Source organism: Apodemus sylvaticus, chromosome 6, assembly GCF_947179515.1.
Source record: "Apodemus sylvaticus chromosome 6, mApoSyl1.1, whole genome shotgun sequence".
Classification (NCBI taxonomy): Eukaryota; Metazoa; Chordata; class Mammalia; order Rodentia; family Muridae; genus Apodemus; species Apodemus sylvaticus.
Window position 1 is genome coordinate 94,684,580 of NC_067477.1, and position 72,089 is coordinate 94,756,668.

Consider the following 72,089-nt stretch of genomic DNA (forward strand, 5'->3'; position numbering starts at 1 on the left):
CCTCTAAGTCTCTACACAAAAGCTGTGACATTCAGGTTCATAGCTGTGAAACAACAGACACACATCTATAGTGAGGTGACTGACAAATCATGAGAGTAAGTCCAACAAATGATTAAGTACTTGTGTTTTTGTATTTATCAGTAAACTGAACATAACTTCATAAAATCAACTATACCTAAACAATATATATTCATTTTCATTTTATTGTGTGTATGTGCAAGTAGATACATGTGCGCATGTATGTCTGTGTGCTACATACACGTATACACATGTATGTAGAAGCTTGACATTTATGTCTACAATTATTCCTCATGACTCTTCCATCTTAACACTGAGGTGGGCCTTTCAGGCAAGTCCAGTGCTTTCTGATATAAATCTGAGGACCTCCAGTCTCTATTTCACAAGGCTGGCATTACAAGAGAACCACCATGCCCATAGAGCATTTATGTGAGTTCTTGGGGATCCAACTTTGGGTGTCAGGTTGGCTACTGAACCATCTCCCCAATCCTACAATAGCTTTTAAATGTTTGTAACCTAGTATGTTAAGGAAGCCATCTGCCCCAAGCACTAAGCCAGAGCTGGAAATACCAATGGGAGGCTGACCCATTGGAAATCACAGCAAGTGTGTCACAGAAGAGCTGTTCTGTGCACAGGACAGGATGGCCACTTTAACCACTGCCCACCCACAGAAAGATCCTCTGAGTACTGGTGTCTACAACACATCATACAGCTCTAGTGTACCCTTTCTGCTGACTCTCAAGGCTCCCCAAGACTGAATATGTATGTGTATCTGGGGGTAAAGTCCTGCTAGAGAGAGACAAGGAACAACATGTGCTTCTCCCATGAAACTGCTGGTTAGATTTTTGTTATGGTTTGGATACAGTTGCTCCCTCAGAGGTGTGGGTGCTGATGACTTAGTACTCAACTGGGATCACAGGGATGCTGTGGGTTAATAGTGACACAGCTAGATGGAGCAGCAAGAGGTGGGGCATGGGTGGAGAAGTAGGTTACTAGCCGGGCAGTGGTGGTGCACGCCTTTAGTCCCAGCACTTGGAAGGCAGAAGCAGGTGGATTTCTGATTTCAAGGCCAACCTGGTCTACAGAGTGAGTTCCAGAACAGCCAGGGTTACACAGAGAAACCCTGTCTCGAAGAAGAAGAGAAGAAGAAGAAGAAGAAGAAGAAGAAGAAGAAGAAGAAGAAGAAGAAGAAGAAGAAGAAGAAGAAGAAGAAGAAGAAGAAGAAGAAGAAGGTGGTTACTAAGGGTATCTTTGAAGGTAGATTTTTTTCCCCTGCTTCACCCCCTAACTACTTTTCCACCATTAAATGAATGATACAACCACTCACCACCATATTCTGCCAAAGCATCAAAGGCCTTGCATCCCTGGACTGAAACCTCTCGTTCTTATACCAGAATGAGTCTTCCATTAAATTACCTCAGGCATTTTGCTACAGTGGCAGAGGCAGGTACATACTTACACTGTGCTAACTTTCAAGTTTTTCTTCCTCATCCTTGGGAATGCAATATATTCATATTTGAAGGTGATCTCTCTAGGAAATGAGGGTCATCACACTACAGTTAATGTCCTTGTAAGAGGAACAGGCCACTAAAGTACTACACACGAGAAGACAATGTCTACAGCTAGGCAGGGCCTCATCTAGACTTGGCCGTTACTGAAGCTCCACCTCAGGCTCCTCACTGCCAGAACTGTGAGGAGGTGGCAACCCTGTGAGTGACATTCTGCCGTGGTATCCCAAGATATGGCAGACGCCCAAGATACTGTGTATCTTCCTTTCCTATGTGCTTTAGAGGTCTGAACATTAGGATTAACACTGTCTTTTCTGTACTCTGTGGCTCCGACCATCTTGCAGGCTTGTTTCCTCTAGCACTGAGAGAAAGAAGCCCAGTGGGTCTCTGTCTGAGAGGGCTTCCCTCAAGCCTGGACAGCTCTCTGGTGTCTTCAGATGAATGTTTCATGAAACTTACTCTATATGCAATAATGTGTATCTTGCTCTTCCATGTTTGTATCAGACAAGTTGCAGGTGTGGTTTTGGAAGGGAAAAAAAAATCACTTGAGCTGTTGGAAGCAGACCTGGGACCTCCTCGTTGCTGCAAGTGCCCCACCTAAGATGAGAAACCTCAGAGTTATAGTCCATTGGGTACAGTTTACAGTCCACAGACAGCATTTCTAACTAACCATAGCTTTACTACCTTCCTCCACCTTGCCATCTCAAGGGTTGCCTCAACACAACTCCTTGAGTTCTATGAACTCAAGCCTATGTCACCTTCTTGTCCCACTTAGAGATTTCTGATGAAGATGACTGCCAAGCAAAGTGACACAGCTGTCGTTGGAATTCAATAGCTTTTTAATGACATCATGGTTTTCTTGCCTAGATCCAGACTGCCTTGATGTGTGGGAATAGTTTGTGTCTTTCCCCCTCTGCTTGGGAAATGAGGAGAATAAAGCTCGTGGATAGAAAGGAGGGTCAGGAAGACTACAAATATTTAGGAAGCGACGTGGTTGGAGCACTCAGAAGAGAAGTGCCATACGAATGATTGTTTTTAAAGCACCACGTGTAGGAAATGCAACCCAGCTTTTTTAAAGAAGTGTTGTGGAGTTTCATCCCAATTTCCTGATGAATGGCAACTAATGAAATGTTTGTCTGGGACTCTGAAGAGGCAATTCAATTGGCTGTATGTAGATAGATAACGCCAGTCGCTTTGATCTTGCAGACCAAAGCATCTTATATGATGATAAATTATACCAGGTTTCAAAATCCTCTAAATGATGTTATCTGCAATACCCTGCCTTCTTACTATCTCCCATTTTTATTTTCCCTCAGTGAAAGAAATAACAGTTTGTAAAGGCTTATAAATTCCAACCCTTATCTTTTAAAGTGGTTGTTCTTTTTCCTCATCTTAACATGCAAATAGACTGCCTTTCTGTAGCCTTTGATAAAGAGCTGGAAGAAAAGTTCACAAGGGTTTGATAAACCATCCTGAGAAACCCGGCCAACAACAAAGACATACAAGGAATTTATTATCTATGGTGCCATTGTGTACAGACCCTCACTTGACATCCTCAAGGATGCGAAGCACCATGGTAAAAGATGCTCAGAAAGGAGGGGGTGGGGCTAGAGAGATGTCTTAGCCTTTAAAGTCTAGGCTCCAAACCAAAACATCAGAAAAGGAGGGGAAAAATGAGCAGAGATGTGGCACAGAGTGTGAATCTTCTGTCCACAGGAGAATGTCTTTATTTGTCTATGCAGTGCTATGAGCATGGCTCGGGGCCAGGAGGCTGTCCTAGGTAGCTCATACACTGTGTTACTGCAGAATCCCATTGTCCTTCAAGTCTACAGATTCTCCCGCTCAGCCACACATTGCTATATTACCTTGGAAAGACCCTTGAGTGGTTAGTATCTTTCTCTGTGGATTGAGGGGCAAGCCGGACCTGAGCTGCTCACGGTTATGCTTCACACTCTGTCTGTCCACAGATGTGTCTGTCCAGTCCAGGGGCTACGGAGGGAAGCCCAGTCCTCTCCACCTGCCCTTATTCAGGCCCCATATGATAACTCGACTTCACAAATCTCCCTCTCTCTGTATTTATTCTCCTTAGTTTCCCACATTTTTTTTGTTATATTTTTGTGTTTTTAAACATTATCCTGCTGTGACCTGGCTATCCTTGGGTTTTACTCAGGAGGAACCCTGTTCCTTTTTTTTTTTTTTTAAATAATTGACAGTGATGGTGCATGTTCAAAGTATGAAGTGTGATGATTTGATACAAGTATCACAGGCACTAATTTCTCAACATGCCCCTCATCCATTGATACCTTAGCTGTGCCTCCATCCTCATCCACCTGAGGGTAAAGACAGGTGTCTGTCTGCTCTACACCATAGCTTCAGTGTGTCTTACTCTCGGCTCCACAGGTAAGATGATACAATGTTACACAGCATCACACCATCTACCTCCACCCTATACAGGACTCCCTTTCTTTTTTGAGGTTGAATATTGTTCCATGGCACGGGTACACACACACACACACACACACACACACAGTGTTAGCAAGGGCTATACTCTTTTATAAAGATCCTCCATTTTGGTCAAACTGGGACAATTCCTGGAACAATAGTGACTTGGTTTCCAGAACTAAAATGGAACATTTTTCTAGACGTCTGTCTTCCCCACTTGTGTCTGATTCAGTCACAGCATGACTGCATGCACAAACTATGAATCACTTATCAATCTGTGACACAGATCATCTTTCTACCTCTGAAAGCCTCCAAGGGATTTCTACTGCACCATGGGGACCTGGCTCTCCTTAGAGTCCCAACCATGCTGCCAGTCTGTTTGTTGGTCTGTCTGTAGCATTAGTAACATCCTACCTAATAGATCAGTTTGTTACTTGAAAGGACAATCTGCCTCAGTGTCCCTCTTAAGTCCCAAACCCAAAACTCTCAATGCCCCACACTTTCACTGCCTCCTTATCCCCAGCTGAGCACATGGGATATTTTCTTATTTATGTAGGTGTTATTGAGTTATACTCTGCCCACAAGAACCCTCTGGTCATTTAGTGGTCCTTCCTACTACTTTCCTTCCTCACTTATTAGCAACTTCCTTTCGGCTTTACAATCTCACATACCTATCGAGGGTGGGTCTTTGACCAATACTTACCGGAAGGGAGAAGAAATCACCGGGTGTGGACTATATATACAAATTAACATCAAAATTATAAATTTCCAGTTATGGGTGGGAGCAGGGAGAGAAATAAAATATCCGGGGAAGGGCCCAGGTGATGAGATCATTTGTGCACACTACCAAGGAGGTTTACCCTTTTGTTAGAGCCCAGGAATCGTCAGATCGGCATATGAAAGCTTGCAGGGTTCCATCAACCCTACCACAGACCTCAAGGGCATAATGAAGAGTTATGGGATTATCTTTAGGCTTGGGTCTACGCAGGATCTGCTGTTCCCATGGAAGGTAGGGGCGACAGACAGAAAAGAGAATCCCCACGTGCTTACCAGACCTAGCATCGCACCTTCAAAGCTTCAGACTCAGCCTCTCAGTGGATCCTGTTGACATCACCACATCTGCCTGCCTCTTCCTCTATACTTGATGATGCTGACATACAGCTGGCCTGACTGCTCACCCAGCCCAGCCTTACTCTGGAAGATAATCCCAGGTACAACTGACACCTCACTGCCTGCTGCTCTGGAACGAGGAAGACCACCCTAGCCTCTTCTCTATTAAGAACACCTGCCCCCATAATTTTGTTTCTCCTCTCCGTCTACATTCCTGATTCCTCCACCCCACCCCAGGGCTCCTGCTTGACCCTTCCCTCCATATTCCTGCTCTTCACCTCACCCCACCCCAGGGTTCCCACTTCCTCACCCAGCCCAGGGTCTCTGCTTGCCCCCTACCTCCATATCCTGGCTCCTTCCCCACCAGTGTTCCTGCTTCCTCTCTCACGCCAGGCCCTGTGGTCTCACCTCCACATGATGTGCTTCTGTTTTCTTTCCTCCTAGACCTTTTCCTCCCTCACCTCCATGATACCCCACCTCTGCTATCTGACAGGTGGTATTTATTTGTCTGACTTCTAAGAACACAAAGACCATCTTCCTGGGGACTCTCAAGTCCCCCAGAACTTGTGGCACACCCAGGATATACCCTCACCTCAGGTATCCTGGAAGGACCTGTACACCTGCTCCCGGGACTCCGTGACAACTAGCAGCCCCTGACCAGCAGCCACAGGACTGGGCCATCTCTCAGGCCTAGCGCATAGCAGGTGCTTAAACAGCTTTTCCTCAAAGGATTCAGAGCACAGGGAGTGCTCCCAGTGCAACCTGAGCCGCAGTGAGCCCACTAGGACTCTGTGGTATGATGAGGCCAGCTGCCAGCCCAGCCTGGGGACAGCAGGGCACTATCCTACTGTCCCTGCTGCTATCAAGAGCCTTGCTGTAAAACTCCCAGGGACTGGGTAGAAGGGTCTTACTAGGTTCCTCTAGAGTCAGTCTCTTGGAGTCCCCTCACGAGCCCCACTTCCTGTTTCAGCTTCTGGGCCACCTGTCTGCTCTCTGGCTCCTCTGAGAGAAGCACTGAGCCAGCCTTGGGATCATTAAGCCAAGCCCTCAAGGCTCAGGACCCCTGGCCACAGAAACAGCCAGAGAAGAGTCAGGGGCTAAACACCCCCCACCCCCCAACATACACACTACACATACGCAGCTACTTGTAATGAGCCTAGACAAGGGAACCGCAGGGATCAGGGTGTTTTGTCACAGAGTGGAATTCTCACAAACAGTAGCTCCCAGGTAAGGCTACTCGTTCTCAGGGACTAGTCCAGAGGCTCAATGAGCAAAAAGAAAGCAGCCAAGCAGGAGCCCATCTCGTCTCCTTGGTTTAGACACCTAAGCTTCAGAGGAAGGAGATGCAAGGGTGTGGTCCTGATGCTGGGACGCAGATGATGGGCTTCTGCGTTCTCTCCTGATCCTTGGTGTGGCCTCGGCTCTCCACCTGCAGCTGAGGGCTTTAGCTCAGATGGTCTCCAAGGTCCTGCACAGTCCTAAAGATGGCAAGGTCTCAGGTATTTTACATATTCTTTGTTTTTCTTTTTGATTTTATTTTATCTTATTGAAGACAGAGTCTTACATAGCCCATACTAACCTCAAACTCAGTAAGTAGCCAAAGATAACCTTGCACTTCTGATTTCCTTCTAGTGACTCCCAAGTGCTGAGATCATAGGTGTGTACCGTGTCTACTTTGTGTAGTACTGGGAACTGAACCCTGGGTCCTGGCTTTCTGCATGCTAGCCAGATATTCTACCTGCTAAGTCACACATCTTTTTTTTTTTTAATTGAACAATTTGGTAGCATTTAGTACATTCACGAAATTGTACAACCAGATGGGTTATTTATTTATATTTTTATAGACAAGAGGAGATAAAGCAAACAAAGACCCTGGGAAATTAAAGGATGAGGTTTGGGTTGTCACTCTGGCCCAGGGGAACATCACCATCTCCACAGTGACAGGACTATGATGTGTGTGTGTGTGTGTGTGTGTGTGTGGCGGGGGGAGCTGGCAGGAACTCAGCAAGAGCCAGCCCAACTCCATGTCAGCCTCTGACTGGCATCCCCAGCTCCACCTGACACCTAAGGTGGCAGCGCTGGCCCACTGGGACTGTAGGTGTTCAGCCCACAGCCATCTTTCCTCTTACCTCGGGGTCTGCTTCTGCACAGATGCCCTTGTCACCAGCTGAGCACAGGAGAGCCCGAGGAAGTGTCATATCCGGGCTCTAAGGAATGAGAAAAATGCAAGCAGCCAGGCCTACCGAATGAGGAGCGCCAGAGGAACGCAAGTCATGTCCGCAGGGCACTGGTGGAGGGCCGGGGCTGCCACAGACCCAGGGAGCCCAGGCTCCTGCCCAGCATGTCTGCTGGGAGGCATGGCTGAGATGCTGCCCTATAGAACAGCCAGGCTTTGTGGGATGCAGCGAGAATGAAGAGGGGGAAGCAGCCACACCACATGTGCCACAATCTCATGGCTAAAAATAATGTCTATAGCCAGCCCTGGCCTCGGGTTCTCATCGTGTGGCTAGTGTCCGAAAACGGATGTTGATGCTCTCCTCTTTGCACACATTCCTCCTTCTTAGTATGTGTGAGGGCCGTGTGTTGGTGTCCGTGCTCTGCTTTCTGGGAAGAAAAAAAAAATCTGTAATCTGTATTTAGTGTAGTTTCTGAAGGCAACAAAGACTGCGGCTTTATGGAGATAAATAATGCGTACAGTGAATGCCTGTTTCTGTGTGCCTAGTACTGCGCCTCCAGCAACCTGGGTTCCCAGTCAGGAAGACAGGCATCCAGGACCCCTGTGGAGCTGATCCCCGAGGCAGCAGATCAGTGGCAGCTCAGTGTGGAGCGGTGGGGGCTGGGCTCCTCCCGCCCGCCCGCCAGCCCGCCCGCCCGCGCAGGCCTGGCTCCTAGGCGGCTGCAGTCAGCATTCATTTTGCAGTGACAGGGCTGAAGCTCCAGAGGTCATCTGGGAAGTGACAGGTGGAGATGCCCCGAGTGTAGACTCTGGAGGGCCCTTGAGCCTTGGACTGTCTCAGCCCCTCCTCAGCCCTCACTTCCCTGGGTGAAGTCTCTGATATGACCCCTAGCTGGAGCAATGGAAAGGTAATTTTCCCCTGGAGCACTGGGAACGTGGTTTATGGCTGCTGCAGAGAGCACTCTCCGAGAGACTCTAAATTACCCAGCTAGCTGAAACATGCTTGCATGAATAATAGATCCAGCCCAGATGCAGAGCGCCTCTTGTGCAATTTCTCAAGGCGCCTCGAGACTCTCTCAAGGGTGCTTGCCGAGGTCACAGCCTACTTGAGCTATTCCGGGCTGGGAGAAGCAGAAATCTGCAGGTGGGAAGACACCATTCCTCAGCAGTGTGGCCTCTTGCCTTTGTGAGGGAGGCAGGCTCTGCGGGGCCATGCCTGCAGGAAGAGGAAGGCTGCTGTCAGCTCCTGCTCTGGAATAGAGTGCGGCTGCAGGCTCTGTGATCGCCGCTCCATTTAATCCTCCCCAATTAGCAAGGTGGGCACGTCCGGATGTCACAGCGTGGAAACGGCTAGAAACACAGAGCTCTTCCTGGCCCATGAGTACGTGTCACAGCAGGTAAAGGGAGCTTTAAAATCTAAGAGCAAAATGCACGCCTTTCATGAGCGTTGCTCCCCAGGAAGGAGGGGGCTTTCCTCCTAGCCTCACACTGGGCTCAGCGACCTTGAGCATGTCACTGTCACCACAATGTTCCTGGATCACAGCGACCTTGATGTCACAGCGTGCAGGAGGTACCCACAGTGCTTCCCTGCTATATCCTTCTGATCTTGAAGAGAGGATGCTGCGCTCCCTCAACAGCATGTGACAGCCATTGTTCTGTTTCTGTGAAATCTGCAATAGCTTGGGGAGAGAACAAGAGAAAGTGCAAACAGGCACCTCACTCGATAAACTTGGGGTGACACGAGAATCCCACCTATATTCATCCCTGGAGCAGAATAACAGCTCCCAAATGATGCCCCGGTTCTCAGCCCTGTGTGCTTTGAATGTGTCTGTCAGTGGCAAAGGAGACTTTGCAGGTGTGATTGCATTGCAGATCCAGAGATGGGAAGATGAACTGAAGTGGGCCATGACATCCGGGGTCATTTGAGAAAGGGGGCGGGGGAGTTAGAATGAGAAGAAAGGGCATTATAGGAACAGTTGGTTTCCACCAAGGAAACCCAGCAGCACCCAGGGGCCCTTCCACCCTAGCGGAAGCCATTCATGCCCAGTTGTACTTACTGTGCTGTTTCCCAGCATGCTCCATTTTCATAGGTGTGACACTTGCAAACACTCACTCATATGCTCCCTGTACCAGAGAGCACCATTCGTGGTCCCAGTTATGCCAGTAGCCTTGACTGCACATCCCAAGAAGGGAAGCATGGCATGGTGGCATTGCTAACAGTCCCACTTGCTGTTGGGCATGCTCACCCAGGGCTGGCTAAACGGAGAAGAATTTACTTCAGTATTCTCCTTTCTGATTCCTACCCTACCCGTGAAGGTAGAAGCCGAAGACACAGAGCAGAGGAGAAGTCTCTTCTCCATGGAAGCCATCTGGGATGGGATCTAGTTTCTTTTGGGATATCTAGGAATAAAACATGCTTCATGGTCTGAGGTCTAGTACCCACCCACATTCCTGGTTGCTATGGAAGTTATTGTTTGTGGCAGATAGTCCCCACAAAGGCAGCTGCATTCTTCCCCTTCCACCATGCTGACCTGTCAGTCCTCACAGACCCTGCACATGCCCCTGCTTGCCAACAAATCCAAATCCTGCAATGCTGTCCCAACTCAGGACATAGAGGATACCCCTCCGCCCATGCTGACTCAGGGTACACTCAAGAAAATTCTGGACTTAATGAATGTAACATAAGAAACAGACACAAGACAGGGAGCTGAGGTAGGTTTGGGGTAGGGAAGTAAGAATATAGATGCCAAGTGTGTGTTGGCTAGTTTTATGTCTACCCAACATAAGCTAGAGCCATTTTGAAAGAAGGAATATGACTTGAGAAAATGCTCCTGATGAGATTAGCCTACAGGCGAGCCCGTGGTGCCTTTTCTTGACTGACAGTTGATGACTGGGTGGGGCTTGCCATAGGTGGTCACACCCTTTGACAGGTGGTCATTGGTGGTATAAAAAAGCAGGGTAAGCAGATTCTAGGTGAGCGAGCTGTACTCTTTCATGGTCTATGCATCAGTGCCTGCCTTGAGTCCTACCCTGATTTTCCTAGATGATGGATTACAAGCTATAGGATGCAATAAACCCTCCCCACCCATGTTGCTTTTGTTCATGGTCAGCAATAGAAACTGTAACTTAGACAAAGGCCCACTGGGACCCTGAAAAGGTATTTGCCAAGGTAGGAGTCTCCGGTAGGAAGCCCAAGAAAGGCAGTAGCTCTTCTAGTCAGAGCTTCTGTCATCAGATGAGCCAGGAGTGGCATCTGCCACACTGTGGCTGCTGTGGACTTGGCTTTCTTAATCCCAGAAAGGATTCCAGAAGTGGTCTTGCCTCAGCCTCGGTATGATGTCATAAAGAAGCAGCTTTGCCTGAATCAGGGTTCATATTATGTATGCTGTATCTCATAGGGGATCTCAGGGTAGGATACTAGGGTTCTATATAGTGTATACTTATAGGGATCATAGGATAGCATGTTAGAGCCCTACAAAGTATCTGCTCCCAGGGAACCCAGAGATGCACATTAGGGTTCTTTATAGTACAATGTCTGCTCACAGGGTGGGGGAGGGTGCTCTGAAATCAGCTGATTAGGACTCAGGGTTGCACATCAGTCTTCTGCTTTCTGTTCTGCTGCCATCCACTCTCTAGCCATCCGCTATTGTACACAGGCCTGTCAGGGCAACAATAAACACCGGATGATTTTAACTCGTGGAGCCAATGTGGCATTGGCTATCTGAGGCTCTACTGCCTCAATAGGCCAAATCACAGTACATGTCTCAAAGTCAGAGAGAGAGAGAGAGAGAGATACACACACATATACACATACACAGAGAGAGAGAGATACACACACATACACACACACACATGCACACACACACACACAGAGATACACAAACACATACACACACACACACGCACACACACACAGAGAGATACACATACACACACACACAGAGACACACACACACATACACACATGCACACATGCACACACAGAGAGAGAGACACACACACACACAGAGATACACATACACACAGAGATACACACACACACACACACACACACACACACAGAGAGAGACTAGCAGAAAAGTCTTGAAAGTCATACATGGAAATGTTACTCTATGTGCTGCCAAACCGAGCACAACACACATGAAAATTTTGATGTGTTGGAAATGTTATTTCAAAAAGAAAGAAAAAGAAATGATGATGTGTTAATTTCTGAGATAATGCCTTAAAAGCAAGACTTAACTGGAGAAATTTTTAAATTAAAATATTTTCTGTACAGTTACAGAGAATAAAATGTACAACTTATTAGGCTACATTCATCCTCATTTCAGGATCTTAATTTCTATGCAATTTGAACCCAGCCATTAATGATGGGAACACTACCTCCTAAGACACCCTTTGTGTAAATGGTTTCAGGTAAGCCCAAAAAGTTTCCAGTAATACTTTCTCTTTCTCTCAAGCTTACAAACCATACTGGGAAAATATTTACATAAAAAAGCAAAGGACAAATGGACAGAATGGCATGTGAATGCATGGGGACAGTGTGACACCTACCTATGCTCAGATGAGTCACCTTGCACTGTGTGTGTCCAGGAGACTTGGAATCTAATCCCAAGTATTAGAGTTCTAGCCCAGCCACTTAGAAACAAGTAGCTTGGTGACTCTGGGGAAGCCCAGTGGACAGGAGGCCAGAGACCCAGCCTGGGATGCTGTAACCAGTACTGAGATAATGAGCAGGTGACATCGACCCTCCTCCTGGGGAGCACAGCAGGGCCACTAGGTATTTATATGGAACCAGACTGCAACACAAACTGAAGTCTAGCTCTTAGGAGTTCATAAGGGAGGTCCCTAAAGCGCCACATCAACACAGCATCAGGATCCAGGGTGTTTATCTCACAGCTTCCCTGGAGCTGATCTATACTCACGAGACCCTCACATGGGGGTACTGGATGCGCCCTGAAATTTGTCCTTCCTTCTGAGCCTAGGAGGGAACCATCACCCAGGTCCAGTCTCTTCCTGGAATTTTCAGAGAGCTCAGGCCAAATGCACCATTTCCAGCACTCCAGCTGCTCCATACTTTTCTACTTTAGTCCTGTGGCCCCATGATTGCCAGGTTCAGCAGGAAAGCTGGGGCTTCTTGCTCTCTGTGGCTCTCAGTCAATGCTGTTTCTGCTTGTCTGATTCAGAGCTGAGAGCTATGCACCTGGCCCCACAGAGGAATTCCCAGGAAGCCATACTAGGCCCAGGTCTCATGCTGGGTACTTATCTCCCTTTGTTCTCTGTCCCACATACTCTGAGGCTAACCTGTCTCAATGGTCTCCCTAGTTTCCTGTTTCACTCTGATGTCTCTGACAGTGAGAGAGCACAGGACACCCTCATGACCACGGCATTAGCCAAGCTTAGCTGACATCATATTTCCCTCTAGGTAGCAGTCCCTGCTTTGTCTAGGCACTCTGCCCTCCTTGTCTTCCAGAGCAATCCCTCGTGACTTGGCCAGGCCAGGGCTTTATAAAGTGAAATCAAGAGAAAATGTGAGGGGTCATGCAAAGAGACTCTGAGTTGATCCTGTGTGGAGTGGGGAGAAAGTAGGACACACTCAGAATAGCTGAGGCTTGAGAGAGAAGACGTCGAGGCTGGTCAAGCTTGAGCCCACACTACTCCACCTGCAGTGGGACCTCATCTCTGCATGCTCTCTGCCCTCCCGTGTCCTCCAGGGGGCCTGGTCTGTATTCACAGATCACAGCTGTGACTCAGTCCATTCTGTCTCCACCCCCCTGCCCAACACACACACACACACACACACACACACACACACGTACAAATTGACACAGTTAAACAAATTAGCAACACTGTAACACTGTAAAACATCTTCCTACCTGGCCTCCATACACCCTCATGAGGAAGGGCACATGTCAGATGGCCTCAGCTATTCCCTCAGACCTTGTGAGGAATGTTCTAGATAGCTCTCATCCCTGTTGACCCTGAAAGGAAGAGTCCAACAGCCTCTGTGATTTCATATAACCACAGGAGAAAGGACACAGCATAGATAGTCCCCCTGATTCCCACAAGACCTCGTAAGAAACAGCAAACATCAGAAGGCCTCCATGACCCCATCAGCCTTTGGAGGAAGTCATGACCCAGATGCCATGAGGCTCAGCTTTCCTCCATATATAGCTGGATTCATTCTCAGTCATCTCAAAAATACGAGCTCTGGACAGTTAGAAGTGAGCCATGGTCTTGTGCTTCTGCCAGGCTCAGGCATCCTGAATACCTTTTAGCTCTCCAAGATGGCTGACTGCAGAGGCTCTGGAAACCCTCAGGGAGCCCACAACATGGAAAGACCTGCATCCTAAATGATAGTCTGTATCAGAGCTCTGCTAGCCTAAACCCGCCCCTGAGACAAGAGACCAAGGAGGAGAAGAGCCACCTTAGTGAACAGTTCAAGCAGGTGCTCCTCCATGACCTACAGGTGCAGCCTAGGGCCTCAGCTCTACACCTGGCACTTGCTTTCTGTAGGGTCCTTGGTCTAGTGAGAAAGGAATGTCAGCAGTTCTGAGACCCTGAAATGGGAGCACGTGAGTAGGGTGGTAGATTAACCTGTTGTCTTAGTTAGGGTTTTACTGCGGTCAACAGACACCATGACCAAGGCAAGTCTAATAAATGACAATATTTAGTTGGGGCTGGCTTACAGGTTCGGAGGTTGAGTCCATTATCCTCAAGGCAGGAGCATGGCAGCATCCAGGCAGGCATGGTGCAGGAGGAGCTGAGAGTTCTACATCTTCATCTGAAGGCTGCTGGGAGAATACTGACTCCCAGGCAGCTAGGATGAGGGTCTTATTGCCCACACCCACACACCGACTCCAACAAGGCCATACCTACTCCAACAGGGCCACACATTCTAATAGTGCCAATCCCTGGACCAAGCATATACAACCCATCACACCTGTCTTGATTAATATGGGTAAATTAATATTTCTGCCTTCAAAATGAAGAATCTATACTTTAAAGCTTTATTTTTTTTTCTAAGCCAGGAAACTGTGAACAAAGCAGATGTCCCACAGGGAACCAGGTGCCAGGCAGGATAGACCAGGCTAGCTTGTGAATGACTATATAAGCCTTTCATGAACCCCCACACATCATGGATTTCTCAAGAAATTGTTGGGCGGATAATCCTCATGTTAATGTGGGATGTAGGCTTTCTGCAAATTATGTTCATCAAACTAAATGTTAGTTTGGCTAATTATTGTTTACTTTGGAAAAAAACTGTTGGATTTGTATTGTCAAAGAACTATGAATGACCCTGGAGTTTAAAAGTTAGAGAAAAATTAACACATGCAGCTTTATTTAAGGCATGGAAGAAGGGCGTGGCATAAAGCTAGTCACACCTACTCACATCCTCGGGGGCCTGTGGAGGTGGCTGCAGGGTGACTGCAGGCACAGAGTTGAATTTGAACCCTCATTGCAGAGTAAAGGCTGTGAAGCATCTCCAACATTCACTTTTCTTTTCCAAAAAGTCATATTCATAAAGTTGTGTTTCTAGGGTTGTTTATAAGAACACCACTTTACCATGCCACCCTGTATATCTTCATGGCACCCGTGTCATCCTGCTGCATCATCAACCTGCACCAAACTACATGTACAATCACAACACCATGTACCATCATACATGTCTGCATCTTCTCATCACCCTGCATCTTCTCATCACCCTGCATCATCACACCACCCTCCATCCTCACACCAGCCTGCATCATGTCATCCTGCATCTTCTCACCACTTTGCATCATGCCATTCTAGATCATAGCATGACATACCTGTAGTATACAACCTGTATCATACCACCCTGAATCTTCACACTATCTTGCACCATGCTACCCTGTATCCTCACACCACCCTGCACTGTACCACAATCACTGCAATGGTTCATACAGAGCTGATTTAGGGGCTGTGATCCCAATGACACATGTCTAACCTGTTTCTGAACTTCTGTCAGGACACAAGGTGAGTTACTATTGAATGACTAGGAAGTCTGAGATAAAAGGTTATCTAAAGGACTATCCTCTACTATCACAGTTGTTCCCTCTTTCAGGTCATCTTTTTGCCTCTTGAAATGCCCTCCTCCCTCAGATCATCTTCCATCCTCCAAGAGTGCCCTCCTCCCTTAATCATCCTTTACCCTCCCTTGTGATGTCCTCCCTTCTTTCAGATTGCCCAACTCCCTCAGCTCATCCCGCATCCCCAGAGTGTTCTCCCCCATCATTCCATCTTCCCCATTCTGAGTATTCTCCTTCCAGAGTCTCTCCTTCCCTGGGCCCACCTTCTGTCTACACACACTCCTCCTCCCTCAGACTGTGCTCCCTTCTCTCACCTCCTTAGTCTGACATAGAGATACAAACATATGGGCTCTCCTCTTCCTCTTGATTCTCATGTCTTTGGTTGGTACAGGGACTTTTCAAGAGAGATATGTTCACAGGAAATTATGGAAATTTAAAATTCCAGGTGAAGGACGTCTTGCATCTGTGTGTAGAGATTCCACCCCTAGAGCGTGAGGTAGCTGGAATATGGCACCAGGCCATAGGAAAAGCTGCTCTGGAGATGTGGAACTCTGAGAGGAGCATCATTATAAAGACTCCACAGCTCCTCTCAGGTCTTTCCTGCCCTTCCTAGAGAAGCTGCATGAGGTGAACAAACCTGAGAGTAGACATCAGCTCCTACAAGGAATCCATAAGTTCTTGGGGTACATGACTGACACTGCCAGCAGAGATCCTCAGCTGTAACCTGTATCCTGACTCCAGGATGGTATTGTTCATGATGGCTCCTCTCCTTGGGGTTCCCCCTAGTTATCTTTGTAGTCTTCAGTTTAATATCTTTCCATCTATCTTAATGATATGAGGTTTTCTCTGGCAGTCTTTCATGTGATCCCCTCTACCACATCACCCAAGATATTCATCAATGGTCCAAGTTCTGATAATGTACTAGAGTCATCACTTCTATATGAGTGGGACCAAATATCTAATAGAAAGAGCTCTGAGGAGGAAGGTTGAGTTTATATGTTATAGATCTACATGGCAGACAGAGGGCCTTAGTCTGTGTAATAGGAACTTGCAGCATGGCTTTCCATATCTTGGTATGCCCATAACCACACCAAACAGAGAGCTCAGGCTTGAAGCAGAGCTGGGTTATAACCCTCAAGGTCTGACCTCCCCAGTGACATACCTCTATAACCATGCTTCCCACCACACATATTCTAGGGCCTCTTCAAACAGCTCTACCAGCTGGTAAACAATGTGTTGTGACATGACCCCGAGGAGACCACATCAGACTCAAACTGCCATTCCATTCCAGCCCTCACAGTCTCACCACCATTTCATAAATGCCAGAAGCATTCAGTGCAGCTTCGAAAGTCTCCATAGTCCCAACCCTCCATGTGAACTCAGGGCAATCTATGAATTATGAGCCCCTGTAAAATTCAAAACGAAAGCCAAGTCACAGATTTCTAACTTTGGATTGCAGAGAGTAAATACTCCTCCCTTTCCCAAGGGGGGAGGGATGGTAGGATAAAAGGAAAACCTGGACCAAGACAAGACCAAAACTAAGCAAGAAGACATCAAGCCTTACAACTCCACAGCTGGCATATGCCGGGATCACATTGGCTCCAACAGGCTTGGTTCCACTTTTAGAACCCTTCCGCCAGCAGCTCGGGTAGTGCCTCTTGGGCTGGACCAATTTAGCACATGAAGCTTTCCTTGGAGGAAGTCTGACGTCCCTGACACCTCCAACATCCTGGGGTCTTTCCTGAAACTGAAGCTTTGCCTTTGGGGTTTATTTAAAGCTCTCAGGGGAATCCTTTTGCAAGACATTACCCATCTCTGTGCTCTAGTTTTCTTTCTGTTCTTGTAATAAAACCCTCTGAGCAAAAGACACAGAGTAGGAAAGGATTTATTTCATCTTAAGGGTTGAAGTCCATCACTGAGCGAAGCCAGGGCCGGAACTCAAAGCAGAAGTCTAAAGCAGAGCTCATGGGGGAACTCTGCGTGCTGGCTCGGTCAGCTGCCTTCTTCATGCTAGGGATGATACCACCCAGAGTGTGCTGGGCCCTCCTATAACAGTCAACAACTTAGAAAATGTTCTACAGGCATGCCCACAGGCCAAACTGGGGTTCTCTCTTTTCAAGTATGTTAACTCGAGAACCAACATTAACTGTCATACTTGGCCAGTCATCCTCTGGAACACTGGTGCCGGCCTCAATTGCTCTATACCTCTTCTATTCTGCATGCCGACAAAAGAGATACCATGTAGATGATGTCGAATTCTGTTGTCAGCTTGAGACATAGGCTGGGGTGGGTGGACCCTGATTGGAGGAGCTTTTAAATGGGTGTCTAAGAACCTGAACATGAAAAATATTTCCCTAGTCATTCCCATTTGAGCAAGACTCTATTTTATCAGTTACCTCAGAAAGACTCTATTTTATCAGTTACTACTTTTTAAGGGAAACTTTTATCAAATGGACTCCCACTTTGTACTACGGAACTTCTTGTGGGTGGTTAAATTTCACCCTAAAGGGTGAAAATGTGTGATTTCTCTTTAATGGGACTAATTATAGTCACTTACCAATTACAGCCACTTTGTCTACAATTTGAGTGCCCTGCGTGCCTTTCTTTGCCAAACTGCACAGTTTTTGGTTGTTGCACATTTCTGCTCTGTCTGGGCTCTGCAGTCTTGACACAAATATGGCCGAATGCAACAAGCAGTAACCATGCCACAGCCTAACTCCTATGTTGTCTTGGGATTTGTTTCACTACCATCACCACCCCACCCCACAAAAAAAACTTTATTTTTTTTATTCAAAATATTTTTTATTTACATTTCAAATGATTTTCCCTTTCCTGGCTCCCCACTCCCCAAAAGTACATTAGCTTTAAATTGAGCCTCAGTCAAGATTTCAGAACAAAAGCAGAACATAGCTAAATTACCTTGCCAGGATATAATGTGAGTGGCCCAACTCCCAACAGAGGTTTTTTGTTTGTTTGTTTGTTTGTTTGTTTGTTTGTTTTTATGTCTGAAACCTCACCATCACAGCCATCTTTAGTTTCTCATTTCTATTATGTTTTGGCCTTCCACATTCCCAAAATGACTCATGAGACATTAATCACAGCATCCTGCAGTATCTCTGACTCACTGTTTCAACCCTACTACAGCAAACCAGTTCCACAGGCCTAAGAAACTCATAGATTTATTACAGCAACAACTCTGGTTTGGGTGCCAATTTTATGTTTCTGTCACTTTTCTGTCATCATTGAGACAAAAAAAAAGTGACAGAAATAGGGAAAAGAGACCCCGTGTCTCAGGAATACAGCCCGTGGTATAGAAAAGACACATTGGCAGGAGCTGCTCACTCCACACTGGCTGGAGTGTGTAGCACAGCTTCTCACAGTTCAGAAAGCCACAGTTCAGGCTACAACCCTAGAAGGCTGTCCTCCAGGGATACACCTAGTTCTGTCAGCCACATCTCCTGCTTTGGTGGTGACACAACGTTTCACAGGTATGCCATGACCTGGGATCCAAGTGTTTAAACACAGAAGTGCATGGGGGATGGGTCTGGGGTTTTGTGGGATTTTTCTGTCAGTGTGTTTTTTTGTTTTTGTGGGGTTTTTTTGTTTGTTTGTTTTTGAGACAGGCTTTCTCTGTATAATAGGGGATGTTTTAAACCCAAACTGTGACATGTAGCCATTTGCTCTTAAAATTGCTTTCCAGCATTTCCACATGGAAAGCATGCCTGCTGTGTGACCCAGGGAACATTGTAAATGCCTAGGTGAGATAAGATAACTACTTATAATTTATCCAAAATAAGGTAAATTCAGAAATTAGAGGGCTAACTCTAAACCACTGGCTCCACATATACGAGACTGTTTCCTCCATACACATCCCTGCACATGTTATAGTTGCCCACATGTGACTTATAACTATAACTCACATGTTCTGACAAACAGGAAGGAGGAAGCCAACTGAGACCTATGAGCTATCACCATTAAAACTGCATTGCCTGGAGGTGACTTGAACCTTCTGCTTAAGCCTAGTGGACCACTGCCTTTTCCCTAGTCACTCCTAGCTATAAAGTAATGAAATATATCCTTATTCTAGAGGACCAGATGCTCAAATAAGAACTTACACTTAAGTTATAAAGTGTAAGTTTATATATATATATATATAATTTTACCTGATATACATATCAGGCAAAAATTTGACAACAGCAGAGACAATAGAAATCTAGAAATCCATGAAAAAGACCCTGAGATTCTTTGGGTCATCCACTTACACGTAGGACCATGCAGAGTCAACATCCAACAGTTGCAAAAAAAAAAAAAAAAAAAAGAGTATAAACAAATGAACACCTCCCCTAAGGACAGTTGCCTTGAGTCTTCAGAGAGTAGGCAGCAGCTACAATCTTGAAAAGCCTCCCCTTTTCCTGTGTATTATTAAACACGGCATTAGTAAATCACTAGACTAAAAACAGGAAAACGATCTCGATCTCTCTCCCTCTCTTCTCAAGTACAGGAAGAGTGACTGATTTGATTTCCCCCATCCTGACTCCAGAACAAAGACCTTGCCTTTGTGTCAAGGTTAATCAGCCCAGCACATCTTCGCGCCTGCCTCTGCTCTCAGGATCCCACCTGCACCCTCTCCACCAGCTCCCTTTTCTCAGTTATTCAGAAGGTTGGCATCAGGCCCCAGGTCCCACTTGTGTAGCAGCCGGAAGTAAGACCAGAGCACCTCCTAACCTTGTCTGTCACTCACTTGAGGCCAGCCTGGTTTTCACAGTCAAGTTATGGCCTCCCCTTCAGTGATGCAAGAAGAGGTTAGACTGTAGAGAAGAACTAGAGTTCTAAAACTCTAGGGTCAGTGGGTCATAGGGTCAGTGGGGAAATAGAGCCTTGTCAAGAAAGGAGCCCTGACTATTGTCCTATGGCCTCTATTTGCCCACCTTTCTCTCAGATCTAGGTCATAGCCTTAGAGAAAGAACGGCCGTTGGAGAACTGTGGAGATGGAATACAAGTTCAGTGGGGCCTAGTTCAAGGTCTCACCAGCTTTTGCAGAAAAGGAGAGAGGAAAAATAGACAAGGAGGAAGGCTTGGCTATTTGTGCAGGAAGATGAGGGCAAGAAAGGTGGGCTGATCTGTGGGAAGAGCAGAGATAGTACAAGGTTTCTGTAGTGTGTGTGTGTGTGTGCATATGTGTGTTGCACGCCCATGTATATCACACACACACACACACACACTACACATGCACACACATAGGTCTACAGAAGCACACACAGGCAGGCCCCTTGCTATTGAATGGTCACTGTCAGACAATTCTATAATATTCATTCTAATCTGGGGCCTGATTATGCAACTTGTAGGTGCTGCCCTAAGATCAGCCTCCCTGTCTCAATCCCTGAAGGATTTAGTAGAACACTAGTGCCCTTGTCCTACACAATCCCTATCGTGCCTCAGGTGGTGTCCTTTCTGCTTCCTTGTGCTGCTGATGCACAAGCTTGGCAGCAAAGTAAGGCTGGCCCCATTGCTTGTACTTGGGCCTTAGGTAAGGGCACTGAGTGACCATCAGAACCTCCTCTAAGGCAGGTTCTTATAGGAGGAGGTAGCATGAGGCAATGCCAACTGTCCCCAGAGGGGGGCCTCAGCAAGCACTCAACCCCACTCTTGCAAAAATGAGAACTGTAACCACTCCAGAGAAAGGAGGAGGAAGAAAAGGGAACCCCACATGATCTGGGACCTTATCTCTGACACCTCAGTTACTGTCCCCCTACCTAGTTTAGGAGTCAACCTCACTGCCTCATTATGTACCCATCTCAGAGAAGCTAGGCAAGGTCGGTACCATCACCTGTGCTAACCTGAGCCTGATCAGCCCCAAAACAAGACCTCTGCGGTCCCACCTGTCCCCTCTACATTCTTTCTGTCCCTCCCTCTTCAGAGTACAGAGGACGCTTCTGCAGTCTGTACCTGGGATCCCTGGCACAGGAGAAATGTATCGTGGGACAGGACTGCTGGGTTGACAAAGAATCTTTAAGGGCATTTCAACCCAGAGGGACTTAGCCTATGTTGGCTTTGTTTAGAATAAAAGGCATCCCTGTTCTAGCCATCTAGAATCGTGATGTGTCACTGAATTCTTTCCCTGTTTAGTAATCCAAACTTCCCAGAATTTGTTTCTTCATGGGTCCCAGAGAAAAGGCTAATGTTAGGATTTGTGTTTTGTGAGTGCATTCCCCAGGAATTTGTGTATTGGGGTCTTTATCCCCAATGTGGTGACATGGGATAGGAGCGTTTAGGAATTAGGTTATATGAGTCACATAAGACGTTGTCCTTGGGAGGGATGAAAGTGGTTCTTTTGGGATAGTGACTTAATTCTCATGAGAAAGTTGCCATAGAAGAAGCAAGCCTGCGTCCTCTCCATCCACTCTCTGGCTGGCATCTCACCTTATGATGTCCCCTCCCCACTCATCATGTTGCCATGATGCCAGCTACCAGGGTGCACCTAGGGGAGCCTCATTAGGACCAGCACTATGCTATTTGTACTTTGAGCCTCCAAAATACCCTAAGTAAAGTATCTTATTATAAACTACCCAGCATTGGGATTTCCTTACAGTGCAGGAGAATACAGAGACAGGAGCTGTACACACTAGTTGAATAGGTTGCTTCCAGACTCTCTGAGTCACAAGGTCTGACCTCACTGTTTCCCAGAAATCCAGTGTTCAGCCTCTTCTGCAGAGCAGTCAACATGACTTCAAATTGTAACCCATGACTGGGCAAATATTAAGTCTTTACCCAATAAGTATGATGATACTGGTGACATCAGAGCCTCACTGAGCATTGCTCATGATATAATTGCTTAAAAATGAATTTTGGGACGTTTGGATTACTCAACAGGGAAAGAATACAGTGATACATCTTGATCCTAGAGTCCTTCAGAATGTTTTCTTATTCCTGTGGTGTCTCCTCATTTCCCAGTCAGGAGACAATACTTAGCCCTTTAATCCAAAGTTACAAACTCAGCTCTATATTTTAAAACAGAAGAGCCAACACCAAGGCCTTGATGCCAAGGAGCCTGCGTGTAAACAGATCTTGAATCATCCTTCCTCGCAGGCCTCTTGCTCTGACCACAACTTGGACTGTCTTGGATACAGGAAAAGACCCAAGACATCCATGTCAGCAAACAGCAAATGGCAAGTGGATTTGGAGCATCTACTCTGCATTTCCCCTTATTCCAAGGAGCTCACTGAGTCGCACTGAGAGTCTCTGTAGATATCCATGAAGAATCCTCCATCAAGCTTATGAGCAATGGATGGTACTGGGATTTCTTATTCAAGACCCTCTAGGACCCGCCTCTGATCCCTGCAGAAGTTCTATTTGCTAACGAGTCAAGTCACAAGCCCGGGCTTTTGAAAACAGTCCAAGTCTTGTGGAGTGAGACTTGACTAAAATATAAATTTGGCAAAGACATGGTCCATTGGAAGACATCTCTTTTTATTTCGCCCACGTAAAATAATGAGGTCTTTAAAAATTGCTCTAATTTTCTTGAAAAATAATAGTGTTTGTGGTAGTATCAGTGGAGGGATTAATAAGGACAATAAAGCATACTCTGTAGACCAAGGAAAGGGAGTGGAATGGGGAGCCGTGGTGGAAAGCAAGGCTTAGAGAACACAGTGAACATATGGAATAACTGAAGAGGCGAGCAAACGTAGCAAGAAATTAATTCAAGCCCCTGACTTATTTCAGGGAGGAAGGCCTGTCGACAGATGGTAAAACATCAGGAATGTGGGATTAAGATAATTCTGAGGACAGGTGTGCTACATCGAGTGGCCTTCCCCTCCCTTATATTCACCAGCGTTTGGACCCCAAAGCATTGCCCTAACTCCTCTTGACCCACTCCATGAGATGCCCACCCAAATCTGCCTTGCAAGTGGCCCCAAGCCTCATCCCTGCTTCAGAGCTGATCTGTAGTCCATCCATCTCCAGAAAAATAGAGTCTTCTCTGCAGTGGGTGTACACAGGCTCCTTTAGTAACAAGGGGACGGCCCTCGGTTGTAAGCCTTTGTTGTCAATAGCTGGAAGTTAGGGGGAACATCGGAGCAGTGTTCTTCCATAAAACTTTATGTATCATAAAGAGGTAGGTTGTATTTCACTCCAGGAAAATGTAATATTTTTTTATATATCCAAAGCATTTGTGGAAAAATTAGACAAGTGCAAATGGATATTTGCGTGTGTGTAACAGATCAGTGTTCTTAAGACTCAGAGAAATTTCACAAAGAAATAAGGGGAAAAATCATTAGTAATGAAAAGGAATAGCCCACTGAAATTATAAATGGTTAATAAATATGCAAAAATATTCTCATCCACTATGGTTTATACAGTTAAAATTAAGAGCTATATATCCTGTGCCTACGGGAATTGACAGACAGGAAAATAAATGTAAGTGAATATTTTGGAAGAAGGAAAATAAATAGTTATTTCATGTGTTGGTCATAAGAACAGAAGTTGGTGCCATTTCTAGTTTAAAATTTGGCAAATTTATCAAGGGCCATATAGATACTCACACTTTCTGATCATCAACACTTTGTTACAGACTTTTCCCTCAATTAGCAGCAAATATATATTCAAAGATTCATATGCATGCATCTTACCGCATCATCATTTAGAACATACAAGGAAAGATAGTAAAGTCCATTCATCATCAACAAGTACCTGTTATCTAGGAGCTACTGTGTACCTCGTCGTGTTCTTTGTGGGAAGGCTGACAACAGAACAGCTGGGAAACCCTATGCCCTGGAGCTGCTGTTTTACATGAAGGCCCAGAAACAACCAAACACACTGGACTACGCCAGAGAGCCCTACCTGTTCTATTGGAAATGTAAAGAGCAAAGACAGGAAAACAAAATGCCTTTTTTAGCTGAAATATTAATCAGATAGTGGAATAATGCTACAAATAATACTTGGCGGATAGTGTGGGGAAAGTAAGGTATTTAAAACACTACAGGACTTTATGTAGTAGTTATACACCAGGCTGTCATAGAAACACACATAGTAACTGCCATGGGTTAATTAGGAGACAGACTCTACAAAGTCATATGTTGAATGCGTGGTCCCTAACTACTGATGATACACTAGGAGATTGTTTCAGTACAGGGGTCTGATTGTAGGATGTAGGTCACTGTGGACAGAACTGGCCTCCAGTATTTCATTCTGCTTCTATTCACCACAAACTGAACAGCCTTTTCCATAAGTTCACACCATCATGATGTTATACCCAAGAACACAAGGTACTGGCCCCACTGTAATCATGAGCCATTGTATTTCTTCCTTGTGTAAAAACTTTATTATTATCATTGTATCTTTGCATATATGGTGGCAAAGGCAGGCATATGCCGTGGTCCACACATGGGAGTGAAAGGAAATCTTTATGGCATTGAATCTGTCCGTTTAAATTCTCTCCTTTTAAATTGTTCTGTCAGTTATTTTGTGACAATAACCCAAAAAGAAGTTATTAAGCACAGAAAGTTATATCATTAAATTGCAGCTGCTACTGAGATTAAACTCAGCGTGTGATTCTTAGGTCCTTGGAACTTGTTTGTGGGAAGAAGGTAAAAGAAGGAGCTGAAGGGCTTTGCAACCCCATAGGAAGAACAACAATATCAACCAACCAGGACCCTCCCCCCAGAGCTCCCAGCAACCAACCAAAGAGTACACATGGAGGGACCCATGGCTTCAGCCGCATATGCGGCAGAGGATGGCTTTGTCAGACATCAATGGGAAGAGAGGCCCTTAGTCCTGTGAAGGCTCGATGCCCCAGTGTAGTGGAATGACAGGGCGGGGAGGCAGGAGTGTGTGTGGGGAGGAACACCCTCATAGAAGCAGGGGAAGAGAGGATGGGATAGGGGGTTTCTGATGGGGAAACCAGAAAAGGGGATAACATTTGAAATGTACATAAATAAAATATCCAATTTTTAAAAAAAGAGTAAAAAAAAAGAAAGATCTTGGAGATTACAGTCAAAGAAATCATAGAATATCATAGCAGAGCTTAATGGGTGACTCTTGTATAAATAGTAGACTGGACTATTAGTCAGAAGTCAAGCACTGAATGCCTGAGTCACAAGGCTTCAGATGGGCATAAAGATTCCATTGAGAATTAGATTCTGACTGTGACATGGCTGATGCAAGCTGGGTTTAGTCAAGTTTTCACTGTAGTTGTGAATAAATGGAAGAATATGAAGGTTCAGAAAACTTACAAACCAGCCAGAAAGTAAGCATGTGAAGGCTTGACTGTTGAAGAGTTTAGCCACTCCATGAAAAAGGCACATGCTTTTCTAAAGGGCAATAGGAAAGATGCCTGAGGGAATCTCTGGAATTGACTGGACCCCACTTAGGTCCAAGGGTATCAAAGAGGAAACTCTTGAAAGAATTCAACTCCCTTGAGAAGAGAGTCAGGTAGGTTGCTTACAGAAGATCATCCAGGTAGGTTGTTAGTCCAGAAATCACTCCAGGGCATTCAGACACCCAAGCATTCCATGATGTCCACAGCCACAGTCCAAGGGAGCGGGGGGGGGGGGGGGGGCTCCCCCCCCCCCCCCCCCCCGCAGCCACACTTGAGGTGGTGGCAGACTTTGTGTTGCCTATGTGATCTGGCTTTGCAGGCTTTCAATTTCATGAAGGTTTCTGTCCAAACTACAATGGAGACCTTGAAGGTCAGACAATTCGGAATGGAATCAGAATCTGTAGAGATGGTATGTTGTGTGAGGCATTGATAGTGAATTTGCAAGAGAGAGCCGAGGAAGTTGGAGATATGAGAAACGTCGAACGCCTGCTGAGGAAACCTGTAGGACACAAATGGAGTTAGCATGGGAAGAGGCTAGCTGTGGATGAGAGGGATGTAGGAGTTGGATTCCCAGGGATGTCGGAGCTCCCATCATGACACCATGCACCTCAAATGTCAGACATGGAACTTAGCGTTTGCCCTGATGTGTGTCAGTGTTGCTGTGGTCCAATCCATCATTTTATTCTCTTGTTCTTTCCTGTCATAATGAAGATGTCTATTCTGTATTACTGTATTTTGGAAGTTTGTAAATTATGTTTTATAGGAACCACACCTGAGAGATTTCCTTGGGTCTTGGTAAAGGTTGTGGAGTTACATTTTTGAACCATGAAGGAATGATTGAAACTGAACTCTTTGAATCAAGTTGTAACTGAACTGGAAACTCTCTTTGTTGGCTGGCCTTCATAGCTCTGGAAGGGGCTATACAGGCTAATGGGGGAGAAAACCCATCAATGGTCTCAAACAGCTTTAGACCATGCACTCTGCAGTTCTGACCTGCCAAGGGATATGTATTCACTGCAGCAATAATGGCATGGCTATCTCAGGGCAACCAATGACTTTGTGATTGCATCAGAGGCCTGGTCCATGGGAGAAATTGCATATCTAGTACTTTAAGCCTGGTCAAAAGCCTACACCCAGGAGGACATGGAGCCAAGAGTGGAACATACTACCGTTATTTCTCTAAGTGGACATGTTGCCTAAATGTTTGTGTCTGTAGACTGGTTCTGCTCTCAGTCTTTGCAGAGAGTGATAGTTAACATAAAGATTCATGTCTGGTCAAAGTGACAATAATAAGTAGCTGTTAAGGACATAGCCCTAAACAGTTCTTCCCAAAGCCCAGGGACCATCAAGGAAGATGGGGGAAAGGATTAAGAGCCAGAGGAGTGCCATGAAGTATTTCCAACTGAATTATGACACAGATGTTGCAATCATGAACACAGAGCAGCAGTGGATACCTGCCTGTGACTGTGGATATCTGCATATGGCTGGACTCGTTGACATCCCATCATGTGTGGTGCCCATATACCTCCCAGGACTGAGCATTCAATAGTCTATAATGAGTGAAGAAGGTATCCCTGAAGTCTCAGACTTCCTGAGGAGTTATTGGTTATTAATGGCTACTGTGGTAAGTTGGGGGATCAAGGGTGGTGTCATTTTCTTCTATGGTGCAGCTACTAGGGGCTGATTTTGGGAAGAAGGGTTCAAAGAAAAATAATAGAAGGCAAAAGAAAATACATATAATAAATATTACCATGGTGCATAAATATAACCAATGAGATGGCCAAAAAGTAAAGAATTTAAATATTAAAAAAAAAAAGCAAAAAAGATTTGGACTCATGGGAACAGACTAAATGCATCCAGTACTATGGGAGTGATCAGGAGGCTTTGGCTACCAGGGACAGAACGCTACAGTGAGAGATGAAAGTCTCTCATAGATTCATGTATTGAACACTGGGGGCCACCTGGTGGTGCTATTTGTGGGGTTCTGCAAACTTTAGGGTGTAGGATCTAACTGGAGGAAGCAGGCTGACTAATAGGTGTGCCTTTGAACCAGTCCTTCCTCCCCACCTCCGTGTCTATGGTTCCTGTCTGCCCTGTGGTCCCAGGGGCCCCTCTACCTTATGCTCCTACCAACAATGATGCTCTGCTCAGAGGAGTAGAGCCAGGCACCTATGGGCTGAACCTTCTGAAAGTATGATATAAAATGAGTTCTTCTTTGTTTAAGTTGTTTTCTCAAGTGTTTGGCCACCACTCTATGCAGATAAAAGAACAATTAACAACCTACAGGAAAACAGAAGCCATTGGAACAAATGCTTACCGTAACTGTCATCTCTCTGGGATGAGGTGACACATTACGCTTTGTTTTGTTTCCCAAACCATGTCCTGCAGTCTCAAAATGTCAACCTGATTGTGTACTTAAGGCGAAAAATAAACACATAAACAAACACAGGAAAGGGCTTTGATTTCTCCCTACTAAGCGACTATTATGAGTGTGCCTCTGGGATCTGATAAAGGCTTAGTAGCAAAGTCAAACCTGGCCAGAGCTGGGGAGCAGGCAGAGGTCTCTAGTGGTATACAAAATGGTTGCTGTGGAGATCCCTCCAGAAAAACAAGCTCAAATCTAGGTGGCTCCGCTGTGTGGGGCTCACGAGTCAGAAGAGGGACTTGAGGCCCCTCTGGCCCCTCATGCTAACGTCTGTTCCTCATGAACTCCAAAGAGCATCCACTACCTGCTTACTGAGAACACTCTTCAAAAGTAGCAGGGGTACAGTACTTTAGGCTTAAATGGAAGGAAGAACAAAGCTATGAAAAAAATGTATTCACCGAGAGGACTGGTTTCAAAGTAAAACAAATGCATCAGAGCCGTCTTGTTACAAGAGAAGACATTACACCCCAAATAGGCAGCATTTATATTACCTTGATTGCTCAGATTGCTTCAGTTTATAAAATGCACACACCATGTAAATCACATCTGCCTCCCACCTACCTTGAGTGGAGTGGGGGCGGGCTCTTATCTGCCCTTGACAGAGGTGACAAGTGACCCGAAGAGCAGCAACTGCCCACCAGGGGCCCTGACTTTTGTGTCCTCCAGGTGGCAAGGTGATAAACCTGAAGCCCTTGCCTGTGGCTGCCAGTGCTGGGCTAACAGCTAACAGATAAGGGAAGTCCTGAGCTCCTCCCAACACCCGGCCTGGGAGCAGTTCATCTTGCGCTCTCCATCCCCCAAGATTGGATTTGGCATTTTTAGACCCTCAGATTATAGCCTCTCACGGCTGAGTCTGGGGTTTATGAGAAAATGGATCTGAAGCCGGCAGCCCGTGCATGGGAGAAACCTCTGCAGAAAGGCCAACCTTTTCCTCTGTGCCTCCATCGACCAGGGTTGCAAATGCCTCCCCTGGTGGGGCTAGCCAGCCTGCCTGCCTGCCTGCAGCCTCAGTGCTTTGGAAGGCTGCCAGCCTCTGCCGCTGCTTGACTCTTTGCAGGAGGCTGCTCCTAACATTGGCTCGGGCGGGTTTTTTGGAAGAAAGGAGAGGATCGATGAGTCTGGAAAGCCAGGAGGGGAAATGTGAAACACATTTGGAGTTAGTAGCAGGGAAAGGTGTGGTTTGAGGAGATGCATGATACTCTGTGGATACAAAAAAAATTAAAATTCATAGACCTGGAGAGAGAGTTAAGGAATCTTCCAGGTATATGTAATAGTCTGTGCCTCTGACCAGCCAACAAAAGCAAGCTCTGCCCCACAGATGCCCCAGTGCAGCTCTCTGTTCAACTGTGTTCCATCTTTCAGGCCTCTGACTCTTTTTGCTTTGTTTCTGCACCTGAACGCTCAGGTGATCTTGAGGTCCTGAAGTCAGTGCAAAGTCTGTACTCTGACCTTTGTCCACAGACAGTCCGTGGAGACTCTGCAGTTGTCTTGGGATGCCTGCATCTGCAGTAGACGTCAGCCAATCTGCTTCCCATTCTAGTGCCCAGCACTATTGTGCAGTACTGCATTCAGCCATTTCCTCCCGAACAATGGCTGAGTCTTGGATGCTGGTTTTAATCCTCATAGATTCCTGACTGAAGACGAAGAATGTGAACTTCACTGTGACACACGGCCCAGGGAAACAGCAACCGGACCACAGACTCTGCACTCTACTCTGTGTGCCTTGCATGGCCCATTGGTCTCCTGTACCCTCCACTACTCAGCTAGTGTTTCTGCTGAGAGGCATCTGCACTTCCCTCAATAAAAATACGGTGTCTGGTCGGCCTTCTCCCTCCATTGCTTTGAGGCTGGGCTCTGGCCCTGGGGCTACGCTTCACCCATCACCCCTCCTGAGGCAACCCCCAGCCCTGTTCCGACCTTAATGAGTCCTTCTGGTGCTTTCTGTCTGGAAGGCCCTATGTGCTCCCCACACAGCCAGTATAAAGAGCAGGAGCAATTTTAGGACAGAGAGGCCTGATTTCTAGCTGGGCATGCTGACATCCAGGGAGCCACTCCATCTTCCTGTGTCTCAAAAGGGAAAGGGCATTAAACTACCTCAAAGGCTCTTTAGAGTAGACTTGTTATCCTGCAGCTGAAAACACATGTGGTGGTTGCCATAGTGACAGCCATCGTCACATTAAACGTGCTTCCAGGCTCTCTGCCCTCTAGATTTCTTTCACATCCCTGACTGCCCTTCTGTTATGAACCCCTGACCCCTCTCCATCAATGTAGGACCATCCAGAATCTCATGTTCCTCTTTCCTAGAACCTCTTATACCAAGCCCACTGGAGAGATCCCTGTCTACTTCATCGTGCCGCGAGCTGTGGGGCCGAGCGTGGGGAAGGAGACATCAACGACACTGTACCTTAGAGAAGGTCAGGCTCTGGAGTTGTTCTAAGGAAATAGAGTCCCTAATGAAGGTGGGCTCATTGCTAGGGCTGATGAATCAACATAGCAGAGACTGATATGATGGAGCCAGGAAACGCTGTGGCCAGGTTTCAGAGTCACAGCGAATGTGGCATATAGCAGTCTTCTCTGAGTTGAAACGCTCCATTCTGAAGAATCCAAAATGTAAACAACTCACAAGTCTCAGTAAATCCCTAAGACTTATGAGATCCACAAGGCTACTCCATTTCCAAGTGTCCTAGTTAGGGCTACTGCTGCTATGACCAAAAGCAACTTGGAAGGAAAGGGTATATGTCAGTTACACTTCACACATCACAGTCCATCAATGAACAAGAACTCAAAGAGGACAAGAACCTGGAGGTAGGAATTATTTCAGAGGCCAGGGAGGAGCACTACTTAGTGTCTTGCTCCTATGCCTTCATCAGCCTCCTTCCTTCAAACTTCCAGGAAGAGTGTTACATGACAAGACCACAGATGATGTGGTGAGCATAAGGAAAGCATGAGGCACAATGTTGGTCTACAGCACATGTGTCACTGTTGCTTGACATGAATCTATTTCAATCAGCCCTCCTGGTCACTGCCCAGATTCTCAGGCTAATTCATCTTCAGAACTGGAGCTAAGCTATACTATATAATAACTGTGCCTCCAAAAGGCCTATCCGAGTCAAAAATTCCCCTAGATCTCTGGAGATAGTCTCATCTTCTGGGTCTTTGTATATGCTATCAACATGAGAGTCTCATAGTCCCGTATCCAAGTGTCTTTAAAGACAGTCGCAGAAACATGCAGTACCATGTCCAGAGGGAAGCTAGCAGTGTGACTGTGGAAGCAGACGTTTAGGAGGAGAGACCAGAACAAAGAACACTGGAGCCTCCAGAAGCTGGAATAAATCCGAACCATCCCTGTGTTCATTATACTGCTACTGTGACCCGGAGAATACTGAAGTAAGGAAAGATTTATGTGGCCCAGCCTCAGAGTCTTCACTCCTTTTCAGCAGGAAGACCTGGTACAAAAACCCCCGAAGGAGAGTGCAGTGATAATGTATGGGTCTAGGGCCTCAAGGACACACGTGACCAGTGCCTGGCTTCCTCCACTCATGCCCCACCTTTCACACTTCCACCGCCCCCTGCTAGTTACCTCCTGTGTGATTCCAACAGATGGATTGAAGCTTTCATCAGGTCCGAGCCCACAAGATCTACTCATCCCCGGTACAACCTCACAGACGCCCCCCATCCCACCCCCGCGGGTGCGCTGTACTAATCTGTGCTCTCCCCGTCCAATCAAATTGACAGTAGGATTCACAGGCTCAGGCTCTCAGAGACTTCAGGGGGATCACCGCATTGCCAACACCTGGCTTTGGGATTTCGAAAGCTAGAGCTGTGAACGAATCAGTCTCTGTTGTTTTAAGCCTCCTCATGCTAATGTACACAGCAGCCTGCAATGCTGCTCTCACTCTGGGGACGTCAGCTAGGTTCCTGGTCCCACTGAAGGGCCCAATCTCCACTTCTACTCCGCAGCATCTTATCAAAAGTTGAAATCTCCCTTGTGTGGTGCTTAGAGCCTCAGGAGTCAGAGCCAGGCAAAAGAACCTGAGATATGGCCCGGACTGGTTCTGCCCCAGCAGAGCTCCGGAGCGGTCAAGACGACGCCATTACATCTGCGGAGACCAGCTCCCACGCCGGCACTCCATTCTGCGCCTGGCAGCTTCAGTGGTAACTGCGACTGGTGAATGAGATGAAAAATGGACAGGATCAAGCGCTCTCGCGGTGAGCTCTAAGACGGCAAATTTCTTCCCCATTCTCCATCATTCTAATGAATGGATCCCTAAAAGCTTATTTATTTCCAAGGCTTCCCCCTATCACGTTATTTCAGCGTTGTGGGCACACTTTCAATGCACACACAGCCTTCAAGATGGGACAGAAGTGGGCAAACGGCAGATGCGCTTTGTCTTAGTAAATCTATTTGTGTCTTTAGCTCTTGCTCTGCCTCAGAGTCCTTGAGGATAAACCCAACCCTCCTGTAAAAATGTCAGCAGCTGAGAGCGAGACTAGGTTCCCCCCAAGGGTAGTACTGAGCTTCTGAGAGCTGGGTGGGGGGGTGGGGGGGGGCGGAACACCCAGTCTGCAGCAAATCCGGGCATCCACCATGGATGGGTGGAGGAGGCAATTTTATGTGATGCTTGGGTGCTGGTAGGCCTCTGGGCCTCTGGGCATCCAAGACCTTGTATCACTGTTCATTTACACAGGAAGGTCACTGAACCTTCCCAACCCCAAGAAGAGGCTCTTTCACACACCATGCACACTAGTCAGACACAGTCTGCCTTCTCCAGGAAGTTCCCATCTCTGCTTCCCTCACGTGATAGCATTCCTGTTCTCAACAATGAGCTGACTCCTGCAGAACCTCAGGGTACCTATGAGAAGAAAGGGCCATTTTTAAGCTCTTCCTTGTGAGTCAGAACTTCTCCACTAGAGCCCTCACTTCACACCGAAGGACTCATCTTCCCAGCTCAGAGTACATAGTACATGAGGTGCCTTCCCCATTGTCCGGCTGATGGGCTCTGCACCATAGCAACCCAGTTCCCCGGCGTCCCACTAGCACTGTGCCCAACACATGGGAAATAGACAATGAATATTGGTTATTTGTAAAGTACAATACCGAGCTTGCTTTCACTGGGAATAAAAGGAACACCTCCTCTCCATGGGGCAATAAGATGGAGTATAACTCAAATCCATGCCTGTGACATTTTTAGGAGAGAGAAGCCTCATGGAAATGCTCCTCCTGCAAAGCCCCTTCTAAGTGTCTACCTGGGCTTTTGTAAGCATCAGTCATAGATGCTAAATTGTGCTCGCTGGTAAAACCTGGATAGAGATGCCGGGGAGGTGAGAGCCGTCTCTCCCCCTTAAGGAAGTGGTCTGTGTAGGTCTGAAGTGTCCCTGCATCCTGCTGGCTACCCTGAAGACCAGGCTGAGGACACCCATAAAAGAACATGTTCAGGACCTGCCCAGGGATGCTGTTCTTGGGTACTTAGCACAGCCCTGTTCCGCAGGGAAGACCAGTGCTTCCCTCCTAGACCCCTGTCCAGATTTTTATATTCATTCTTCAGGGACGGCTATAGCTCCATGTACCTAACAGGAAGAAGTTTGCGCACAAGCTCTGGTCTCAGCATTTCTTCTTAATGTCTTATATTAAAACTGATGCAAAGCCTCCACGCTCACCCACGAGCCCCACCCACATGTTCTGTATGGCCTCTCAGTGTTTAGGCAAACAGCTAATTCTAGGCCATCTTTACAATGTGTCATAATCACACAGAATGTCATCTGAAAATCACCACACGGAGAGCAGTCATTTGACTGAGGAGGCCTGAGAGCAGATGAGGGCTACTTGAAGTCACTACCCATCCAGGCTCAGGAATAAACATCTTTCTGTGGAGAAGTGACCCCCAGGTGACTGGATCCCCTGACACCACCCCTTTCTGAACCATATGGCCTGCCTTGATATTCACATTCTAGGTAAGGCCAAGAGAAGAGGAAGCCTGAGTCCTCTCTGCATGGATGGGGCATAGACCTGCATTCTTCTGGTCTGTCCCAAAGTACATAGTCAAATGCAAAGGAGAGTCAGCTATGGGTCTGCCCTCCGATGCGCAAAGTCTTTGGGTTATGGAGATGATGCTTTCCAAATCACAGATACGTTCTGGAGATGCAGAGTGAAACAGCCCTTCTAGGGCAGCATCTTTGCATGCAAGGACTTTTCAGCAAATACCAGCTCCAGCTTTCTGCCACTCACAGCCAGTGTTTAGGAGGATACTTTGTGGTGTCAGAGATGCAGTGAAAGGGACTTGGGCCTGAAGTCTGGTAGACATTTCCTGGGTTTCAGATGCTGGTTTCTCTGCACCTCTGTGAAGACAAGCACCATGTGGAGTCATCACTATGTTTAGCCACGTGCGACTTCACAAGCAGACATCCCATCGGTGACTAGTCTTCCTCTGGACAGACAGATCCAGTGGGTGCTAACACAACCAGGAGGTCTATGCTATAGCCAGTGGTCCCCCTGTCTCAGAGCTTGAACTTTCTTCAGCGCCTGCCTGAGAAACATGGTCCTTCCTCGCTCCTCACGTGGCCAGCACTGAGCGATGGGGCCGAGGCTGCTATGGACCTGCTGTGACTCTAGAGAAGGTGGCGCAAGGCAGCCCTGTTCCTTACAGAGCTGAGAAATGGCTGAAGCCAGACCTTTCAGAAGATTTGTGTGACCTGAGAGTCACTGTGTTAGTCCTGCGGTATGATTCTAGAAGAAGCACCCAGAAAGGGTGTGGTCCACCTTGAGGACTGTCTGTCTCTTAGGGCATCTCAGTGTTGGGACAAGCAGCCAGCCCTTAGGCCATCTTCACAAGATGGCAGGAGCACCCAGAGTATCACCTGCCCCAGATTAAAATCAGCACCTGGAGGGAAGCCACGAGCACGACAAAGGCGGAGAACAGCAGAGCGGGCGCGGGCTGGAGTCACTGCCACACAGGCTAAGATGAAGAGTAAGCTTCTTGTCGGGAAGCAAGTCCTGGGTTATGGCTGGACACTGACAAGGTTATGAGATTTGCTAGAGGAGCCATGATTTGTTTTAAAGAAAAGCATTATTGCCAGGGTGGCCACATAAAAGTCCTTAACTCAATGCCCAATGATCCCAAACAGCCAAGGAAATTGGCCAACCTCTCAGTCTTCAGTGACCAGCATCTGTCTGTGCCCTTGACCTCTGGTCACAAGTCTGCACTGACGATCAGGGCTTGCTGTAATCAGCAGGCTCTACCTCTGTATCCTTCCCATACTCTTCTGGTCAGTCATGCTGTAGACTGTCTGGGAAATCCAGGCCCTTTCGCCTTCTTTCTCCAGCACAAGAGCCTGCTATTCTGAACTCTCATCGGGGTTCACAGCCAGTGACGTGAGAGCGTGTAGTGTAAGAGTGTCTAAGGCACGTGGAGGCCACAGCTTACCTTTCACACATCTCTATGCATCCTACTCAGTTCCCACCAAGGTGATTCGCAACCTTGGTGGAATCAGACCACCAAGGTAAGACCCTGTAGTCAGGGGCAGAAGGCAAAGTCACGGAGGAAGGAATGCTGCTTACTGACTCGTTCCCCACAGCTTACTTAATCTGCTTTAATATAGACCTTGGGACCCTGACACCACAGACAACTGACTGTTCCCCCATCAATTACAAATTAGAAATAATGCCCCACAGATCTCTCTTCAGGCCAATCTGATGGAAGAATTTTTTTCAACTGTGGTTCCCTTTTCTCAAATAACTCTAGAATGTGTCAACTGGCATAGTGGAACTCAGTGTCCCAACACTGAGATGCCCTAAGAGACACAGTCCTCAAGGTGGACCACACCCTTTCTGGGTGCTTCTTCTAGAATCATACCGCAGGACTAACACAGTGACTCTCAACTTGTTAAGACTACAGGGTCTTAACTTGGTGTCTCAGTAGAGACAGAGGTCAGTGAACGTGGGCTTGCCTCTGCTACAGAATGACACTGCACAATGGCCCTTCCCCTGACCCGTGAGGTGTGACATTGAGTTCAGCAGAAAGAAAACTCATCTCTTGCATTTTCTGCTCAGCGGTAGAGGGATAGGAAGTGTGAGATACTGTCTCCCTGTGGGCCATCTCAATTATGTCCACAGACCCTGGAGAAGATGGCAATCCTCTGCATGCTTCAGGGCTGAAAGGTGAAATGATAGTTCTTCCGGACAGTTCCAGTTCTCAGAAAGGACTTGGGTAAAGGCATCATTCCTTAGGTGCATACCGCCTGCGTCCATCACACAGTCAGTACCTTACGGCCACAGCAGCTTCCAGCCAGTCTACCTGCCTCGAAGTCAGCCTTGCCCGGTTCCCTGCCTTACTGCTCATGCTTCTCACCATGATGATAAGGGACTGAAACTCCAAAATTGTAAGCATGCCCTCAATTAAATGATGTGCCCCATGTTCAACCTCTGCTTAATGTGGAATCCAGTCTTTTTTCTGCTGCCTTCTCATGAAGATGTAGAACTCCCCACTTCTCCAGCACCATGTCTGCCTGCATGCTGCCATGTGTCTCACTGTGATGATAACTGACTAAACTTCTGAAACTGTAAGCCAGCCTCAATTAAATGTCTTCCTTTAATAGAGTTGCCTTGGTGATGGTGTCGCTTTGCAGCAATGAAACCCTAACTAAGACACCAGCTGGGAAAAGACAGCCATGGAGGAAGTGATAACTGGACAAGACTGGTTGGTCTTTGGTGACAGATCTCAGCAACCTCTCTGCCAGTGCTGGGTCCAACATGTAAGGCCAGGAGAAGAACGGGAGAAGATGTGGTATCTTGGCTTTGCCTTCCTTTGGGTCTTTATACCGAGTTCCACTATGCCAGTTGACACATTCTAGAGTTATTTGAGAAAAGGGAACCACAGTTGAAAAAAAAAATTCTTCCATCAGATTGGCCTGAAGAGAGATCTGTGGGGCATTATTTCTAATTTGTGATTGATGGGGGAACAGTCAGTTGTCTGTGGTGTCAGGGTCCCAAGGTCTATATTAAAGCAGATTAAGTAAGCTGTGGGGAACGAGTCAGTAAGCAGCATTCCTTCCTCCGTGACTTTGCCTTCTGCCCCTGACTACAGGGCCTTACCTTGAGTTCCTGCTCAGACTTCCTTAGATAATGTTGTGGGAGTATAACTCAAATAAACCCTTTCCTCCCAAGTTCTTTTGGTTATGGTATTTTACCACAACAATATAAACCCTAACTAAAAAAAAAAAAATACTATATAGCCCAGACTATCTTGTCTATGTAACCCAGGATGACATCAAACTTGAGATTTTCCTGAATTAGCTCCTGTGTTCTGAGACTACAGATGCATGCTGATGGATCTGCTGCTGCTAGGGTCTTTTACCTGAGAATAGTGAGGAGGACAAAGCTGGGATGAGGAAGGCTGAAGGAGGACATTCAGCAAGAAAGACGAGACAGTGGGCAGTAGATGTCAAGTGGGCCTTATCTGCCGGACATCTGGATAGAGATATCACTTGGAAAGCTGGAACAGGCAGAGTCCAGAAATGTTTGTAAACTAGAAATGTGAGGCACTGAACCCTCCCACAGAGAAACATTTAAAACAAAGGGAAGGAAAAATAACCAACGTGTAACCTTGTGTCCCACCGAGGTTGCAAGGTCAAGATTCAAGACCAGGTAGGTATGTTGGTGCAAACCTTTCATCCCAGCACTAGGGAGGCAAAGGCAGGCAGATCTTTGTGAGTTTGAGACCACCTGCTCTATAAGGTGAGTACCAGGCCAACTGTGGCTATGTAGAATTGAGACGCTGACTCTGAGAAAGAAAGGGGGGGAGGGGAGGACAAGAATTTGGAAGAACTAGAAATTAGGAGAAAAACAGTGAGCTGAGAACAACAGAGAGGAGATGATTCTGAGCCTCTGAGCCAGAAAGAGAGAGCAGCAGGAAGAGTAGGAGGCACCAGTAGACTGGAGTCCCAGTCCAGTCGACGACGACGACGACGACGACAACGACGATGATGGATTAAACACCACGGGAAGAAACTGGAAAACCTAGGCGAAAGCCTTCACAATAATGGGGCGGACAAAAGGTTGCTGTGGCCTGGATCTGCACTGGCTGCTCCGACACGACACCATAGCTGTTTGTAAACACAGAAACATGTGCCTTCTCGCTGTGGGGGCTGGGATCCAGGATTAATGAGCCCGCAGATTCTCCTCTGCTGAAGGCCTCTAAAATGGCGCCTGATGCTGCGCCCTCTTGTGGTATAAAGCACAAGTGCAAGGGGTCTCTACTTGCCCCAGCCCTTTTGTCAGGACCTTAGACTATGAATGTGGAGCCCTATGCAGTCGAGGGGTACAGAAGACTGAGGCTCTGAGGGGAGGGAGGTCCTAGCTGAGTGGGAGCAGGAAGGTGGGGCAGATAGCTAGGAAACCTTATTTAATGTCTACATAGGCAGTGTGCTTATTTCCCCTACAGTACTCTCTTGGTAAGCTTGAGACAAGTAGAGGAAATAGAAGTTCTTTCAATAGCCAAATCCACTGGTGAATCTGGCAGGTGGGGTGGGGAGGGTAGAAATCCTATGAACTACATGGCCATTCCCTGGAACCACAGTACCCCTGTGGGAGAGTCATCACTGAGCAACCCACACTCCCCTTTTGGCCAAAGCTGCTCCTAAAATTCCCATTATCCCTGCCTGGGAGAGCTCTGTGCCCACGCCCCCTCTTACACCATCCTCAAAGAGCACACATACTAACGTGCCTCTCCTTCCCACATTTGATTCATCTTTATTGCCCTGCCAGTACCTAGTAGCATCTTTGGGCGTGGGTCCGAACTGTGTCAAGAGAATGAATATGTGGCATCATAGCTTGCAAGCCTCTCAGAAGCTGAGATTCCTCGATTCCCCTGTAGAGAGGAATGGGTGCCAGGCAGTAGAGGGGACTACAGGGAGTTGACAGCCTCCTTTGAACTCCAACACTGTGCCCATTACGTTCAGGTCACCTGGTCCATGTCCAAAGTGTAAGATGCCTGGGGAAGACACCTATGTCAGCACTCTCATGAGAGATGGGGAATCACTTTAAACTCCAATGTTGCTTATGGTAAAGGACTTTGGAGCCACCATAGTCCTAATCCTTCTTGGTCAAATAGGAAGGACAGTTCCTATTTCACCTTACCCTGGTACGCTTGCCCAGACCAGACCCGCCCTGCCATGAAGATGGACAAAGACAGGCATGGTGGATTTTTTCATATGTTGCAAAGACAAACTTTATTCAAAAAAAGCGTCTTCCATTCTGCATCTGGTTTGTCTATTTCTCTGGTCCTCTCGGCAGAGAGCCAGGTCCTCCTTGTTCATTTTTAACTTACCAGAACGTCTCCCCTCCCCCTCCCCATACTGCTGCTGGGGAGGCCATTATCTTTTGAGCAATCAATGCTTGGCAGAGACCCAGGCAGAGGATGGCTGGGTCTGCAGGCTGTTCCTCAGCAGAGAACCCAGGATGCTATTCTAAATAAATGCGCAGGCTTACAAAAAGGACAAATATCAAGTAAATCTCGCTTATAATGTCCCATCAAGTAATATTCGTGAAGATTAGCTGCAAGAACCTATGAATTTGGGGACATATAAATAACCCTGCTTTTGACAAGCAACACATACACTTTAAAAAAAAAAGAGCGAAATGTCAGGAAATTCATTTCTGGAGATCCACGGAGACGTGCACATCAACAGGCTGCTACCTTGGTAATAAACTCGGCGATGTAAAATACAGCTCACATCTCTGAATCCTCACACCCTCATCAGCAGCCTGGAGGAATGGAAGCCGGGGGAGTCCTGACTTAAATCAGAGGCTGTGAGCTTCTCTAGAAGCAATCTCCATCCTGATGCTTCTCTCTGAGGTGGGACTGTGATAAGAGAGTGCAGGGAACAGGAACAAAATGGGCCTAGACCTCTCAGGGTGAGCACAAAGAAAGCAGAGGTGACAGCACTTGGCATTGATTGCAGACAGCCTTATCAATAGATCCATCTATACTCTCCCTGGGGGAGAAGCACCTGCGCTCTGGGAAAGGTTTGTGTGGACAGTTTTAAATCTATCTTGTCATCAAGTGCACGGAAGGTGACTGTCCTCAGAACATTTAAAGTGTGAGTCATTACACCCGGCACCATTTTAATTTGCAAGTCCAGATCTGAATCTAAATCCGTCAGGATAAAAATATTTCTCTCATCCTAAGAATTTGGATAATTTCTAATTCTTTCGATTTTAAGGCTTTACTAATCTCTAAGATCTGCCATTAAAAGCCTTGACCCTAAATCGTCTCCAGTGCAGTAGAAAAGATGATGGAGTCTACAGTAAGGCTTTGGGGGGAGGGGCTTCTAATGAGTGGATGTATAAAGGTTTTTTTTATTTTTAGGACATTTTACAGTGGCTTAAGTCAGATGGTGAAAGGAAGTTCAATTGATTGTCTGATTGGCCTGCTCTCTTTTGGGTTTCTTGTTTTGCTTATCTGGTTTCTTCTATACCAAGGAATGTCTTCATCCACCCCTGCTTTCGTGCATCTGAGATTTGTATAGCAGTCACAGTACCAGTGAGTCTGCATGTGCTAGTTCACTGCTGCCGTGGGTGTTGGCTTCGTAGAGAATACACTTAGAAGCTGAGGGTTAGACAGGGCTCTGACTCCAGGGCTGATGAGGGCAGAGAGTCTCATTATGAGGCTCTTGGGGCCTGCAGATGAATAGCCCTGCACTGGACCACCTCTGGAAGCTCATGCAGATAGCAACACTAGGAGGCAAGGTCAGGGTGATAAGTGATACAATACAGTCTGTTCAAAAGGTCACGGAGATTCAGGGGAGAACTCCCCTGCCAGTGTCCAAGGAGATGCGTTAGGAGGCAAGGGGACTTGTGGGGAGGGGAGGGCAGCTCAGGGGCGGTTACAAATTTTCCATGACAGGGCTATCAGAGCTGCAAATAGAGACACGCGTGCACATGAAGATGTGTATTAGCATGCTCGTGGGCAACTCAATCGCCTAATTGTGTGAAAAGATGTATCTAAGCCACAGCAGATTCATGGAGATTGTCACACTGCTGTGACTGTCCCTACAGAGGGGAGGGTGCAAGGCTGCAAAGAACATAGGGAGCAGAAGAGAGCAAAATTAGAAGAGCTGGAGAGGTGATGTCAGGAGTAGAGGACATCCAAGGTCACCTGTGTCAAGTGCAGAGGAGGCTAGAGCAAGGAGAAGACTGGGCTGTATGTGAGCCTGTCATGGTCAACGGAGGCATCGAAAGGCTTAGCAGAACCTGGAAATAGAGCAACATCAGCAGATCGGCAGGGAGACAAAAGGCCAGAAGAAAAGAGATGGTTCTCTGGGCAAAGAGAGCTAAGAAGGATGCAAGTCGTCGTCCCAAGGGTGAGTAGACCAAGATTATCCTTCTCATCAACACCTTGTTGAGTGTGAGGTGTGGTCACATAGTGTGTCCACAGGGAGGATGCCCCCTCCTGAGAAGTGTGTGGGATATTCAGGGGTCAGGGAGCACCTCATCTTGAAGAAGACAGGATCTGGGAGTGAGCCAGGAGCAGGGCCAGGGCTGTAAAGGAGAAGATGCCCAGCTTTACCACAGTGTGGTGCCTTTGATCTCACCCCAGACTCCATTAGCACAGATTCTAAACATATACATGCAGTTTGAAACCCACTCCTAGTACCAAGCTCTGTCTTAGTTAGGGTGTTATTGCTATGAAGACAACTATTATAAAGGCGAACATTTAATCAGGGCTGGCTTAGAATTTCAGAGGTTCAGTCCATTATCCTCATGGTCAGAATCATGGCAGCATCCAGGCAGACGTGGTACTGGAGGAGGCAAGAGTTCTACATCTTGATCCATGGGCAGCAGAAGGAGACTATGTGTCACATTTGGCGTAGTTTGATCATATATGAGACCTCAAAGCCTGCCCCCACAGTGACACACTTCCTCTAACAAGGCCACGCCTATTCCCATAAGGCCACACCTCCTAGTGGCACTCCCTAAGGGCCAAGCACTCCAACACAAGAGTCTATGGGGGCCAAACCTATTCAAACCACCACATTCGACAGATTATCTCCCTTCTCTTCATGCCTACAAGAGGCCTTGCGACGTGAACACAGCTTTCATGTACAAAGCTCCTCCTTGTTATCCCAGTTCCAGGCCACACACCCAGTGACCTTTCTTCTTTTAGGTCCCATCTCTGAAAGGTTCTGTCACCTCCTAATATCAACTTTGTAGGAACCAAGCGTTTACTACAAGGGTCTTTTAGCAAGCCTGCCGCCTGATGCTCGCACCCTCACGGAATTTCCTTTCCTTCTAACAAATAGAATATTCCAGAGGTGAGACTGGCATGTCACATGTGTCACAACTGTGCCTGCTCTAGCTGCCTGAATATACTAGTTAATTAATTAAAAAACAAATTCCCTCTCCCTCTCTGTCTCTTTTCTTCCTCCCTCCATCTCCCCTGTTCTTCTTCCAATCCCCTCCTCTATCCCCTCCCTCTCTCTCCTCTGTCCCTTTTCCCCTTCCCTCTTTCCTGTCTGCTTCCCTTCCCCTTCCCCCTCTCCTTTCCCCCTCCCCTGTTCTTCTCCTCACTCCCCACTTCCCTCTCCCTCTGCTTGTCTTAATGGATGAGGTTGGAAAGTTCTGCAGGGAAAGCCTATGTGTCAATGCCTGGAAGATGACCTTGAGGAGCCACCAATAGAAAACAGACTCTGCCCACAGCCTGAGCAAGGTTGGAAGTATACCGTGTGTGGTTCAGTGTTCAGACGACAAGCCGACTGTGCCACATCACAGCAGCAGCCTATGAGAGCCTGGGCCAGGCCCTAGCTGGCCAAGGGGCACTGCAAGGATTTGGTAATGAGTGGGTTCCCGGAAGCCATGACAATGGTGGTGATCATTGGGACAGCAGGTACTTAGCACAGGCAAAAACAGACCTGACGTCAGCTCCCACACCTGTCCCTCCCTGTATGGAGGTCTCTCTGGGCATATCTGGTTTGTAAATCCTGGTCTATATGTAACTCCCTGCCTACATCTTGGACAGTACTGGTCTTGTGAGGATACCAGTTCTGATAGGTCACAGGTGCCACCCCCATTTCCTTTGGGGTTTGATGTCCTGCTTTCTCACTTGGAGACCTAGACAACCAGAGCACAGTGTGTGTTGCCATTCCTTACAGTCATTGCATACTCCCTACCTGTAGGGTATCTGCGGGCTTCATCACCACACTGTAGTCTCTTCTCAATCCTCCTGCCCAAATTTCAGAGCTTCTGCTCTCCAGCAAAGATTGATTTTTTTTTTGTAGTTGGAGCAAATGTTTGACTTTGTGAAGTCTCTGCAAACAGTCACCTGGCTCTGATGGCTAGCCGGAACACAGTGTCCCAATCAAAACAGGGCAGGAGACACAGAAGGCGTGGAAGCATCCTTGCAGTATAATTTCCCAGCTTCCCACCTAGGCTGAGTCCTCTGCTGTTCTCTGGCTGTGCACCTCATCATTAAGTCAGAGGCAGGAGAGGCATTCGATCACTGAGATGGCTTCTTTGCAGAGCAGAATTGATCCCTGGGGGATATTATGTCTTTGCCTCATCTGGCCTTGCACATCCCAGGAAGCTCCACAGTTCCTCCAGGGACACCTTCCCTCTGAGCAATAGCGTTCACCACCTGCTCTTCCTGATTTCCCAACTTTCCCTCTCCCAACTTGCCCTATTACTTGTGTCTTACCTCACATATCACACATAATGATTCTGCTCACAGCCTCCTGTTAACCAGGCCTGCCGGTTCATATGACCTCTTCCCTTGTCACCAAATTGTCATTTAATATGACTTATTGTCATTGCTTCTCTTGAACCCCTGGTGCTGAAACAGCCAGTCTGGATTCTATGCACTTGGATGGTTCACTGCCCATACTATCTTATGAAACAGCCCTTCTGTGGGCAGGGCATGCTATCCAGCTGTGTTCTTCCTTTGTAGTGATGATGACCTGGAATAGACTCAAGCCCTCTGTACACAGAGACATTGTCCAAATCTCTATGAATAGTTAGCAGAGATCTTACCCAAGAATCCACACAGGGGCACACAGTACATGAAAACCCTGTAAGCCTATCCAGGACAAGTCAATGCCATCAAGTTTCTGACCCAGGGCCAGGACTGTGGGAGAAGAGATGGAGATCTTAGAATGGCATGTTCAGATTTGTCTACACCAACCATTCCAAGTTATAGGGCTTGGGTGGGGAGGGGCTCTATGCCATGTCTGGGACTGGGACACAGTTCACATAGAGGGCAAGGGCTTCTTGCCAGCCAGCCAGGCTCTCCAAGGGACGCTACAGCAGAGACCTCTAAGGACATAAGCCTGCTCAGCAGCTGAAACCTGACGTGGTTCCAGGAATAATCCCAAAGCTTACATATGGCTTCTCAGATAACGGATCACATAAGGACCTTCCCAAGCTCAGCTCCAGCCCCACAGACAAGTCCTTGGGAATCAAAAATTGATATGAAAGGTTCTGGGGTCCCTAAGTGACCTCATCTGAAAAACAGTGTCTGCTTCATTATATCTGCCTCTGGTAAGGAGGGGCTCAGATCCATTTCTCCAGCCTGGACTCCTGCTTCTCCCCTTACTTCTGTTTCTCCATAGGGTCTGGTGCCACACATATCCCAGTACATACTCACAGAGAGACATACATACAGTCACATGTTTTTGAACTGAGTCATGTTCACCAGGGATCAGACTTATATAAATAGTATCTTGGCCATCAGAGCCACACAATCCATCCAAGGCACACAGTCCTCCAGAGGACTGGTACAGATTATAGACTAGAAGGGGACGCCAAAACCCAGGCTGCTGCTTGGTACTGTCGTTACCAGACCCCTGAGCGCTGCAGCACATAGGTCTACATGCACAGTTTTCTCAGGCTCAGATAAGAAGGCCATGTAAACAAAGAAGGAGGAAAGCCACAGTTTGTAGATGCAGCACAAGACCTTGGGAGGACTGTGGAGAAAGATTGGCAAAGCCCCCCACAATCAAAAGGTTGAGACAACCTTCTATAAAAGTGTAACATTTGAGTGGGTGGGCGAAATTGACATGCTGAGCCTTTATGAGGACACTTGGAAAAGCCACTGGTAGGGGCCTGGCCTGGACCTAGTGATGGAAGGGTACAGATGGCAGAGCTCGGTGAAGATGATCAAGTACAGGACCTAAGTACCACCAGGTACCAAGAACTCACATTCTTGCTAGGAGTTCATATCCCATCTTAGGGCAATGGACACTCTAGATATCCTCTGCAGGGAGTGACAGACATATAGACTCTGTGCATCTGTGATAGACTTGAGCCAACAGGGGCAGAAGCATCTTCCAAGGGGACTGCCCCTCCAGCCGTCTAGCAAAAGATCATGTCCTGAGCTTGTTGAAGACAAGTGGATAGAAAAGGGAACAGAGTTTAGTGATATCGCCTTGCTCTAAATCATTGTCCATGGGATTCTAGGAAGAAATTGAGTAGGAGTTGAGGTTCTGACTTGAGAAGGAGGACAGGAAGAGGTGTGCCACCTCTTGGGTGGCACAAGAGGAAGAACAGGTTAGGTAGGTGTGGCCACACATTAGTATGACAATATCTCTTTCATTCTAAGAGACTGAAACAGTCTCTTGTTAGACCTCACAGACAGAGTTGATAATACACATAAAGATTACTGAAGACTGCTATCCTACTGTGTGATCAGCCAGTTAGTTTACCCTGCCTTTAAGAGAACAATATAGCAACTACCTTAATTCCCTTGGGTTTTTCATATAATTAGTGTTTATGACCTAAGTTAATAAATAGCTGAAATCTTATATATATATCCTTCCATACTTTATAATGACAAGTAATGCATGTGTGAATAACAGAAAATGAATCAAAGGCAGCCTTATAAGTGAATACCATCCATAAATGCTCAAGACAACATATGGATATTGCTTGATAGCATTTGTTAGTTTATCTAGGTCAGTTGGAGTCAGTGATTTAATTTCTTGAAAAAAAAATCTGTTAAAGATTTTTGTAACATATCCTTCCTGCATGTGATACTCTGTATTGTTCAATAAAGAGAGAACAAAGTCCTTTGTTGGGGATGGAGACAGACAGATTCACAAGACAGCATGCAGACAGGCACAGATCCATACTCATACCCCAGAAAGAAAATTACAGAAGACACAGGGAAAAAGAAGTTGAAATTTCAAATCCAAGCCCATTGTTAGTTAAACTGCACTAAGGAGAATTGCTTCTTAACATCTTCTCCTTAATGAGACACCTACACATTATCGGAGACTCTGAGTTCATCATTAACGGAGTCAGACTGATTCATAGACAGTGAAGGTGGCCACTCAAGTAAGTGACCACAGACTCAACAGAATGTAGGCCATTAGGGTGACTGAACCCCATCTGCCTGGAGAGACCTGCCCTCAAGCTCCACTGCACTGAAGACAAACACAGTCACATTGATGCTAATGCCCACCCTACTCAGTGCCTGAATGAAAACCTGAGGAAACCATATATTCTTCATGTTCTTTTATTACTATCTCATGCTACTCAGGAGCAGCGGAGCCTCTGCCAGGTAAGAGGAGAAGGAGAATGACTCAGGGAAGAGGTGTTGAGTCTGCCAGTGCAGGGGTAACTCCTAATAACCTTCCTTGCTTCTGCAGGCCTCAATGGTCATGAGCAGCTGCCCAGTGCCAGGGCCAGATCGGAGGAAAGAGAAAGACCATGCATCCTGAGATGGCCTCTCAGCTGCTGTGGCACAAGGTCCTGTGAATGTGAAATCTCTAGCTGGCATGAAAGGCAGCAACCTAGCAAGAGCAGTGGGCATGCTGGAAAGCCACAGATGCTGTTGCAATTAGCAGGGAGAGCACGTTCCCACCCCACAGCTGACAGGGAACTCATGTATCTGGGCCACGTGGGGCCTTATCTTCTACAGAGTAAACAGCACAGGAAGTCTCACTAGCTGCTTTGAGACAAGAGAGGCCCTTTCATGTTTTAGCTCTCTGCTTTTTCTTGCTAGAGATGCACACCTCCTGTTCACATGGGGGGAAAGGAAGCAGCAGCCCTTGTGCCCTGCTCACAGACACACATGTATCCCAGAAAGAGGTACTGCCGAAATCTGAGGGCATGGCCAGAATTCAACCCACAGATGCCAGAGCACAACTTTGTGGATCCCAGTCCCATTCTCTTCCGTCTTGAAACCCATCTCCTTTCTGTCCTTAGAAATGCAGAGAGGATGGTTAATAATTAATAGGTAAAGGCCTCTGCATTATTAAATGCCAGGATGCTAGGCCAGCCCAGCCCAGAGCTGGGGACAGAATGAATGGTACGGCAGCCATCTGGAGTCCTCGAATCACCTATCCCAAGAAACAAGGGCAAGCCCAGATGCCATATAGTGTTTACCAGCCAGGAGAGGGCAGGAAGTTGTATGTAGGGCTACACAGAGGACCGTCATGATCAAGGAGCCCTGAACATGCACCTGCTGGATCAGGTGACAAGGGTTGGGGCAACAAGATGCAGAAGTCTTTAGGGCAAACAACTTGGATGGTTTATGAAACAAACCCACTCTGTCCCCAAATCTCTTGGCACAGAACACACAGGTTGTAGGCATATTGGCAGCTCACGGCCAAGCCCATTTAAGAGATGTTCAAACAGAGGCGCAGCAGAGTTTGTACAGAGTGCACTGATTTAACCAACAAGTGTATCACGATGGAGCATACTATCATCCTGAGATGCACATCTGTTTTCATATGCAAACATCGCGGCTAGAACATCAGACTCAGGGAATACTACATTTAAAAAAAAAAATCACCGTTAGCAGAATTGGTAGAAGCTCATTGGGCTCAGACTGCTTCTTTTTCGTTTAACTCTTGTTCTGGTGTTCTTCTTATTAGAAAAAAATGAAACCCAGCATGTCCAGCCACAGGCTGGAGATCCTGCCTTCCCTTCTCCAGGACAATGCGTGCCTGTAGGAATCAGGCTCTCTTCAATTTTTTAATTAATTGGCCTTGAGGTGGCAAGGGCACAAACGCTGGAGAAAGACTCACAGAGGCCAAGCCCTGTCCTTTCTCAGAGCGTGTTCCTTCCCCTCGGCTGGCAGGGAACTCATGTATCTGGGTCACTTGGGGGCCTTGTCTTCTACAGAGTAAACAACACAGGAAGCCTCACTAGCTGCTTTGAGACCGTGAGATCTTTCATGTTTTGACTCCTTGCTTTTCTTTGCTAGAGACACGCACCTACTGTTCACAAGAGAAGGGGGAGAGAACCGTGTGCACTGACACACATGTGTCATAGAAAGAGGTACTGCTGAAATCTGAGGACGTGGCCAGAATTCAACCCTGAGATCTCGGAGCATGAAGGAGGACAGTGCAGCCACTGGGTCCCAGTCCCATTTTCTTCCATCTTAAAGCCCATTGTGACTTGGAGGTTGTCTGGACCATGAGACCCACAGGATCCTGACTGATGTGTGCCATCGTCACGATGCCCTTACTCAGTGGATCATCCTGAGCGTTTCCTGGGCATGTCCAGTGGCTGCAGGTGCCGCTAGAAAGCCTTCACTTGGCTGTGAGCTTCTTGAAGGAGTATGCTCTCGTCAATCCCTTTTTATACCGTGGATTGTTATGATAAACAAAGAAAGCGTTCATATATGTTATGTGATCTCATTTTCTAATATTGGTAGCAGAACAATGTTTCTTTGTGAATAGCAAAGCCCATATTAACTTAGTTCAGAATCCAGCGTTAACATTCCAGCGAGACTTCCAAAGGGAAGTCCTCACAATAATCCCGCCAGTGGTCTCCTGACCTCCAATGACCTCTCCCACCAATACCTTTCCCCCACAAGGTAACATACAAGGGAGAGGCAATGGCACGTCAGCCAGAGAGCAGAGGGCGCATCTCCACAGTCTCCTTGCAGATGGCTGAGCAGCCTCAGGTGTTAGTCTCAGGCCTGCACTTCTCTTTGAAGAACAACCTGCAAGTCAGCTCCATGAAATGAATCCCAGACTCAGGCTTTTTGCTGCAAGGGGTTATAACCCTCCCCTCCTGATATGCCCTGGAAAGTCCTCTTCCTTGTGATCTGGGGTCTTATCCAGTCTCCATCCCCAAGACCCCAAACCCTTGATTGTTCTCAGGCACCAAGTAAGGAAGGCAATATTCTTTGGCAGGCTGGTGTGGAATTGAGAAAGGTCACGTGTAACAGAGTAGGGAGCTGCAAGAGGCCCTTGGAGTGGTGCAGGGTCATTGCTTTGAGTCCCAGGAGTGTGGGCAGAGCAAATGTGGTGGTGGAGGTGGCCTGGGGCTGACAGGCTGTCCATTTACCCAGCCTGGGTTTCTGCCCACTACCTCAGACTCCATCCTGCCTGGCAGCTAAAGTGGTGGCTGGCTCCCTCCAAGTTTCTCAGCTGAGCTATTATTGATCGACAGACACTTTGAATGAGGCAGGGGAGACAGGGGAGAAAACAGCAGCCAACCAGAAATAATTAGGAGAAAGGAAAGACTCCCCAAATCCATCTCCTCTCCACAGCCCCAGAGCAGTGCTCCCTATCACCCCCAATAGCTGCCTTTTGTCTTTCAAATACACACATACACACACACACACACACACACACAGAAACACACAGAAACAAATGCACACAGCCCATGCACACTAACTGATAAACACAATGCATACACAGAAACACCACACACACAATGTACAAACACTATACACATTAAAAACACAAATATACATGTGAATATACATATGAATGCACAAAGATCACACAAACACACACAATAGACCCATAAACATGCACACACAGCTAAATATACAAATTCATACATGCAAATACCCATGCATACCATTAGCACACAAACACCACACCAGCCAGGGTTTTGCCCCCCTGCCAGTGGGGTGCCTCAGGCTCTGCCTCACACAGTCTTTTGTCTACAGAAAGATAGCCAAGTACAAAAGCCCGGGAGTGCGAAATGAATGTATAAACATATACACATAAATGCACAGCCACTAACAGCACAACCATGGTAACACACAAAACATACTATAAACACAAACACCACATATAAAAGCACACCTGTAAATACTACATACACACACACACACACACACACACACACACACTGCTTAAAAAGAAGCGTTTTAGAATCCAGGTTCTATGCCGCTCTAGCCCCCAGCTGTTTCTGGCAGCTTCCCAGCAGTATGGCAGGGGCAGCATCTGGCGTGGCTGACAGTGGTCATTTTTTCCTTGCTCTAATTCCTCTTTCCCTCCCAGAATCCTGTTTGTTCTGTGCACACAGCCCTGTGTCCTGGAACCTAGACAGCAGCAACAAAACAATCTGTAGCTTTGGGAAGGGACTATGTACAGGCACTGCCTTAAGCATCTTTTCCAAGCAACCCTCAAGGCTGGTTTTGAATGGTCCCATTTCACAGACTGGGACACTAAAGGAAAGGAGGGAGGGTGGGAGGGAGGGAGGGAGGGAGGGAGGGAGGGAGGGAGGGAGGGAGGAAGGGAGGGAGGGAGGGAGGGAGGACAGAGGTTGCCTATTGATGTACAAAGAGCCCATTGCAGCCTCTCCACCCCCCACCCCACCCCCCACCCCACCCCACCCCACCCCAGGTCTCCCAGAGGCCTCTCATACCCTGGCCTTTTTCACTGTTTCTGTGAGCATCTGAGGGGGAAGGAAGAATGTACAGCTTGAGTTCAGGTAGCCAAAGCAAGAGACACACAGCACACAGGATCTTCATGTCTGGTCTTTGACACTGCAACTAGATGTGCCATTTACAAACAGCACAATCAAGAACCATGTGGTAAAGTTTCAAAAATAAAATTCACAAAGTCTCACAATGTTTCAGGAAAGTTTATCATTTTCCCCTGGGCCCCATTTCTAGCTCTCCTTGGCCACACACAGCCTATGAGCAGTGGGTTGGATACTCATGTTAATCTGAACAAACAAGTCTGAGGCTGCTGGGGGCAGGGAGGAGGGCACTAGGACAGGTTTGCCACTTCTGAGTGTCATTCCCTCTGGGTCTGAGATTCTTTAGCTCCCCATCCAGGTCACTGAATTGAAATTGTCCTCTCTCCTCCCTGTCTCTTCGTCACTAAGGGGTGTCCCCCCCTTCTCAGCATAGTGTCCCTACAACCTGATCAGCCACCTCCTCCTCTGAAGCTGGAGAGAGGCTGAGGAGGAAAGGCCAGGCCCTGAGAAGGGAAGGAAGGAGGAGATCACCATGAAGGCACCCACTCAATCAGCCAACCAGCTTGGGTTTCATCCCCTGTGCCACCCCACTGGCAGGTGGGGTGCCTCAGGCTCTGCCTCACACAGTCTTTGGTCTACAGAAAAACAGCCAAGTATGAAAGCCCAGGGATGGGGGAGGGGATGAACATGTATTCAAGAGATAATTTTAGCAAATTACAATGGTAGGGACACAGACAACCTTGCCCGAGCACCTACAATTAGCATCTGCCTCAGCACTAGGCCTACAGTGGGTGTGAGAGGCATGGCCCAGCGAGCCACATTCTGCGTCCCAGGCCTCTTGTTGCTGATGAAGTAGGAGATGGATTGGACCTGAAACAGCAGTTATTCAAAGTAAGAGAGTCTTCCTGGATCCACCAAAGTGACAGTGTGCCTTCCATGCAAGGTTCCTTTGTCTATTGCTGTAGCGGCTTGTGAACAGTGCATTCTGAACTCCTTGGGGGGAAAAACCCAGCTGCCCCCTCACTCTATCTTGCCTACATTGTGATGGCAAAAGAAAATGGTGGCAGATGAACTCAGTTAGGAACATGTAATTTGGGGGCATCTGGAAGGACTGTGAAGAGTACCAGGGTCTCATCAGAAAGCCACAGACAGGGCAGGAGACTACAGGAGACCCAAAAGTGTGGAGGCTTCACCAGAGCAAACAAAGTCTAGTCCCTAGGATGTGTGAGTGTGGTAGCTGGATTGAATAGGTGTCCTCAGACAAAACTGGAATGGATGTTCAAGATAGAGATGGTCCAAATTAGCATATCATATCAAACAGTAGAGCTTATAAAGGTAGAAATTAGACCAAGGCACATATTAGGAACAAGGGCAGTGTATTTTATTGAAAGCCTTAGCTTGGAGCAGAAGAAACCCTGCAGGCATACACATCTATAGATTATAATCCTAGTACTCCAGAGGCTGAGGCAGGAGGATTGCAGCATCTTGAAGCCATGCCAAGATAAACAAAGGCGGTAACATTCTTCTATTTTTTTCAGGGTAGGTAGAAGCTTGATGATTGTTCATTGGCTACATATGGCTTGAAAGACATTTCCCTTCTTGTGTGCTAACATTTTAGCCTTGTGCTTGCTTGGCTAACAGATACTAAGGTCGTCCAAAACTGTTAAACTGTATACATCATCTTATATAAATGTCCTGTCTCATAGTTTGACTTCTCCCAAGGATAAGAAACTGTAGATGTTGGAGCTGCCAAAAAAGCACAAGGCCCAGGAGGAGAAACACATTTATACAAATAGGCAATAGGCTGTGCTCATTCTATGATGGAGTCTTAGACAACATAGCTTCTAATGATGACCATGTCTATATGAAGAGTGGAGTAGAGTCTGACCGGAGGTTTAAAAGAGCAAAGGAGATGGGTAAACTATGAAGATGGAGTGAAAGCCCCTTGCCTTGTTTAGGTTGGTCCCTCAGTATTTGAAGGCTCAGCTATCAGGCAGCTGTCATAACATGCCTGCCCAAAGCACAGTCTTCAGTCAGCCAGTAGGAAGTTAGTCTGTATTGCCTAGTGGCATGCTCTTCAAAATAGGTGTTATTTAAGCCAAGGATGGATGAATCTAGCTGGCTTATTCAGGATTGTTCTCTTGCTCCATTTCATGTTAATAGTTTGCTTTGAAAGGATAACAGGTCCAAGGGCTAGAGTTTTCCCAGAGATATTTTGTCTCCACCTCAAAGCTTACATATCATGTCTGTGAGCTTCTACTTTCAGAATAGTGAAATTCACTTCTTTCTGTGTTCATAATAACTAAGCCACATAACACAATTCCAAATCAAAGGTGAACACCATTTTGGAAGCAAAATGGTGTGCAACTAGATAAGAAAGCTGAGGGTGGACAGGCAGAGAAGCATCTGCATTTGGGGCACTTGGCACCCCATCACAATCCCCAGAAAGTGAGCACCAACCAACCAACAGGTCATGGATAAGATGCCTGCAAAGGGTGAGAGGCATGAAGGGCCTTTTCCTTACGCAGACAAAAGACCTGGATCGCCTCTGCCTCATGGTTCAGTCTTGGCCCCACCTCTGAGTGTCACATGGTATGTCAATGTCGTCTGTGATTAGCACACATTTTCCAGGAGAGAACAGAGATCTACCAGGGAAAGGCAGAAGCTCCATGAGAGACAGATGTGAAATAGGAATAACACACACATGCACACACACATGCACACACACACATACATGCACATACAAACACATACATGCACGCACATACAAACGCACATGCACACACACACACACATGCACACCAACATACAACTGTGCATTGTTCACACAGCCCTAGCCTGCTGCCCGGGGGCTATATTACCACCTCCATCCTTTCTATAGCTGGCAGCCCTATCAGCTACTTATGATCACAGACCTGATCTCAGCAAATTCACCCTGTATTCATCCTGTGGAGAGAATGGCTTAGGGACCCCAGGCAGCTCTGTGGGAGGCAGGGATGCTTTTAGACAATCTCATTTGCATGAGCAGAGTGCTGTGTCTCTGGGAAGATGAAAGGCTACCCCTCTCTGCTCATGCTTCCCTGATCAGGCAGCGGCCAGGCACTGACTCTTATCAAGAGGAGAGGGGGCAGAGCAGCACACTCTCGCCTTCTCTCTCTTGCCCAGAGAGTCTTTGACTGCATAATTGAAACCGAGGAAAGGAAAATTCACAAAAGCGAGTGGCACAGATGTTTTCATCCCAGGTACCTCCACTAACTCCAAAGGCCCTCACGAGCAGAGCCTGTGCATATATTTCATGCCTGGCTCGCTGAGAATTAGCGTTAGAAATCATCGTTGTGAACGCGGGGAGCTGGATGGATTTCAATCCAGCTCAGGAACCAGCCACTTCTGTTGCCGGATGTCAGCCACAGTCACATCAAGGCAGATATCTCTGCAAGGCCAGCAGAAGCTGAAGTGTCACTTTTGACACAGTGGCTTGTCCCTTTTCCCTGCTCGGCTGACAGCACGCCCAGTGTCTGCCTGTTGCTCTGCACCGAACAGACCCAGGTGCCCAGGCTGAATCTCTGGGGCTCTCTGGGAGATGTCAGCTCAGCTCTGTGTTTTGCATGGCAGAGCTGCTGGACCAGTTGATTTGCCTGCCAGCCGCACTGGCATCCAGGAGGGGATGTGTGGCAGGAACATCACAGAAAGCTGAAGCCTCCTTCAAAGGAAGTCACATTGATTTTGGAGAGCAAGAAAGGCAAGGGGAGGGGGATCAGCCTTGCCAATACTGGTATCTTTTCTTTCACTCTGTCTAGAGCAGCAGGTATACCTGGGACACCTGGAAACAGATCACCTTGGATACCATGGATGTGACCCCCTGCAGAAATGTTTTCAACATTTCACATACTTTCATATGTTAATCTTTGCCCATTTTAGTTACATGGATGAAACTTCAGTACAGAGAGGAAGAAAAGCCACCAAGTAATGTGCAATTGTCCCTTCCTTGCTAGGCTCTTGTGGAAGGGAAAACACCCTTCTTTTCCGAGGGTGAGTTCTAGACAGAATGCCTAGCTGGCCAAAAGGATAGAATGCCACCTTTGCTGGGGATCGGTCTGGTGTTGCTATATACTCAAATGTTAAATTCTGTACCCTGAGACCTAGTTGCCTCATGTATACTAGCTTTTGTGTGCAACTTTTGCTCCTCAAGTTACTTGGTCAATAAAAGGCTAAAGCCCATGATTGGGCAGTAGATAGAGGTAGGCAGGTTTTCAGTTATCTGCCCGGGGATCACAGGTAGAGAAGAAAGAGGAGGAGGAGGAGGAGGAGGAGGAGGAGGAAGTCGACGACAACAACAACAACAACAACAACAACGAGGAGAAAAGGAGACAGAGAGAGGGGGAAGCACAATGAGAGGAGATGGACCATGAGTACATGACCAGGAGAAACATCAAGTAGCAAGGGACATATAACTGAGAGGTGAGTTAGAATAGCTCCAAAATCTGCCCCATCTAGGCTTACAGCTTGTAAATAAAATTCCCAGATTGTATGTCTCTCATATGCACTAGCTAGAATTTATAATTCCTTTTATACACCCTTGTCCTGCTGTATTGCAGCAAACATATGCAAGGTAGACATATGCTTATGGGGCAGTGCAGAGACATGCATCTGTAGGCTTTGTGTACATAAATATGAGACATGTACATGTACGTGTGTGGCCAAGGGCACACACTTCAAAAGTGTACACACAGGGTACTTATCCAGTATGGAATCAGATAACTAAGGGCTGGGTCACTGAGAACATGCTCTCCGGCCTAAGGCTCATCACCTAGCCTCTATGAGTTATATATCTTTTCACAAGATAATAAGTATGCTATCTCTGCCCCTAATACAGATGTGCACTGACGTCGAAATTGTCCTTCCAGAGCCTGAGAGCAGGGGTACGTAACAACCCCTCCCCCTCACCTCAGCATCCATCCTTGTCTTCACTCTCAAGCACATCACTGCTTTCCTGACTGTGGTCTCTGGGAAAATGAGGCCAGACCAGCTTGCCAGCATGAGGCTGAAGTTGCATTTTAGGGAGGTGGAATAGTGGCACTGTATAAGGCCCGGCGTGCATCTTTCCACTAACCCACATAGAAACCCACGGAAGGCTGTGGTTTAGTATCCACCTTGCCAATACAACAAAATGCTGCACAAAACCAACGTTGTGAGTGTTTTATTCTTTGACTGGACATGGAACATCATGGTAGGGATGATGCAGTAGCAAAAGTAGAAGTCAGCTGGTCACAATCAGGTAGCAGAGAGATGTGCCCCGGAGTTTGTCTCCTACCCTATGTCTTGTCAAGTTGTCAATATTAATCACCATGGTAGCATTTGCAGGTTTCTGTTTCCTTAGCCTTCTAAAGTTTCCACTCAAGGCAGAGGTCAGGTAGTGGTGAAGAACTGGCAAAGGGAAGGATAAACTGGCAGGCGCAGCGTGGCATGTGAATATAAAGACCTTCAGGGGCAATGATGGAGATGCCTAGAGCTGCTTGCAGGACCTGGAGGGACTGATAAATCTGGGACTGGAGTTACAGTGACATTAGACACGTGGTTGTACTCGCGTATTCTTTGACTGTCTCTGGAAAACCTGAATGCAGGCTCTGAGTAAATGCCAATGGCTCTTTAGATGCTTTCATTGAGCACCCATTTCTTTTGGGCTGGGGTGACAGTGAGCCCTGGTTTGTAGGAGTCCAAGGTGGCAACATCCTCTCCTTCTGTCTCCCTCCTCCAAACAGCCTTCTGAGGCTCTGCAAGCTGTGCCCACATGCTCAGTCTCTTCCTCTGTAGACTCAGTGTTCTTCACTTGGCGTGCATGTACACACACACACACACATACATACACACACACACACACACCAGTTCCCCTTCATGTTTTGCCACAGCCTGGCCAGCATTCTGTTACTCTGGTGACATCAGAAAGTTGCCACTGACGTGTGCTCCCTCCTGCTTCACGCTGCCTGGAGCTAAATGACAATCAACTGCTAGTGACCGAAGCAATTCTTCCCGTCAATTTGTCTGTCCACCTGTCTGTCTGCCTCTCTCTCTCTCTCTCTTTCTCTCTCTCTCTCCCTCCCTCCCTCTCTCTCTCTTTCTGTGTTTCTCTCTCCCTCTTTCAATTTTCAGACCGAGTCTAAATGTCAACTATTTTTTTTTCATGGTTATTTCTGGTTGGTTGGTTGGTTGGTTGGTTGGTTGGTTGGGATTATAGACTCCACATGTCTTTTCTGTTTCTTCCATTTATATTTTTATTTTGTTTTGAAATGAGATCTGTACTTTTCTTTATTTTGTTGTGTTTTGTTTAATGGGTTGATTGGGGAGTTTTGTTTTGTTTGAGGACAAGGTCCAGATGTTACCCCTTGCTTGTTTATTTGTATTTGTTTTGGTACATGTTTGGGTTTGGGAAGAAGGTCCATATGCCTCCTCTGTTTTGTGTTTTGTCTATTTTAATTTGCTTTTAGATAAAAAAAAATCTGTGTATCTCCTTCAACTACTGCACTCACATGAGCCACAGCCCCTTTCTTTTCTCTTTGGTACCCTGCTTCTAACCACCTTCCTATATACTTGTCGCTCTGGTACTGAAGTCCTATCTGCTCAGATGCAGCTAAAAGAGGCCAGAAGCATTCTGGGGTCTGTGACCAGAGCAGCATCCTTTATCCCTTTCCCTGGGACTCAGACCACATGGTGTAGGCCCTCAGTTCCTCCAGATCTGCCATTCGTCCCTAGAATGTTTAGGGCACGCTGTCCCATTCGCTGATCAGAACACACTGTCCTGATTTCTGGCTGACGTTCTCTTCGCAGCGGTGGTTCCAGCTCCATATCTTCTAGGAGGCCTCCCCGAATGCCATGAAGGACCATTTCCCCAACTCTCACAGAAAACTGCTGCCAGAACTACAAGCCCCCATCTCCTTTCACCTCACACTGGGGTCTGCAGACTTCTTCCACACACACACACACACACACACACACACCCGGGAACAACAAGTCCTCAAATGTGTGTTAGTCCGTCCCTCCACTAGCACTTATTTAGTTCAAAGTAAGGATCTTCCACTGAGGAAAGGCATGAACTACGCTTTGTTCACTTAAGAAGTTAGAGAAATGGCAAGAAGAAAATAAATTAACCCCATACCTGTCTTGCAAAACCTGTCAACTGCTCGTCCTAACACAAGAGAGGTGAATGCCTACAAAGACTCAGCCAGCACTCTGCTGGGAGCACAGAGAGCTCAGATGGAGTCAAACTGTAGACACAGAGACGCAGATACACAGAAAGATGCCAGAGGCACATTAGACAGAGCAGACATGCACTGTAGCACGTCCTTAGAGAGTCAAGGAAGCTTCAAGTTTGTGTGAACAACATATCTGGTTTCCAGAAGGAAGTGAGAGCAAAATTAAGAACATTGTAGGACAGAGATCAGCAGCAGCAACAGCAGCAGCAGCAGCAATGCACCTACTACGTGGTTCAAGACAGCCTTAACTACTGATGCTAGGGCTCAGAGAACCTTCCCAATAGGAAAGAGCATGAAGGCAATTGCATTGGCCAGGAACCCAGGTCCAACCAGGAGAAAGCAATGGCGCCTTGCCCTTTCCCTTCCACCCTTGAATATTCTGCAGTGTGGTCCTCTTGGGGAGCCTAACCAAGCGTGATGGGACCTCAGGGATAAGGCCTGGGAGCATGCTCTGTCTGTCCCTGCAGCTGTCAGGAACACAGAGTGGGGGAAGAAGCAGTGGAGTTTGTGCTCCAGTGGTGTGGCCCAATGGAACTGCAGCAGAGAAAGTGATTTTTCTTCTCATCGAAACAGTGTCTTGTGCATCCCAAGCTGGCCTTGAATTTGCTATGAAACTGAGAATGACTTGATTTTTTTTTTCTTGTGTCAACCTTCCAAGCATTGGGATTACAGGCATGTACCATAATACCTGGCTTATGCAAGTGCTGGGAGCCCATGGCAGGGCTTTGTACATGCTAGACCAACACTCTACAGATGGAGCTGCAGCCGAAAACACCGTCTTACATGGCATCTTTTCACATTCCCGCATACGCATCAGCATAACAGCCTCATTGCGATGCCCTTTCGCCTCTTCATCTGACTTCTGATTCAATAGTAGTGATGGCTGCAACCTTCCACACGTTTGCGTTCATTCACTGCAAGCCCACATGCTTACTGACCAGCAGAAGTACCCCAGCACCTGTGCAGGGCATGGTGGTGAATGCGTCAGGTGGTACGTTCTCAAGGTGTTCCTTGTGAGACAATAGCGACCACCAAATAGGCCAAAAGCAACCACTGAACTCAGTGGAGGTAATGGCATCTCAGCTGAGAAGCTCAGCTTAGAAGAAAATATTTCACTCAGCACTAGAGGCAGGGCTTGCTGGGGAGCTTAGAGTCAGACATCTTCCCTGGAGTTGAAACTAAATACTATCTCTACTTTCCCCACAGATACAGCTAAACACAGAGATCAAAGTAACACACACCATGGCGGGTGTGTGCAAACACGCACACACACAAATACCACACAGATACGTATCACACATACATATACCACATATACCGAACAGACACATAACATACACACACACCCCACATCACAAAGACACATACCACAAATATCATATACACCACACACACACATATACACACACACTATACATCTCACATACATACACATCACACCAATACATACCACACACACCATACATCAGCCAGACATATACCACATGCACCATATACACCACATACACACATATCATATACACTTACACACAGACACACCACACACACCATATATACCTCACAGCATATACCACACATACCTCATCTACACACCCCACATATAACCCCACATACATTACCACACTCCACATCACACATACACACACATGTCAAAAGACACATACTGCACATACCATATACATACACACACTTCACACACAGCACACATACACACACCACACTATACACCAGACATACACATGCATATCAGAAGACACATATCATATACCACATACATATACACACACTCCAGATACACCTCATACACACATATATACCATTCCATTCACATATCCCACAGAAACATACAACATAGACCACACACATACACCCTCCCTCACAATACACCATACATACATACATATATACCACACACATATACCACACACCATATACCATGTATCATTTATATAATACACACTCAATACATACTATGTACAGATACTATATACATACACATCGCATACCTTGCCACACACACACAAATATCATGTACACTACATACTACATAAACTACAAACACACATACACCACACATACCATACATATGCACACATACCATCTGCCGCCACATAATCACACACCACTGCACACTACACACATGCTATGATTTCCATAATGCTAGAGCTAGATCAGCGTATCTTCTTCTATCATCAGCCTTACCATCACCAGAACAATCAATTTCATCTCTGCCTAATCACTGAGTTTGCGGATTTGAGATTTCCTCCTCATCACTGGTACCCTGTCATTAGCGTGCACAGGGGTGTTGCAGAGAATCCTGTGCACAGCTTGTGCCTGTCAGTCCCCATGGAGAGCTGGCCTAAAACACTCGGGCTTTGTGGGAAATGATAGCCTCCCCCCACACACAAGGATCAAGGACAAGCTTGCCTTCTGGCAGAGCTTCAGAATTTTTAGTTCTCTACCTCAGGCATTGCACTGAGCAGTCACCTGAGGTTTACTGTTCTCACAATCCCATGCCCTGGTTTCTGCCCCCACCTCTGGACAGTGGCATGCCCACTCTGCTCATGAAACTCTGCTATCTACACCATGGAGGAAGATCTTGGGGTGGCAGGGGGACCCCTTCTGCAAAGCCCCTGGTTTGGATCTCCCTCTTCACTCCTGGGCAGCCTCCATGTGCTCCTAGTGGGCTCACCCATCAGCCTTCCTCGCCCTTCGCTGGTTTCCATTCACATCCCAAAGTGCTACACTCAAAATTCCTCAGCTAACCCATCTCACCCTGGCTAGATGACCAAGTCTTCAGGATGGCCTCCTGGCCTCCCGGTCTGTCTCCTCTTCTGTACTGCCCTCCCCTTCTTTCTCTTCTCCTCCCCTCAGCCACTCAGCCATGACCCTAGTAGGCCTCCTGATATGCTGACCACACAGGCCCATCTAGCCTCTAAGACCTCCCTGGTCTCTGGGAATCCTCCCCTTTGACTCAGGGACTTCTTCACCTCTGTGCCTGCTCCATAACACAGACCCCCCACCCCCACATGCTCTCCATGCTCATATGTGACCCCCAGTTCTACTGGGAGTTAGAAATTAACTCCCAGTGCCTATAATTGAAGCATCACCCTATGGATTTTTGTCTGTCTTCCTAGGCTGCTGTAAAACTCAGAGCAGGAAGTTTTCACATCATTCAGCCTTGCGGGTCCCAGTGATCAAGCACATGGCCTGAAGTACTCAGTAAGACTCCTCTGGAAGCCAAATTGATGCTTCACACCTGTGGAGGTGTGCTCAGGTAACATGTTCTGTCAGCAAAGCTTCTGTGGAGACCTTCACAGTTTCCCTTTCCTATGGAAAAACAGCCTCTCCTGAAGCCTCATTTTTCTATTGTTCCAGTGTTTGAACTAACACACACACACACACACACACACACAGAGAGAGAGAGAGAGAGAGAGAGAGAGAGAGAGAGAGAGAGAGAGAGAGAGAAGAACTCCATCATGACAGCATTGGTGGGAGGTCTTTGCAGACTGGCCTTTGCAGATATCCTCCTCAGGCAGGGGAGAAGCACCAGGGACTGTCACTTGAAGGGTAAGAGACTCGAATTTGGTTGAGTGAAATTATAGGTAGCCAAGGAATGTAAACAGTGAGGTGGAAATTAAGAAGCGGCACAGTGACATGATGCATCTTGTGAGGATTGCACCAGCAAATGTCACCGTGACACTGTGAACTGAAAACAGACAACTCTGAGGGGAAACTGTGTACCCCGGGGAGAGGGAGCTGAGGAGCAAGGGCAGCCAGGGAAGAGCCACTACCTCAGGGGACAGGGGCAAAAGATTAGATCTCTCTGGGAAAAAGAAGAGAGAGATGGGAGACCCCGAAGATCAGAGTGACAGGTGAGCCATCTGTCTAGAAAGGTACATAGAGACAGTCCCCCAGGCTGCAGGGAGGCAGAATCTCTGCCACAGTAGCGGGTGGCATGGAGAACATAGAAGGCCATTTGCAGAGAGTCAACAGGAGCCAACCAGGCAGGCAGAGGCACCGAGTGGGGAACTTGACTATTTTTAACCTGTAATCATTCCCTTCTGGTTTCCTCGTAGAATTTATAAAGGTTTTTCAAAAGTCACCCTGTCACCTCAGAGATAAGAAGAACCAAGAAAATGGGATTTTAGAGGAGCAGAGGGACCTCCTGGAGTGTCCTGGTGGGGGAGGTACAGGGACAAGGCTGGGAGCTCCCTGGGGAGAGAGGCACACTCCTGGGGAAAATGTCATCTCTTCTCATCTGGAGTTTTCCTTTACCTACTGGGGTCTCTTCTGAGCCTCAGCATAGCATCTTTAGTTTGACTGCTCATTGAGGTCACTGACTCTTTCTCTTTCTGCCCTCCACCCCTGTATTCCTGCCTTCCTTTAATATAGAATCTCTGTTCGGCAGAATCATTCCTGACCTGTGAGCACATCTTATATGAGACCAGGTTTTTTATGGCAGGGACATAATAGGTGCGTTAGGCACAAATCTCTAAATAACAGATTCCTTGATTTGGGTTACTGACACACTTATTTTTTTCATCCAAGACACAACATTTCCATGTAGACCAGGCTGGCTTTGAAACTGAGACCCTCCTGTCTCTGCCTCTCAGGTGAAAAGATTACAGGCATATGTGCCACCAGACCTGGTGACTTTCTGATCTCTAATTTCATAAAAACATAATGATCTTGGAGGTCTTACAAGCCAACATCAAGGAGCTAGAAGTCAGTTCACCAAGACTGCTTGCTCACAACAGAACCATGGCTTAAATCAGTATTTAATTATGGCTTGGCTGTAGCTTGAGTGTATCCCTGAGTATCGTGTGTTGGAAGAACACATTACAGCAGAGGCCTGGAAGGCATTAAGAGAGAACAGCAGCTAGGCAGAGTGAGACCAGAATGCACAGCATTCTCATTCCTGGCCTAGAGAGGCTCTGTCCTGTCTTTGGGCCCCACCAGTAAGAAGGATGCAGCCCTCCAGCTGGTAAAGGAGGCATGAGGCAAATAAGTTTCTTTTTTTAACTTTTCCATTTGTAACTTTGTATACATAGCAACAGAAAATGGCCAATGACCACAAATAACACCCATTGGCTCACTGCAATGAAAGTATTGTAGGTTTGAACAGTTCCAATGCCTTATCAAAAAATCTTTCAGCCAAGTCCAACCTGACTCTATACAGGGAATCTGATCGTGCTGGCTATAGTCCCTGGAGGAGGCAGGTGAATCTTAGCCAGGATACACGGCCACTAAGAGACAGAACCAAGGTTAACAGAAACAAAGTGTGAAACCCACTCTGGATACAGTCCCGCACATCCCACTACAGCATTCCACCACAAGGAGCCACCCTGTATTTCTCATCTCTTGACACTTTGCACTCTTGGAGATGTAGGACATCTTCTTCGTAGTGAGAGGGCAGAGAGATTATAAGAACCAGATGGGGGTGGGGTGCGGTGAAACGCTCACCTCTCAACCTGATGTGGCTGTTGTACAATGAACTCACAGAGACTGTGGTTCCCGACGTGAGACCTGCACAAGACCAAGCCAGTTAAGAGTTGCATGATAAGGGCTGGAGAGCGGCTCAGCACTTAGTGTGCACTGCTAATGAGGACGACCCAAGTTTGCTTCCCAAAACCCATGTTCAGAGGCTCACTACAACTCCTGCTCTAGGGATTCTAATGCCTCTGGCTTCTTCAGGCACAGGTTCATGCCCATGTGTATATGTGTGTGTGTATGTGTGTGTGTGTACACATGTATATGTACATACATAGCATATAAGCACCATACACACAAACACATATATATTTTTTCAGTTCCAGCATTGGCAGGGAAAGGTTTCTGGGGACCTGCCCTGTGCTGAGGGCTATTAGCAGCAATGGCTGCTGGGGGCGGGGGGAGGAGCCACTTTTCTTTAAGAACTGATAGGTTCCCTGTGTCCCCGTGGATAACCACATGCTGCATATCAGCAGCACTAATCAGACTGCATAATTATCAAGAAAGAAAGAAACAAATACATTGTGAAGGGATGTGAAGTTGAGGGTGAAATGAAATGGAGAATCTTAAGGCGAGATGGATGGAGGAACAAGGGCTGGATACCATATACATGTCTGAAAAATGAAAAATAAATTAAAAATGACTCAGCTTCCTTAGTAGAATCCTTTTTGACCCACGCCTTTCCCTACAACCTCTCAAGTTCCTCGCCTAGAAGTGATTCTTCTCTCTATTCTCCAAGTACATGCTAAACCTGTTATCACTTTTTCACTTAAAAAAAGATTTTATATTAAAGAAATTCATGTCAACTAATATTTTTACGTGGAGAGTCTAAAGTAGAAAAAATAGCTCTGTTTTTTTCAATTTATATTTTTCTATTTTTCTGAGAGGCCATAAACTTCTCAGGAGAAAGGAGATAGAAGCCTCCTGAGGAGTCACTGGTCACTGGGTGCTTAGGTCATTTGGTGGAGGAAGAAAAGCTGGCAGTGTCCCACAGCAGCCCAGAGAAGCCATCGGTAGCCTGCAGTGGCTCCTATCTGTGACTTTAGTGAGCAGCTAAAGGTGTCCTGCGAACACTAGATAAGGAAAATGAGTACCCACCTTGGAAACACTTGAAAGCATTTCTGACTCATCAGAATCAACTTGCGTCTCTGTGCTTTGCAGCTCATGTTGGCAAAAGTTAGCTCCTAGATAAAGTCTTCTGCCCATGGGAAGAACAATGACTTCGGATGCCCAGACACCCCAAGACTCCCAGGGACTGAACCATTAAGCAAGGGGTACACATGGTTCCAGCCAAAAATGTGGCAGAGGAAGGCTTTGTTGGGCATCAGTGGGAGGAGGAGTCTTTGGTCAGGTAAAGGCTCAATAGAGGCCCCAACAAAGGGAAATGGATGTGGGGGGATGGGAGTGTGTCAGGTAGAGGGGCAAATACATGGAGGCAGGGTGTGGGAGGAGGGGTAGGGAATCTTTGGGGAGGGGGCTTTTTGGAAGGGGGGAGTTGGGGAAGGTTTTACCATTGGCAATGTAAATGTAGAAGATACGCAATAAAAAAAGAAAAAAAGAAAATTATGTATATAATTTTATATATAATATATAATATATATTATAATAATATAATATAATTATAGATATAGATATAGATATAGATATAGATATAGATATAGATATAGATATAGATATAGATATAGATATAGATATAGATATAGATATAGATATAGATATAGATATAGATATAGATATATAGGTATATATATAGAGAGAGAGACTTCTGCATCGAGGGTCCTGTTGTTCCACAATGCTGGGCAGATAAGGCATTCCCATAGCTGCATTAGGCCCTGGTAGAGGTGACAACAGGTATAACTTATCTAGACTCTAATGAAGAGCCTTTCAGAGTTTCCGTGAAGCTGATTAGGACAGCCTGTAGGCCCACTACGACGAGCTAGCTGGGAGATGGTCACAGTGCCGAAGGTGAGCATGCATCAGGCAGCAATGCCTTCTTCCAAGTGTCCACGAGTCTTGTGGGCACCAGCTGCACTGGCTACTTTATGATGATTTAGGAGACAGGGCCTAGCTACCATTAGTTTAAAATTTGGGATTCAAAATTGTTCTAGAGCTCAGCCTATGAGAGCAATGTGACCTTGCTTTGGTAGAAGGGCTTGATGCTCTAAGCACACTTTGATCTCACATTGCTACCTTAATGTGATGGAAGAGGAAACACTGGGGTCATTATCCTCCCCACCAGGAACTTCTGATAGGGGTTTATGGGATACTGTAAAACCTTTATCTTGTAACTATTGACTAATGCCATGCCAGAGGGAGAGAGAAAGGTGGGAAAACTCTTGATTCCTGGAGAGGACTGAGGATGGCATCTAGTATTTGGTAGGCAGATGGTTCATGCATGGCTGCATGGTACACACCATGGTATATGCTTCACAGATGTAACTTACTTTAAAACTCATAGCAACTGGGTAACATGAGTATTGTGATCCTATTCTCCAGACAAAGAAGTAAAACATGCTTTATTCCTCAAGTCATAGTTTAACAAACTCATTTTCTTCTTCTTCTTCTTCTTCTTCTTCTTCTTCTTCTTCTTCTTCTTCTTCTTCTTCTTCTTCTTCTTCTTCTTCTTCTTCTTCTTCTTCTTCCTCTTCCTCTTCCTCTTCCTCTTCCTCTTCCTCCTCCTCCCCTCCTCCTCCTCCTCCTCCTCCTCCTTCTTCTTCTTCAGCATCAATAGTTCTATTTTATAAAATCTTTCAGCAACTTTTCAGGAGAGAAGAAAATAAAGTAGTCTTCTGAACATGTGCTAGTAACTCAGTGTCTAGGTCATTTGGTCAGGGGAGAAAAGCTGACAGCATTCTACAGCCACCTAGAGTAGCCAATGGCAGGACACAACAGCTGATATTTGTGAAATTGGCAATATATATTAAGTATCACAACTGACTAATACATTAATTTATTAGTTCTACTAAGATGGCTCATTCTCCTACCAGTGTGTGTGTGTGTGTGTGTGTGTGTGTGTGTGTGTGTGTGCACTATGCTAGGCACTGACGATGCCAGAAGGCTCTCCACACCCGATTGTCTGATTACTGCCTTCATGGATGGAGATATAAATAGGCAATTAAAATGCAGAGTCAGGGAGAACACCATTGCAGGCAGAGTAAACAGCGTGAGCAGTGATCTGGAGGTGCGAGGCAAGATGGCTCGTTTAATGAACTGAGAGTAATTGGTTGTGGCTTCAGCAGAAGATAAATGGGAGCAGGGAGTTGGGACATGGCTGAGAAGACATCCCTCGGGCCAAGGAGGGCATTTGTTCTCAGCCCCATGAGAGCTTAGATACTTGGTTCTGAGAGAATTGGTTGGTACTAAGCCAGGGAGTGATGGCAGAGGGTTCCAATTACCTCAGGGTACACAGTGGCAAAAACGAGACCAGAAACAGAGAAACTTGGTTCTGAGGCTATTGAAACTATTTGAGCAGTAGAGCACATTGTTGAAGTAAGATGCTGTGGAGGAGATACATAAAAGACATTCTATATGTACTTCACTTGAAGTACCTGGTACTCGGTGCCCAGGACAGACCCTGGCAATGGAAGGTGTTCAGTGGGTTTCCATCAGAGACAAGAAGGAGGCAGTCATTGGACCAGTATGCATAACCCAGCACCTGTCTTTTCTTTAGTATCACAATGAGACCACGAAGGTAGTGCTGAACTCTAGTAAGGAAGGTTTAAGCCCTGCTCTGCAGTTGCCCCAAGGAGCACAGTCAGCTTGGAGGAAAATGGTTGCAGACAGGCCAGATGAAAAGATTACCAAATCCTAGGATGCTGTGACATGCTCTGAAAGGATTTGGTACACGTGAATGAATGGGATGGGGCTCAGAGGATAGTCCACAGCAGAAACCATTGAAGGGTAGAGTTCCTTCCCAGCAGCTCGTAGATGCCCTACAGGCACAAAGAGATGGCCTCCTCTGAGAGAAGTTATTAGGGCTGATGGCAGAGGGTAAGATGATTACTCTTTGTGTGTATTCCCAATCCATGTGAACGCACAGCATATCCCAGGGCTGCGCCACAGGGCTAACTGCCTCTTTCCCGGTGCAGACTTTCAGGGTTCCCTCAACAGTAGAATCCCATGGTCACAGTAAAATGGCCTGAATCTCAACTCAAGACTTTGGGCTGATTGTCTTCAACTTAGGCACCCAGATGTTTAAAGATTTCCAAAGCTATTTTAACAGATAGTAGGAATTACCACCGTGACTCCAACAAAGTATCTGCCGAGGCAGGGTCTTCACTTGGATTTCCAGAATTCTGTGTAACACTGCCTGCTCTCTCAGCTCCAGATCATTCTATACCTGTCACTCCTGACTTGTTATATTGCATCATTGCAACTTCTTAGAAAGTGAGTTTAAGCTGGTAATGGATTACAGAAGCCTTTCAGAGTAGAGTGCCTGCCCAAAGTCCCCATCCTCAAGGTCATCTTGCCCTCTGCCTATTTTGACTCAATTGCATGTGAATGTGGTTTTCTGTACCCTTCACCATTTATAGCATCTAGGAACCTGGCTCTGCAAACATATAGCAGGTACAGAGAACAACATAGACGCTAAAGATACACCACTGTTATCCAGCAGCAGGTACGATGCTATCAAGCTCCCCAGTCAACCCTGCTGTGGCCCTGCAGGTGAATAGCTGTATGTTCATAAACTACAGACTGCTGGAGCCCATTATTCTAGGCCACACCTTCAAAAGAAGCTAACTCAGGCCTGGAATATACCTCCTGGTGGATATAGAGAGCTCCAAGATTCTTAAAGCTGGTTGATACTGAAATTCAAATCTCACAATCACTTAACCTCCAAGAAGATGCACTTCTCTTCTAAAGAAGGGAAGTGAATTCACATGACTTCGTTTAACCTTTGCCGTCATCCTACATATATGCCCTGCATCGGTCCCCACACAAGATGAGAGAGCCAAACTTTATGGAGATGCATAAGTGCTAAGTCCACATTCCCTGTAGCTGTCATCTTCAATGTCTTACGTCAAAAAGCCATCCTCTGATCCCTACATGCTTCCAGATCACTTACTCTAGAGCAGTGGTTCTCAACCTTCCTAATGCTGCAACCCTTTAATATAGTTCCTCATGTTGAGGTGACCCCCAACCATAAAATTATTTTCGATCATAACTATATTTTTCTTACTGCTATGAAGCAGAATGTAAATATCTGTATTTTCCGATGGTCTTAAGCAACCCCTGTGAAATGGTCATTTGACCCCCTAAAAGGGTCATGACCCACAGGTTGAGAACCACTCCTCTAGAACATCCGATGTAGTTCATCCTGTGCCCCAGTCATCTGTCCGCCACCTTTTTACTGTTCAGACCCTTTCATGGCTATCACCATAAGCATAACTCACATGCCTCAAATGGTAGTTTGAATGAAAAATGTCCTCCATGAACTCACATATGGTCACATACTAAACACCTGGTCCTTTAATGGTGCTGTTTAAAAGGGATATGGAACCTTTAGGAGGTAGAACCTTGCCTGGGGAAGCAGAGTTTATAACTTCACCCCACTACTGCTTTACTCTCCCTGCCCCCACCTCTCTGTGTTTCTGCCTCTTTGTGTGTGTATACTCTTATCCCCCCAGTCTCACTCTTTTTGTTCCCTGCTTATAGATGGAGATGTCAGTTCTGAAGTTTCTGCTGCCACACCTTTCCCAGCACTATGGACTCTCTCTCTCTAAAACCCTGAGCCAAAATAAACTCTTGCACCTCTAGAGCTTTGTTCTATGGACACTCCACCTAGAGGCAGCCAGGCTGGGTTACAGCTTTGGTCTGAGCATGAACAAAACATGTGTTCTGTTCTCATATAATGCACACACCCTCACAGACACATAACTGCGCTGACCTTCTCATGTCCAGTTTAGGATTACAGGTAGGTGAACCTGCCTCGTTGTCTACTGGTCCTATCATGTGTTAATCAAAACACACTCCCCTCTTGTGGAAGTGTGTTTGTTCTATCTCCCTAAGGCCTAGCTCACCTCCTTCCCTTCTTGCTCCTATAATGACTTCATGTCTTATTATCTCAAACATGGAAGCAATCAAAATATAACTTCTGGGCAGCAGCGGCGGTGGTGGCGGCAGCGGCGGCAGTGGCAGCTGGTCCAGCAGAAGGGCCATCAGCAGTGGAACCGAGAAGCCACATCAGAACTCTGCCTCCTGCCAGTCAGTTACAAGAGTCTCTCCGCCATCTTGGATCTCGGGCACCAGAGAGAGCAGACAGACTGAGGTACACAAATATAACCCAAGGCCAACATCGTGGGGGTCTAAGCCGGATGGGTGTTGGCCTGCACCCAGGCCTTGGGCTGTTCGGGGGGCCATCAGTGTGCGAACCCGACCAGGAGGTTGATTGCCCGGCTGGCGCACACTCCGCCATTTTGACTACAGGATGCCAGAGAGTCCTAGCAGGCAAAGTCAGCTAAGAGTCATAGCCCGAGGCTAACATAGCAGGAGGTCTAAGACAGACAGGCCTTGACTGACCCCAGGCCCTGGGCTGCTCCATGGGCCATCTCTGTGCCAACCCAGCCAGAAGGTTGTTAGCCCAGCAGACTCTCCCGGCACTTTCAGGGAGCGCCACCATCCCGGCCACCTGACAGAATGAATTAACACTCATAGCCCAAGGGGAACTTTGCTTGGGCCTTAGCCTGCCAGGCTTTTGCCTAGACTCAGGGCCTCAGCAGCTAGGCTAGCCTTGTGTGCACCAACCTGGTTGGGAGATAGGCTGCCCAGCAGAGTGACCAGCACTCAGAAAAGGTCCCGCAGCAGCATAGACCATCAGCAGTCACTGAAGGAACAAACGGGCACCCCCTGGTTCACACAGACAACCTGGGGCAAGGCACACTAGGGCTGCAGGGACACCCAAGAGGAGGGCAATGCATTAGCAATCTGTAACAGGGGAAACCCAGCCATCCAGTGTTGCAGAAATAGCCATATAGCCTCACAGGAGGCACAAATACCAGCCAGAGACAAGACCAACTAACGCCAGAAATAACAAGATGGCAAAGGGCAAACGCAGGAACGCTACTAACAGAAACCTAGGCAATATAGCAGCTTCTGAACCAAGCTTTCCAACATCAGCAAGCCCTGATTATGCAAAAACACCAGAAAAACAAGGTTTGGATTTAAAATCACTGTTCATGATGCTGCTAGAAGAACACAAAAAGGACATAAATGAATCTCTTAAAGAAATGCAGGGGAACATGAATAAGCTAGAAACCCGATTAATGGAAACACAAAAATCACTTAAAGAAATTCAGGAGAATAAGGCTCAAGAGAATAAAGAAGAAACACACACACACACACACACACACACAAAAAACTTAAAGAAATGCAGGAGAAAGTGAGTCAAAAAGCAGAAGTCATGAAAGAGGAAACACAAAAGTCTCTTAAAGAATTACAGGAAAACACAAACAAGCAAGTGAAGGAGCTAAGCAAAACTATCCAGGATCTAAAATCAGAAGTAGAAACAACTAAGAAATCACAAAGGGAGACAACTTTGGAGATAGAAAACCTTGAGAAGAAATCAGGGGCCATAGATGCAAATATCAACAACAGAATACAAGAGATGAAAGAAAGAATCTCAGATGCCAAAGATACCATAGAAACCATTGACTCAACAGTCAAAGAAAATGCAAAATGCAAAAAGCTTGTATCCCACACCATCCAGGAAATCCAGGACACAATGAGAAGACCAAACCTAAGGATTATAGGTATAGATGAGAGTGAAGATTTACATCTTAAAGGGCCAGCAAATATCTTCAACAAAATTATGGAAGAAAACTTTCCCAACTTAAAGAGAGAGATGCCCATGAATATACAAGAAGCCTACAGAACTCCAAACAGACTGGACCTGAGCAGAAATACCTCTCGTCACATAATAATCAAAACCCCAAATGTACTAAACAAAGAAAGAATATTAAAGGCAGTAAGAGAGAAAGGCCAAGTAACATATAAAGGAAGACCTATCAGAATCACACCAGACTTCTTCTCACCAGAGACCATGAAAGCTAGAAGTTCCTGGGCAGATCTCATGCAGACTCTAAGAGAACACAAATGTCAGCCAAGACTACTATACCCAGCAAAACTCTCAATCACAATAGATGGAGAAACCAAGCTATTCCATGACAAAACCAAATTTACACAATATCTTTCTACAAACCCAGCTCTACAAAGAATAATAGGAGGAAAACTCCAATCCAAGGAGGGAAACGACACCCTGGAAAAAGTAAGATAGTTACCTTCTTTCATCAAACCCAAAAGAAGATAACCACTCAAATATAAAAATAACATCGAAAATGACAGGAAGTAATAATCACTACTCCTTAATATCTCTTAACGTCAATGGACTCAACTCCCCAATAAAAAGACATAGACTAACAGACTGGATAAGGAAACAAGACCCTACATTTTGCTGCATACAGGAAACACACCTCATTGTCAAAGACAAAAACCACCTTAGAGTAAAAGGCTGGAAGACAATTTTACAAGCCAATGGTCTCAGGAAACAGCCGGAGTAGCCATTCTAATATCAGATAAAATTGATTTTCAACCTAAAATCATCAAAAGAGATACAGAAGGGCACTTCTTGCTGGTCAAAGGAAAAATCCACCAA